The sequence below is a fragment of the Trichechus manatus genome, unplaced genomic scaffold, assembly GCF_000243295.1.
Source record: "Trichechus manatus latirostris isolate Lorelei unplaced genomic scaffold, TriManLat1.0 scaffold00012, whole genome shotgun sequence".
Taxonomy (NCBI): Eukaryota; Metazoa; Chordata; class Mammalia; order Sirenia; family Trichechidae; genus Trichechus; species Trichechus manatus.
Window position 1 is genome coordinate 27,107,847 of NW_004443948.1, and position 72,089 is coordinate 27,179,935.

At 42.1% G+C, this 72,089-nt stretch overlaps 2 protein-coding genes across 4 annotated transcripts in view; one reads left to right on the forward strand and one right to left on the reverse strand.

Annotated features, from left to right (window-relative positions):
* Positions 1 to 22,277: 22,277 nt before the first annotated feature.
* On the reverse strand, positions 22,278 to 45,871 carry MRPL39 (mitochondrial ribosomal protein L39). 3 transcript variants are annotated; one of them, XM_004371354.2, is made up of 10 exons: positions 45,774 to 45,871; positions 44,646 to 44,852; positions 41,348 to 41,487; positions 38,862 to 38,961; positions 36,830 to 36,897; positions 33,544 to 33,656; positions 31,630 to 31,695; positions 30,548 to 30,701; positions 26,473 to 26,520; positions 22,278 to 22,374 (listed from the first exon to the last, which is right to left on the reverse strand). In XM_004371354.2, the coding sequence occupies exons 1-10, from the start codon at positions 45,844 to 45,846 to the stop codon at positions 22,327 to 22,329; spliced, it is 1,017 nt and encodes a 338-aa protein (XP_004371411.1). In that variant the 5' UTR covers positions 45,847 to 45,871; the 3' UTR covers positions 22,278 to 22,326. The 3 variants fall into 3 exon arrangements, with proteins under 3 accessions (XP_004371411.1, XP_023582419.1, XP_023582418.1); XM_023726650.1 differs by lacking the exon at positions 26,473 to 26,520 and having other exon boundaries at positions 22,312 to 22,374; XM_023726651.1 differs by lacking the exons at positions 36,830 to 36,897; positions 38,862 to 38,961.
* A 20,958-nt stretch (positions 45,872 to 66,829) lies between these two features.
* The window catches only part of JAM2 (junctional adhesion molecule 2), a 78,099-nt gene continuing 72,839 nt past the window's right edge, over positions 66,830 to 72,089 (forward strand). Inside the window, exons 1-2 of the mRNA XM_023726675.1 lie at positions 66,830 to 66,836; positions 70,280 to 70,936. Of these exons, the coding sequence (XP_023582443.1) occupies positions 66,830 to 66,836; positions 70,280 to 70,936 (664 nt within the window). The remainder of the gene's footprint in view (positions 66,837 to 70,279; positions 70,937 to 72,089) is intronic.

The following is a 72,089-nucleotide window of genomic DNA, read 5'->3' on the forward strand; positions in this document are numbered from 1 at the left end:
GCGTCCAACAAAGGGAGCGCAGGAAGAAAGGAAGGAAGCCGCTCCCGGCCCAGCAGGTACGCCCCACTTTACTCTTCTCTCTCCCTCGCCCTCTTCTGCACGCCGGCCAGGACGCCGGGGGCCGGGGTAGGACGGCTCCCTCAGGCCGGCCAGGGACAAGGGCGGGGACGGTGGGCACGTGGCTCGGTGCGCCCAGCCGGCCCCACGTGCGCCTGCCTGGCGCCCGGAGGGAGAGAGAGTTTCACCCTCGCACGGGTCAAGAAGTTGCAGTGGATGGGAGGAGTGGGGATGGAAAGGACGGGAGGGAAGGGAAGGGAAGGTCGGTCTTCTTTGCAAAGTTTCCTTAGTTGGGAGAGGACCGTACCTGTGGCATGGCCCGGGACGAGTCTAGTTCTTGGAGTGGCCAGAGAAGTGGCCTTTGCAGAGTGGCCCAAACCAAAGCTTTTTGCCGTCCAGCCGATTCTGACTCATAGTGACCCTGTAGGACAGAGTAGGACTGCCCCGTAGGGTTTCCAAGGCTGTACTTTTTAGGGAAGCAGACTGCCGCATCTTTCTTACGCAGAGCGGCTGGTGGGTTCCAACCACCGACCTTTTGGTTAGCAGCCCAGCGCTTAACCACTGCGCCACCAGGGCTCCTTACACTTGAGGCACAGGATCTCAAAAGAGACTGCCTTCTAAACATGTCTTGACTATTTTCTTTTGAAAACTATCTTAATGGTAATATGCCTTAATTGAAGGAAAAAAAAGGTTGGAATCCTAACGTTTTAGAAATTAACGTCTTCGTTTAGCAGACGTGAAGACTGAGCAAATATTCAATGAGTTTCTGGATGTATGTGCTGCCACTGTGCCTGGCCCCTTCTTGCAGAGCACGTTGGCTGTCTTTATTCTGGTAACACCTCTGCGGGTCTCCATCCTCCCTGCTTTGCAGCTCCCAAGAGAGCTGTATGTCATCTAAAACAGGCATGTTGGTACATGGTGAATAAAATATAACCTGGAATGACTGAAGTTGATGGCTGACAAAGATATAACACAGAATCCAATCCATGTTAAAAAAATTTGGGGTCTGAGATCCAGAGAGGTGAAGTTACTTCTCCAACATCACACAGCACATCCAGGACCGTGTGATTTGAAGAAGCCAGTGGCATTCTAATGATTCTCATAATTTAGTTTACAGTTTATATCAAGTAGATGAGGTCAAATGGAGATGTACTTTTTATGTGACAATATGTTGATATTTCAAAGCCAAAGTTACTCTTTCATTTCCATTCATCTCTCTGAAGTAGCACGTCTTTTATATGGCTTTACAGTGGTACAAATGGTTTGCAAACAGCTGCTAACTTAGCAGTTCAAGCCCAGCCAGCTACTCTGTGGAAGAAAGGCCTGGCAGACTTCTTCCATAAAGATTGCAGCCAAGAAAACCCTATGGTGCAGTTCTACTCTGTCACACATGGGGTTGCCATGAGTCAGAATCAACTCAATGGCAAAAGGTTTGTTTTTTGTTTTTTTTTTAACATTATGTATAATCTAGATGAACTAGGTCAGCCACAACTTCTAAAAATCATAGGACTGATCTTTGAAAAAATCAGTCCTCATATGCTTATCTAGCAAATTGCTTATCTATGTGAACAGAAGTACAAGCTATAAAGTTTTCAAAGCAATTTCCTGTCTACTGTCTAATTTGGTAGTCAAAATGATAGGAAGTTGGCTGGTGGTGTTACCCAGCTTCACCGATGAGGACCTTGTGGCTCAAAGAATTTGTATTTTCTCTAATAAGATCACTGTTGTCGTTAGCTGCCTTCAAGTCAGCCTCCAACTTACAGGGACCCCATGCAAATGGAATGAAACCCTGTCCAGTCCTGCACCATGCCCATGCTGGATTGTGATCAACCGTTGTCATCCATTGGGTTTTCACTGGCTGATTTTCAGAAGTAGATTGCCAGGCCGTTTTCCTAGTCTGTCTTAGTCTGGAAGCTCTGTTGAAACCTGTTCGGTATCATACCAACACAGACCCTTCCACTGACAGACATCCAACCAGTGGCGGCCCATGAGGTGCATTGGCCAGGGATCGAACCCAGGTCTCCCGCATGTAAGACAAAAATTCTACCACTGAGCCACCATTGCCTCCTAATAACGTCACTAGGTCGTTGGTAAAGCCTGCTTTTAGGTACAGATGGAGTGAAGGGACCAGGCATGGGTCTTTAGTGGACCAAAACCCAATCAGTAATTACTTCTGCCGCATGGACTACTCCTTCATGGCCTGAAAGTTCCTCACTCCGTGAGGTCACCTCAGCCTGGCCACAGGAGCAGGCGTCCTAACCACACATAACAAGAAAGAGAAACATTGGCGGTGGCCGAGTTTTACAGCCACTTCAGGGCAGAACAGTGCTTGGTGTTTGTACACACTTCGACTCCTGTTTTTACCTGATTAATCATTTGTAAAGCGTATAACTTGTGGGTCTTTTTAAAAGCCCTAAATACCCTGTTCTCCTTATGAGAAGGCCATCGTCATGTTTTCCCTAGGGGGGCACCACATTCGAGGCCTGCAGGACAAGGGGAGACTGGACAAGTACAACCCTCCCCTCGTGGATCTCACAAGTTAGAGCAAAAGCTAACAGGACATTTCTAGGCAATTTGATATCATTTCAGTTACAGTCACATCAATACTTGAAGTGATTAGAATGTGCCATACATTTGGCCATTCTTTACTTTCCATGTGCAAATCTGGAAAATGAGTCTCTTCTCATCTTTTCTTCATATCTCATCAAATCCATCTTCTGTTAATCAAAAAGTCGACCCCCCCAAAAACTCCTTTTAACTTTAAAAAGCTTTCTCATGAGCTAATTTATGTCATGACTAAGATCTACCACTCAATTTAAAGGCGGTTTTATTTTACATTTTGAGTAATAGTTCTTACCCCTTTTTCCTACCTCCTTGGAAATGTAATGGAAATCGCAAGCTCTTTTCCTATAAATTAAATCCTCTCACACAATTTTGCATCGAATGTCCGCAGGCACCAGGCTTCCTTGAATCCTCAATATGGCCTTCCTGGGGGGCCGGTTCCATAATCCCTATTCTTAGAGCTAGTAAAACTGAGTAGCTTGGATGGCGGAGAGTTACCAAGCACCTCTGTTCTGGACTTAGGTGGCGTCTCTCCATTTTTGTGAGAACCTGGCTGCTGCTTAGCTGAAGTTATCGATTTTACAAGCTTCAGGGTTTTGATGTTAGGGCTCTATCCCACGGTGCAGAAGCCTGGGACTGTGGAAGGAGCGTCAGCGTGAAAATCATGGTATGTTTCTGGTACCAACTCCTGAGCACATGTCTGTGCCTCATTTCTCTCATCTCTAAAATGGGTGGCTGGGACTGAATCATTTCTAAATTCCCTGAAGCTGATGCAATTCTTTGATTCCAGTGTGACTTTCCAACCCACTTTCATAGGTCTTCTCAGACCCAGCTGGACGGGGTGAATTGATGTCCTCCATTGTCCATGGGGGCGGGAGGGTAACTCTCAGGGCAGCTAACAACAGACAACAATGGCCAAAGAGAATCAGAGTAGGTAAGTACTGGTGTAAATTTAAATGGCTACAGAATGTATCCTGTAGTTTTTTTTCCTTCACTACTGTTAGGACTAGTGGGTATGAATTGGAATCAAACTAGATGGCAATGGGTTTGGGGTTTTCTTGGGTTTGAGTCTTACTGAGTTCAAAACTGTCACTCATGCCCTGAAACTGGATAGAGTAATAAAATCGTGACACGCTTTTTCTCAAGGAAAAATGTTAACATTTTTTAAAGCCTCCTTTTATCCCATTTTTGCACTGACTACATCTTTTTTTATTGTATATTCCTTTTATCTCAGACTTAAGGAGATGCATCATTTTTCATTTGATCTCTGCTGTATCATCCTCACCTGCCAGAAACCACTCAAGCTCTGTCCGTCAGTCAGTGTCTTTGGGATTAGACTATCCAGAGCCTCGAGGAAAACCACCCCGAAAGTGTGTCTATCCTCCAGTTAACACCCCCTGCGTCTGAGCTGTTCTGCAGGCTCACGCATGACCCCAAGGTGCTCAGCAATGTAGAAAAACACTTGATTCCCCAAAGGCACAATTACCACCCTTGGGATCCTACAGACTCACCAGAACATGAGGTTTAACATTGATCAAGTGGCTGTGGTTTAAGATAGATTGTGAATATTTGTGCTAATTCTGAAAAAGAATCACCACCCCTGGGTAGACAGGGTGAATGCCCTGCTAGACGGAAGAGTAGTGGAGAATAACAGACAGCTGATGGAATGAAACTGTGATGCTGATGTTTAGGTAAGGTGACATACAATGATGCGCAATGGCGTTCATGCCATTTCTCCACAAATGGGACTGTACCGTACAAAGTATAGGTTCCTGCTGTCTGAACAAAATGGGTGCTTCCTTTATGGGAATATTGCTTGTCCACCGTCAGCCAGGCCAGCATAGTGCATGCCTGTCCTTACTGGCTGTTTAACCTTGGACAAGCTACTTCGCTGCCTGGGCCTCAGTGCCCCCGTGTGTAAATGCGAAGGATAACGATAATCATCCCTAAGGTTGTTTGGAGAAATAAGTGAGTCAGTAGTGCAGGTAAAGCGATCAGACCAGTGACTGGCGCATAGGCAGCCCTGTTTAAGTGTTGGCTGTTATTATGTGTCAATTTATGATCTTGTATATACATGGGGTCGGGCTCAACACACCAGCTGGTTGGTTGGTTTGGTCTGGTTTTAATGGGATGAGTGTTCTGAATGAGAAGTGACCCAAATGCTGGAGAGAGGGAGAGAGAACTGAGGGGAGTTACCCCAGAAGGTGAAGAGAACCCATCCCCTAGGAGTCTGCAATCAGAGAGAGAAATAAGGCAAAGGGACAGTGAGGCAAGATGGGCAGGTCCATACTTGAGGAGCAGTTTTGAGTAGGTCTATCTAGTTCCTAAGAGTACGCATGGAATCGCGTTGAGAGACAGCATCCTTCAGAGCAGCAAGCGGACCCATCGCTTGGTCTCTTAAAGACATCGTGCAGAATGCCACGGGCTGTGAGAAGTAAACAGCGCGGTCTTCTCCTTTAACACAGGGCATCCCATACATGTAGCATCATAAGAAAATGAATTTTTAAAACGGCCGAATCAAACGTTCTGTTCACAGAACGTGCTCAGTTTATCTAACATAGTTCTCAATATACAAATTCTTCTTTGCCAGAGGCCATTATAAAATAGAGAGAGAGAGATTTGAACTGCTGACCTTTTGGTTAGCAGCTGAATGCTTAACCGCTGAGCCACCGCTGCGCGACCAGGGTTTCGTGTATATATATATATATATATATATGTATATGTATATGAACTGTGGCCTATAGAAATTTAAAAGTGAGTTTTTCCTTTGATACCAGATATATAGGGCCCTGTACCCTGGTGGCACAGTGGTGAAGGCACCGCGCTGCTAACCAAAAGTTCAGCGGTTCGAAACCACCATTGGCTCCACAGGAGAAAGATGTGGCAGTCTGCTTCCCTAGAGATAGACAGCCTTGGAAACCCTACGTGGCAGTTCTGCTCTGTCCTAAAGGGTCTCTATGAGTCAGAATCAACTCGACGGCAGTGGTTTTGGTTTGGTTGATTCATATAACTAATAAATCGGTAACGTAATAAGTTCTCAGTGAGACATTTGATTGAAATTCAGTGTTGAGAATAAACACTGTGAACTCAAGTGCACAGAGGAGGCCTCACAGAAGAACCCCCCCCAAAAAAAGAAAACCATTGCCATCAAATTGATTTTGACTCATAGCGACCCCACATATTACAGAGTAGAACTGCCTCACAGATTTTCTTGGCTGTAATCTTTATGGAAGCAGATCACCAGGTCTTCCTTCCGTGGCACTACTGGGTAGGTTCGAACCACCAACCTTTAGGGTAGTAGTCCAGTGCAAACCATTTGCGCCCCCCAAGGACCTGTCATGAAAGAGACGGCCCTTAAAGGGTGAACAAACCCCTCAGGGTGGATAACTGATGTCACCTCCACCCCACCCCCAGGGAGAAAAAAAAAGGGAGGATATCAAAAGTAAGTTCCAAATGAAAAAGAAGAAATTACTGTTAAAGTCTCTTATGGCGGTATGACATGAAAAAGTTGCTTTATGTTGTTCAAAAACCAAAAAACCAAACCGGTTGCCATCGAGTCGATTCCGACTCATAGCGACCCTATAGGACAGAGCAGGACTGCCCCATAGGGCTCCCAGTGAGCAGCTGGTGGATTTGAACTGCTGACCTTTTGGTTAGCAGCCGTAGCTCTTAACCACTGCGCCATGGAAAACATTTTTGTGTGAATGTGGAATAAGAAAGAATGGCATGATTTAAAGCAATATAATGCTTCTCTCCCTCAGCTCTCTCCTTCTCACCCCCTATTTTTATTCGTGTTTGTTCTGTAACGTTTTAGCAGAGTGTCAGGCCTGAAGCTGAGCCGCTGTGAGGCCAGGGTGTTAAGGAAGTCCCCTCCTTCTTGGAGCCCTGGTGGCGCAGTGGTTCAGAGCTCAGCTGCTAACCAGAAGGTTGACAATTAGAATCCACCAGCCGCTCCTTGGAAACCCTATGGGGCAGTTCTACTCTGTCCTGTGGGGTCACTGTGAGTCTTGCAATCAACTCCTGGTTTCCTCCTTCTCTGGGAGGCCCTGAGGCCGGGGAGAGCTGGACCTGGCTGGCTGTATTCCTCTTCTCTGGCTTACTCCACAGAAGGACTCTGGGGGAAAATACCTAATGGAGTTTTTTTCCACGTCCTTACCTGAAGAGTGAAGCTAGTAATCACTGTTCCAAATAAAGCTATCGGGAGAGTTACTTAGCTGTAAATATGTTCCACAGGTCATTTCCCTAAAACCGTCATGGTTTCAAAATGGGGAAAAGCAGAGTAATCCTTCAGGGCCAGTTTTGTGCGTTCACAATTAAAGGGTCACTCAATATAAATCTCCATAGTGACCCTGTGATATCCATATTGTCTGTCTTCTGAGACAGTTCCAAATACGTTCCACTTTGAGTTTTATGTGTTAATGTCATGATTGGCAGATACCTTTAAAACACTCACTTTCTAAATTCTCAAAACACAGAAATGTATGTTGTATTAAAGCTGTTTCATGTTCAAACTGCTCTTTTCAGTAAACAGCTCTTAATTTTAAAATATCAAGAGAAACCCAACCCACTGCCATCGAGTCAATTCCGACTCATAGTGACCCTATAGGACAGAATAGAACTGCCCATAGGTTTCCAAGGCTGTGAATCTCTACGGAAGCAGACTGTCACATCTTTCTCCCGTGGGCGGCTGGTAGGGTCAAACTGTGGACTTATCGGTGAGCAGCCGAGCGCTTTCACCACTGCATCCCCAAGGCTCCTTACCAAGAGAAGGGATATTATATTATTATGGCAGTGATACAGAACAATCCATTTACTTTTCTAAGTTGCATTTGTGTGCTTTTGGGACCCCAGTGGATTATAGTCTGACTCGGTGGTAGAGGCATCACACTTTCTATCCCGTTTCGATGACAAAACTCATGTGAATTCAGGGGGAGGCCTAATACTCTTTGCCCCATGTCCTGACAGCACACAGGCTGAGTTATCTTTACAATCAGTTACTGCAGTGTAACACAGAATAATCATATTCTACAGAAAACGCAATAAAGTTTACACGAATAAACACACTGTAGAAAACCGTTCGGGTAGATGCTTCTTTTTGTCAGGGAATATCGAAAGTCTTTATGAAGACTTACTGAGAAATTAAACACTTTGTGTGAGATTTCATGGCATAGAGAGAGACTGAAACAGAGAGAGCTGAACTAAAGCTAAGGTGATGTTGTTTTGGGTACTTAATGTTGTGGCTGTTTTAGGCTGGACGTGAAAAGGACAAGCTTTTGAACTGTTTGGAGTATACTTTCCCATCTTTCCTCCAGATCTCTCCTGCCCTCCCTTTTAAGCTGAGTCCTGCTACCCTGAGTCCTCTCTCGTCATCCATGATCTCTGCTTTCAAAGCTGACCAGCTAACTAACCTAATACACAGGTCTAAGTTGTTGTGTCAGCGGGAGGGCCTTCATCCTCACTTTTTCTCCTCCAAAGAACTTATTTGTATGTCAAGAAGAACCTACCTGGGACCTTACCTGCCATCTTCGTTCTCCCACCCAAAGGAGATGGTCTAATGGTAAGAAATTCAGACTAGTAGAGGGAAGTGGAAGGGGGATGCACTGGTGGTTCGGTGGTAGAATTCTCACCAAACCGGGTTTAATTCCCAGCCAGTACACCTCGCGTGCAGCCACTACCCGTCTGTAAGTGGAGGTTTGCCTGTTGCTATGAGGCTGAACGGTTGCAGCAGGACTTCCAGACTGAGACAGACTAGGAGGAAAGGCCTGGCGATCTACTGCCAAAAAAATCAGCCAGTGAAAACTGTGTGGGTCACAGTGGTCCAATCCCCTTGCACATGGGGTCACCGTGAGTCTGGGGCCGACTCCACAGCAGCTAACAATGACAGAGAGAAGGGAAGCTCTGTGACAGATGGAGAATTTTTGGAGAGGCAGATCCTTGGGGTATCAGGCTTTCAGCCACCATCATCTTTTGACCCTAGGACAAAAGGTAACCAAAAAATTGTTATACCAAAAATTGACTATGACAAATCCAAAATTTCTTAGGACGTTGATTTCTATATAACTGCACTAGGCTTTACTGCTTGCTTTCATGACCTAAACCGTAATAGGAGCCTCAGAACATAGAGAACGGAATTAGAATCAATTCTGGTGGTGGAGTCAGATACGCTTTCCTCTCACAATTATGCAGTAGCTGCTGTTAGTGAACGGATCCAAATAGGAATCACCACTGAATTCCATTTTAATGATTATGTTTGACTGGTACATAAGAATTTGAAGTAGAAATGGGAAAATATTTAAAGGAAATTACCTAAACAAGATATTACCATTTTCAAAAGCATTAACTACATTACTTTCCACCTGTTGAAATGGTTTTGGAGCTAGAATTTGTATTGCTACATCACTATAGAATCATGCCTTTCAGTAGAAAGAGGTGTACATTCACTTTGGGACAACAAATTAATAGTTTCCAAGTATTTTTATCATTTAGGATGAATAAATTCACAGCTGTCACATGAGGGTTTTGGTTATGAAATTGAATCACTTGTGGGTTTTTTTTTTTTTTAAAGAAAACATTATGGCGTGCAGTTCCTTTGGTCTGAAAATATTAAGTAGTTGGCATTGAGAAAAACAGAAAAATATGGAAATGTAGAGAAATATAAAATTATGCAAGGAAGCAACATAATCTATCTGTAAACAGAGACCCTTAGTGGCAAACTGGGGACATATTCAGCTCTGAATATATACTGATGTCTTTCCTGCCAAATTGATAAGGTAAGAATAAAAGGATCTATTGAAACCATATGCCCCTCCCCCAGGAAAAAAAATGCATCCTTTAGAAAAGCATAAATTAAGGAAAAAGTTCCTGGAATGCTGCTTTCAGTTTCGTACTCACTACCAGAGGAAAAGTAGCGTGCCGTGTAAGGGAAGATGTCAGTATGATTGTATATCTGGTGTGCAGTATGGAGACCCGGTGGCATAGTGTTTAAGTGCTATGGCCGCTAACCAAAAGGTCGGCATTTGGAATCCACCAGGAGCTCCCTGGAAAATCTATGGGGCAGTACTGCTCTGTCCTATAGGGTCACTATGAGTTGGAATGGACTCGACAGCAACGAGTTTTGTTTGGTTTGGTGTACAGTATATACATTCTCTTGGTAGACTCTTATCTAAGGTGAGAATGAATGGTTTTGACACTCAGACAGTAATAAATTCTTCCGGTAGCCTACAGTGACTTGGAATCTAGCTACTGAAAAGAATGGTGTGAGAGTGAAGCTTATATTGACAATGGCTATTTCATGCCGTATGCCTACAAGTACTGTAGAGTGAGGGGGTTTGGCATATATCTGCAGAAATAACCTTAGTCAAGACCCCCGATCTAATTTATAGTAGACTCCATATAAATTCCTCTTGAAGTGCTACCCTTTGCAAATTATGTTCGTCACATTCTTGTCCCTTGGTTATCGATATTGATTGCAAGGTCTGTAATTGTGTATAATTCTTCCTCTGCCACTCTACCAGCTGGGAGGCTGTACTTAGTCCAGAAAGAGCCACTTTGTTATTACCTCTTGACCCATCCTCTGCCCAGTGCTTTGGCTGATAGGCCAGCCTGTGTTGTCTACCATTACTAATTCCACTCAGACGCAGAGTCTTCCCGCTGTTGGTTGGTTAGCCCGGGTCCTCCTTGCAAGCCCAGTCCAAAAAATGCTGAGAGCGAGCGCAGCTTCCACACTGATGGTCGGAGGACCTTCTCCATCATGCTAATGTCTCAGAGTCAATTGATTATATATTTCAAACACTATCCTGGGATATTTTCTCCTGTTTCTTAAGGTTGAAGTTTTTCATCTATCATTGTGCTTTCAGTGAGACTTAAGATTGTGTAGTATATTCAGACAAACTGATCATTTCTCGAATTGTAGGAATTCGCAATGCCTAAGAAGTCTACAGTGTCACTAAGTTTCTGCATGAGCATTGAGAACAAAAGGGGAATTGTGTGATGCTTTTTATTCCAACATACCTTTACAGTTTGAACCAATAAAATAATAAAAGCTGTTAGAATTGTTAATACAGTGCACAGCACATCATCAAAAATCCTTCCACCTTTGTGAGTACTCAAATAGGGCAATTCATATGTATAGTAAAAAAAAAAAAAGAAAAAAGAAAGGTAAAAGAGAAAAAAATTCAGTTATTACACTAAATATATTTCTTTTAATATCTGTGCCTAGATTTTGCCTTTAAGGAACAGGCGTAAAATTTATAGGTAGAATAGTATGCAAGCAATTCACCTTGAACACTGCTTAGACATATCTCTTTATCAGCAAGTAAATTATATGCAGTTGAGAGGATGGTAACTCTACTAAGTTAATGTGTATTTTTTGAGCATTTTCTGTGTCCAAGGCATTGCGGAGGGAAAAAAAAAAGTCCTTATTTTTAAGGACTTTACAGTCTTCGTTGACTGGAATTCTTTAAAATGCACTAAAATCCCAAATTGACACTATTGAATTCAAAGCCTTTCGTCATGAAACCAATTCATCTCAGAAAACAGCAAAATATAAAAAAATACTATCAGTAAGAATGATATATTTCCTTGGTTTGGAAATTTCCAAACCACGATATTCTACCCTGCCCAAATATATTCATCGGGGAATTTTTAACTTCATACATTTCTTTTGAACTTAATCACATTTCTACATCTCACTGGTTTCATTATTAAATGAAAGAGAAGGTGATTCCCCTCTTGTGCTGAGGGCGACCACATACTTGAATGACACTCTTAACTTCTAGGTTCTGCTATAGTAACACTGAAACCAGAAGGACGCTTGTGGCAGAAATGTCACTTATATGAGTAAAATCAGACCCTGACAGGAAGTACCAAATTCATCTTTTTCTTTTTTTAATCGACTCGTGGCTGAAGGCAAGTTGTTGAAGACACAGAGCGCTCTTTAAGTCATAACTTCCTTTTACGTAGGTCAAAACCAAAGCCACTGGTTTGCTTTCCCCAAAGGAATCTCTAAGAGTAGAAGCAGGCATTTTAAGACGGATTCGTTTGTCGGCAAGGCCTTCATTGCCTGTGTCATATTTCCAGAAGAATAAAGGTAAAACCTCAACTATTTATTGCGGAATGACAATCTAGCCAGAACCCTGCCTTTAGAAAACAGGTGCGTTAATTCAGTTTTAATTTCCACGAATCATACAGCACTATTTTGGCCTTTCACTTAAATTGTTTAGCCCTCAAGTGAAATGTAAACTTAAAAAGATAATATTGGGTCAGAAGACAAGCTCCCTTTGATTTTAGCATTTGGGAACTTCGAAGAGTGGTTTTTGTTTTGTTTAAAAGATGATGATACATATGCGTACATTATCAGAACTATACAATAGCATTTAAGACATAATTTTAAAAATAGTCTTAAAATACACTTAAAAATATCGTCTTTTCATTGCCAATTTCTCTACTCTTTCAGTGAATTCCTTCCCAGGATTTAATGGCCTGGCACTCTGCTTCTCTTAAGTTTACGGCCAAGAAAACCCTGTGGAGCAGTTCTACTCTGTAACACATGGGGTCGCCATGAGGCGGAGTTGATTCAATGACAACAGATTTGGTTTGGTTTGGGGTTTTCTTTAAAAGAAGTCCCCGAGTTGTGCAGATTGTTAAGCCACTCGGCTACTAATCAAAAGGTGGGAAGTTCAAGATCGCGTAGAGGCTCCTCGGAAGAAAAGCCTGGCGATCTACTTCCGAAACATCAGCCACTGCAAACCTTACGGAGCACAGTTCTACTCTGACACACATGGGGTCACAATGAGTCGGAACTGACTTGACAGCCACTGGCACTGGGATTTCTTTAGAAAGAAAATAAAGACTATTTTTGCTTTCAGATTTATATCTGGTCACTCCCACTTTATAACTGCGTGTGCATATACACAACCATGTCTCTCTCTCTCGTTTCAGATTTATATCCAATCACTCCCACTTGATAACTGTGTGTGCATATACACAACCATGTCTCTCTCTCTCGTTTCAGATTTATATCCGATCACTCCCACTTTATAACTGTGTGTGCATATACACAACCATGTCTCTCTCTCTCGTTTCAGATTTATATCCGATCACTCCCACTTTATAACTGTGTGTGCATATACACAACCATGTCTCTCTCTCCTGCAGGTGACACAGACCAGGACTGGGAAATCTGTGGTTTAAATTCTTTCTGCCGCATCCCCTGAATGCTGGAGGCTGGCTGGAGGCTGTATGCTGTTAATGCTAATCGTGATAGGGGTTTTTACCTCAACTGACTCCTACATGTTAGCATTAACAGGGTATGAGGCCTGTTACTAGCACTCACATGGAACAGATGGCTGCGTGGGAGGAAAACCAAGAAGCATGAGTCACGCTGCTGGGTAAACTTAGACTTCAGGCTTTATTATTCTATACTTTGTTAATAAGAATCTGGCCACCGGCGGTACCACCTTCAATTCAGCTTTAAGATGAACGTCCTTTAAAAGATCTATGTGCAGTATTCTGAAATTACTTTCGTCTTCAGGCCCACATGTTTGTCTTTAAGAGAAAATGTATTTGTGTTCTTTTTAGTGCGGAGTTAGGATTTGTTCGTTGTAACTGTCCATGGGTGCTTTTAATGACTCAGCTGGAAGAAACACGGGCTCAACACATTCTAAAGCAAATGTGTACAATATCACTGTAGTTAAAAATGTAGAAAGACCACCACCCTCCAGGTACATCATGGATTGTCTGGCAACATTTTAAAACAGATTTAGACATTGGTATTTTCCTCCGTGTAACATTTTTCTATTTGGAGATTTTCAGTTTAAAAATTAGTATTTTTATTTGAATCCTAAAGAGAAATAGAAGGGCTGTGACACTGAATTTGTTAAAAAAAAAAAAAAATCGGAGATTGTTAACAATAAACATGGTAATTGATATCTAAGACAGCTGACTGACTGTCTTTCCGCTACAAGATACAAAGATTTAATAAAAAGAGCGTATTTGAAATTAAGTTCCAAATCTAGGTTCAAGTTCAATAGCTCAGCCACATAACAACGGCATGGGGTAAGAGAATTCACTTTTCCTCTCTAGCCTGGTTCTTAGTCCACAGAATGGGGATACTTTACAAGGTTAGTGTGAGGCTTACATGAGATGGGTAATTATTTTGTAAAATATAAAGTACTACAGTAAAGACGTGGTAAAATTAATCCAACAACTAGACCCCACACTTGGTCAGAGAAAAGCTAGTGATTTGATTTAATTAAAATTTTTAATATTTGTATTTCTATATAGTCTTTCTCCATTACTATGTCACTTACAAATGTACAGCCAATTGTAATTAAGTTAACATGTAATATATACTTGTAGCCCAGCTCTTCTTCACAGGTATTTTGCCAAACAGTTACTTACTGTAACCAGATACATCTCTTGAGCTGCTCTTAGTTGACTTGAAATAATTTTTTGTTTTGTTTTGGCCGTTTTTCTTTTGCGAAGTACAAAGTGTAACTTCAGAAGGTATTTACACAGAAAAAGACAATGGGAAAGCCGATGAGGACACCAAGGGAATATTCCCGACTCCTAGGACACAGTGTGCTCAGCTAATGGCACCCCCTTGACCTCGCTCAGGTTCTTTCTGTTCAAGTTGTCTGTGCTGCCAAGATCAGTTTCTCCTCTTTCCTTGAGGTGAACATGTGGCTCTGTGGAGCCCCCATGTCGCTACTGTGACGCTCAAAGTGTTCCTTGGGACTACAAGGAGAATTTACGAGAGGAGTCCATGTTTTGAGGCCCAATTCCTCAAAACCGTATTTGCTGCTTATAGCCACAAAGTCACGGAGCAGCTGGTGGATTCGGACTGCTGACCTTTTGGTTAGCAGCCGATTGCTTAACCACTGCACCACCAGGGCTCGGAATGTTAACATTGTGGACTAGACTAATCTAGCATTACCTTCCTGCTGTTCTCATGAACAGCTGTGAGCATCAAAAAGGTACTTGGAGAAAAGCTGTGATGCGAAATGCCTGATTTGAAGAGTACTACATGATCTTAGGAGTCCCTGGGTGGTGCAAATGGTTAACGTGCTCAGCTGCTAACCGAATGCTTGGAAGTTCGAGCCCACCCAGAAGCACCTCGGAAGAAAGACCTGGCGATCTACTTCGGAAAGCTCAGCCATTAAAGACCCTGTGGAGCACAGTTCTCCTCTGACACACACGGGGTTGCCGTGAATCAGAGCTGACTGCACAGCAGCTGGTTTTTGTTTCCAATATGACCTTAGGCAGGTTACTTTATCTCTAAACCTCAGTTTCCTCAGCAGTAAAATGGTAATAGCAGTAAATTTAAGTAAAGCTTAAATGAGGTAATGCACATGAAGCACGAGCACACTGTCTGTTAAGCATTATGTTAAACAAAGACTAGCTTTCAAACTTCAATCTCATCAAACCGACAATAGTAACTCGAAAGCACAGATGAGCAGTTTAAGGGGCAGTGAGTCTCAGTGGTGAGACAGTACGGGTGGGGACGGTAGGAGGGGTCACAATGTGAAGAATGTAGCGGTCGTCATGCCACTGTACGTGCAGGAATTGTTGAAGGCGTGTATGTTTTATTATGTATATTTTCACCAAAAATAAAATCAACAAAAATAAAAATTTTCTACTAGCCACAGTTAAAAAGGCAAACAGATAAAATTTAAAAAAACAAAACCCTTTTAAATCTCAGTCATCTAAATCAAACGATCGACCCCAGTAGATCTCCCCAAGCGTGCTCTAGCTCCAAGCTACCCATGATTCCATGAAGACAGTCTAGAGAACCTACATACGTCTAGGGTCGCTGGGTTTTTTCTGTGCCCTGCCACTCCGAGGCTCCTAGTTCCTGATCTCCTGGTCTTAGAGGGATTCCTCCTGACTAACATATCCAGTCATTCCAAAATTTCTGAAAGCGTGAATGAGACTAGATGTGTGTGCTTGGGCAGGGGAAAGGTTAAGTATCAAGGACATGTGTTTGATTTTTGTCTGAAATAGCTAGGGGTAGTGAACTGAAAGCAGGCTCTGTGGGAGCCGGGGAAGGTAACAGGAATCCAGTTTTGTTCCCAACTAACTGAATTGAATCAAGTGCTAACTTATGTAGGGCATGGTTGCCTTAAAAACAACGCAGAATGACAAGAGGTTGTCTAGGATCTGACCCACTTCCCCAGAAATTGGCTGAATTAGAGGCCAGACCTTGTCTATTCACTGTTAGCAGTTAGATGGATCCAGTAACTTAAAAATAAAGGAAAAAGAGAATAGAAGGAAGAAGAGGGAAAAAAAGTGAAGTCAGGGGATTGGAGAATATATAGAGAAAACATGGAATATTAGAAATTTTCTGAATATAGAAGACAACCAGTACCTGAAAGAAGGTGGTGAAACTGGAAGAAACAAAAGGAGCTTGAAGAAAAATCATAGAGTCCATAAATGGGGACCACTTGGACAGCAGTAAAACCAACAGGTTAACACTGTGCTTAAGAATTCAGCTCTCCACTGTGGCTTTCAGATTCTCCTGTAGCAATAAGGATAAGGAAATAACTGTTCACATAAAGGGGTTTTTGTTGTTGTTATTTTTCCTGATACTGTAGTGTTTTAACAGATCTAGGTGTTCCAGAATTAGTACTCACCTGGCTAACACGTATACTTCTGAACACGTAAGTATTGCATTTTTTCTAGGTAGGTTCCTGAAGTGTCATCTCAATGATATCTTTTCTATCTTCATTCTTCCATCCTTCTCTGCAATGCTCAGGGATTTCCCAGTTCACTAGCACTTAACTCTGTATAAGTATTTGTGCTGGCGTGTGGATAACTGCACCAGAGGGATTGATTGATACCCTTGAGGGCAGAACCACCATCTTTCCTAGTCATATCCCACTCCAAGATGTATTGATTTGATCATGTCATTATTATTCCAAGTCCAATTCTAAAAACAGAAATGCATTTAATATACAGTGAATATTTCACTTTACTATACACATTGGCTCAAAAAGGTGATTTTTGGTGAATAAAAGTCCAGTGGTTAAGAGCTACGGCTGCTAACCAAAAGGTTGGCAGTTCGAGTCCACTAGCCACTCCTTGGAAACCTCCTGGGGCAGTTCTGCTTAGCCTTCTAGGGTCACTATGAGCTGGAATCGACTCGATGGCAACAGGTTTGTTTTTTTACAGGTTGTACCAAACAAATGATTGAAAAGTTCTCCATACAACTGATGAGACAGGACAGTGATTCCCACCTGGGAAGCTTGTCAAGGTGCAGGTTGCCAGGCTGCACCCCAAGAAATGATGATTCCATAATGGAGCTGAGGAATCTGCATTTTAACCAGGTGATCCAGGTGCAGGTGATTCATAAACCAACTCTGAGAAACAGTGGTCTATACACAGGTTACTACTGATGTGGTAACTAGGACTGGCGCTCAGCAGAAATCCTGCAGCATACAAATCTAATGTCTGTTTACACACTTCATTCTATGTAATGAGAGATTCTGCAGCATGGGCTGATAACAAATGTCCTATGCTATACTTGACCTCAGTGGGGACAAGAAGCAATTGTATTTCAAGTGTCATCGTCTTTCCCTGCCAAAAACACCCTAACCTTCTCAATAATACTCACCTGACTTGAAGTCATCCACTGAACCGAGCTGCCCTGTATTCTCCCACTAGCTGCAACCAACTGATGACCTTATATGATCTAGCCCCAAGCCATCAGCCGCTGCTTAGAGCAGTAGTAACGGACAGCCAGTGAGAAGGGAGTGGGTGCCGGGTCCTGCCTTGTAAATCAGTTGATTAATGGAGCAGTCAAAAAGTGTCGTGCCATCCTATCACACCTCTCACCCTTGTGCTGCCAGGGCTTCAATAATCATTAGAGCTAATTTACACTTTATGAGAATCCTACCTGCCGAGCTAAGGTCCAGGGTCGCCAAGAAAGACACAACTTATGCACAGGTATTGGATGGAACAACACTTAGAGAAGAGACAGAGCAAGGTCAGCTTTAAAGTGGACACCAGTCCCCTCTGGCCAGCAGGTCACTCTCTGCAGCCGACACACAGCTGGTGGTCTGCACACACCCCTCTCGTGTTGCAGTTGGGAGACCCTATTCCCTTCCCACTGGGAACATACAGTAGTGAGGTTGGCCAGGTGCCTTATAACACCGCACACATAAGCAGAACAAAGATATTGATTAAGCTCAAAACAGGGAAGGAGTCTCCCTGATAAGAAGAAAGCAGAACGGAAGGAGGCTCACTTCCCCGCCTCCATTATCAGGGAATGTTCCAGGCCCAAGGCTTCTAATTAGGCGGCCTGGATGAGAATGGCAAGAACGTAGGTGGACTATTATCCCAAAACTACCCTTTCCCAAATGTTGGCCGCTCAGCAGTGAACCCTTAGCCCCTTCCTGGCACATAGTACAAGACCTTCGAAGAGGTTTGCACCCAGAAGTGACCCATTTCCTCTGTCTTCCCAAACTATAGTTTAATAAATAAAGTGCTTCACTCTATTCCCCACCTTCGTGATTGGTGTACACACTATCCTCTCTTCTAGAGTATCAGCTCCTACAGGAAAAAGAATAGTATTTTATGCTTTTCTGTATTTTACCCAGCTTAGGGTCTTTCTCACAGTTGCTTAAATTGAATGGGAAAATGTATCCAATTCTCCACTGCCTTTGGAAATACAACTTGTTCTGAAGTTAGAGACTGCCTGTACCTGGCATATGTGTGTGTCCCAATTTCAAGTTGACGTGCATGGGGATTCATTAGTCAGCTCAAGCATCAACTTGGTCTTCCCTAAATCCTGCAGTCTCTGACTGCAGGCAGTCGTCTCTGACTGCAGGCAGTCTCTAGCACCATATTTATTTTAAGAAAATTTCATTATTAAAAAAGTATGAAAATTTGTCCTCAGTATTTTTTCTCTACATAGTCTTGATATAAGAGCATCCAACTTTGAGAACTGTTAGGAATCACATTGCAGTAGCAGCCTCCCCTGAAACTGTTTTCCCTTAATAGCCCTGGTGGCACAGTGGTTAAGCACTACAGCGAGCTACAGCTGCCACCCAAAAGGTTGGCAGTTAGAATCCACCAGCTGCTCCTTGGAGAGCCATGGGGCAGTTCTACTCTGTCCCATAGTGTTGCTATGAGTTCGAATTGACTTAACGGCAATGGGTTTGGCTTTTTTTTTTTTTCTTCAATATATTTAACCATGTATGAAATCTAAAATCTGCTTAATACATAAATTTATCTTAAAACTTATGTTACCTTTATTTATCAAAATTTAAAATATACTTTCCCTTAATCTAAAAAAAAAAAAAAAGAAACCCGTTGCCTTCAAGTCGATTCTAACTCATAGCAACCCTATAAGGGAGAGTAGAACGGCCCCATAGGGTTTCCAAGGAGTGGTTGGTGGATTTGAACTGCTGACTTTTTGGTTAGCAGCTGTAGCTCTTAACCACTGAGCCACCAGGGCTCTGGGACCACGTATAAGAATTTATATTACAGATCTACTTGCACATGTATGGAATCATATAGGTACAAGGTAAGTGATTGAAGCATTATTTATAATAGCAAAAATCAGAAATCAACCATCAATAGGGGACTGATTCAATACATTATGGCACACTCATAAATGGAATACTATGTACTGAAAAAATAGAAACAGAATGTGTAACTTCTAAAACAAAGTAGGAAGGAAGGAGAAATAGAAATTGGATAAAGCCAGTCTATGGCAGGAAAGGGGAAAAAAAAAGTGAAGAGAAAACCAAGTAAGATGATAGAAATATATCAGTAATCACAGTAAAGTATAAATGAATTAAAATGTATCTATTAATTAAAAGATAGTAATTCCACAACTGGATTTAAAAAAAAAAGATCTAGCTTTATACTGTTTTCAAAAGACAAATTTTAAATGTAATGACATTAAAAGGTTGAAAGGGGACAGAAAAACATACTAGGTGAATACTAACAAAAATTTAGTATAATAGTATTACTATAACTAGATTAAAGAAAAAACAGATGATGGAAACCAGATTAAGTAAGGGGGTTTAATATTATTAGGGACAGAAAGGATCATCACTTAATGATAAAAAGAAACAATGTACCAGTACGCTATAAAACAAAATATAGAACTGAATGCACAGTGCTACAAAATAGCCTCAAAATATAATAATCAAGCATTCGTTTAATTATCTGGAGGAAGGGTCAAATCCAGAATCATTGTGGGAGAATGAGTTTAAGAAAAAAGCTTTCTATATTGCTCCTTTTAAGAGAAAATCTAACAAAGACATAATGATGTTTATAAGGAATGGAAAAATATTTACCACTAATCTAAAGAAAGCTGATGTACAAATAACAGTATCAGACAAAACAGATTTTAAGACAGATTGCTCAGAAGTTGGGAAGCTGATCCTACAATAACCATGACCATGCTGAGTCAAGGAAGGACTCACATCGTACCAGAAATCAAAATGTGTTATAAAGCTATAGTAATTAAAACCGAGGTAAGTGGTGCAGGGTAGAAACAAATGGACTGGTGAAGCGAACCCAGGCATTAAAGCAGGGCTTCGATCTAGTTTACTATCTGGTTAGTGATTTCCCCTCCCCACCCTCATAACCATTGTTTTTGTCAGTGTGTAAATTTTTTCATGGGTTTTTGTAATAGCGGTCTCACACAATATTTGTCCTTTTGTGATTATTTCACTCAGCATAATGCCCTCCAGATACATCCATGTTGTGAGATGTTTCGTGGACTCATTGTTCTTTATCATGTAGTATTCCATTATATGTATGTACCATAATTTATCTATTCATCTGTTGATGGGCACTTAGGTTGTTTCCATCTTTTTGCTATTGTGAATAATGCTGCAATGAACATGGGTGTGCATATGTCTATTCGTGTGATGGCTCTTATTTCTCTAGGATATATTCCTAGGAGTGGGATTGCTGGATCATATGGCATTTCTATTTCTAGCTATTTAAGGAGGCACCATATCGTCTTCCACAGTGGTTGTACCATTTTACATTCGCACTAGCAGTGCATAAGAGTTCCAATCTCCCCGAAACCTCTCCAACATTTGTTATTTTCATTTTTTGATTCATGCCAGTAATATCAGGGTGATATGGTATCTCACTGTAACTTTGTATTGCTCTCATGGCTAATGATCGGAGCATTTCCTCATGTGTCTGTTGGCTGCCTCAATGTCTTCTTTGGTGAAGTGTCTGTTCATATCCTTTGCCCATTTTTCAACTGGATTATTTTCTTTTTCCTATTGAGGTGTTGAAGTATTCTATAGATTTTAGAGATTAGACCTTTGTTGGATATGTCATAGCCAAAAACTTTCCCCAGTCTGTAGGTTCTCTTCTAACTCTTTTGGTGAAGTCTTTTGATAAGCCTAAGTATTTAATTTTTAGGGGCTCCCAGGTTTCTAGTTTATCTTCTGTTGTTTGTGCATTATTAGTTATGGTTTGTATTCTATTTATGCCATGTATTAGGGCCCCTAGCATTGTCCCTGTTTTTTTCCACGATCTGTATCGTTTTTGGTTTTATATTTAGGTCTTTGAAGAAAATTATTTTTCAATCTAGTACTCTATATCCAGAAAAATAATCAGCCAAGAGTAAGTGCAAAACAAAGCCACTTCAGACATCCAAGGGCTCACCTCTGGAACACTTTCTCTTCGGAGGAACTTGAAGACAGACTCTAACAAAATGAGAAAGTAAATCAAGAAACAGGAAGTTATGGACTCTAGGAAAAAGCAGATCCAACCCAGGAAAGAAAGTACGTCTTCAAATGAAACTTGTGCAGCAGGCCCAGAAAGTAAAATGTTCAGATTGGAACAGGAAGAAAATTTTTGACAAAATATTTAAACAAAAACTTGATGATTAAGGCTTGCCCATGTGTGGAGAAAAAGGCACTCACAGACACTATTGTTGGGAATGTCATTTGGCAAGCGTTTTGGAGGCCAGAATATGGTAGCATGTGTCAGTAATTCTGCTCCCAGAAACCTATTCCTACAAAACTACTTATATGTGCGGGCAGCACAGAGTAGTACATAAGAACATGAACTCTCGAGTGAGATTGCCTGGGTTCAAATTTCAGCTTTCCCCCCTGTGAGCTCTATGATCTGTTCCTCGTTTACAAAATGAAAACACCTTCTCAAAAGGTTGTTGTAAGGATTTAATTAAGAGGTCCTTACGGAAGGCTTAGGAGCCCTGATGGCACAGTGTTAAGTGCTCAGCTGCTAAATAAAAGGTTGGTGGTTTGAAGCCACCAGCTGCCCTGTAAGAGGAAGTTGTGGCAGTCTGCTTCTGTAAAAATTTACAGCCTTGGAAACCTTATGGGGCAGTTCTACTCTATCCTACAGGGTTGCTATGAGTCAGAATCAACTCGACGGCAGTGGGTTTAGTTTTTCGGGTTGTGAAGGGCTTAACACAATGCCCAGTATGCAACACTCGGGCTTTTAGGAGATTAATGTGTGTATGTACATATATGTTTCTACATGTAGAAAAGAAGTACTGAAAAAAAAAAAATCAAAGGATTTGGAGAGGGGCAGAAGAGGGGCTTGTTTTTGTGTGAAATTTTTATTACAAGCAACAAAGTTGTTTTATCCTTTAGAGAGAAGGGAAAAAGTAAAGAGCATGATAAATCCTGATAAGCACACCCAAACATATGAAAAAAAACTTTTATTTTAACTTATCATACATATTTAAATTTTAGGAAGTTTCTAGGTAGGCGCACTTTCCTCTGTGGGTTTGGTCTGATCTTCGGTTACCTGGAAAAACATAACAGCTTTACTTTTAGAATAAACACTTTCAGTTTCACCCTCCGCCCACCACTTTAAATCATTCCACAGTCCTTCTCTCTCTCCTTCAATAGCAATTATTATAGAAAGTTATGTAGGAAAAGAAGACTTTCAAAGCCACATTACCAATGTAAATTACAAATATACAGCGATTCCTGTCAAAAATATAATGTGAGGCATATTATATCTAGTCTTCTCAAGTGTGTCATTTCATAGTTCACCTATAAAACAAAATCATTAGTATAAAAAAAAAACAAAAGACCAGAAGTGCTGCAACAAGTTATTTTAAATCAACCTATTTTGCTGGGAGGTATAATTCTATTTTGAGTACAGCATATTACAGGCTTAGTCCAAACAGATATCATGTGTCCGTATTTCTATTGTCTAACTCAGCCACATCACACTCACCGAGCTAAAACTGAGCTTCTCATCACCCCAAACCTGCCCCACCTCCTGCACTCTCCGTCTCAGGGAAGGGCTCTCCCCGCCGCCCCAGGCCAGCATTCGAGAATCCATCTCCTCTCACCTGCGTAAGGTCAACGGCGAATTAATTCTACCTAAGAAACTCGCAGCCCTTCTCCCCGCCATGGCTGAAGGCCCTTCTCCCCGCCATGGATGAACGCCCTTCTCCCCGCCATGGCTGAACTTCAGGACCTTATCGTTTTCGACCCCCTAAAGGTACTCCTGGCTTAATTTACAGCTCCCTTCCACACTGCCGACCCCCTAAAGGTACTCCTGGCTTAATTTACAGCTCCCTTCCACACTGCCAACCCCCTAAAGGTACTCCTGGCTTAATTTACAGCTCCCTTCTACACTGCCCCCAAAATGCACTTCTGAATATGAATCGCCAATCACATCACTTTCCTGTTCAAATTTCTTGTAACTGCCTATCATATTCAGGGAAGGAAAAACGCAAACTCCACAGCGTGGAAGACAAGCCCTCATAGTCCATCTCCAGCACACTTCTCTGGGCTCTGCACCCTCCATGTGACCTGTGGGTGCAGATTCTTCTTACATTCCCCATCTCCTCCATTCCTTCACACCTCTCGTCCAGTGGCTTCCTCTGAGATACTAACCCCCAGCCAATTACCTGCCTGGCCCATTTTTATTCACCTTTTAAAACCAACTTAAAAGGCACCAATTCTTGGAGGCTTCCTTAACCAAACCTCCAGCTTCCTTTAGGTCTTCTCGTGTTACTCCAGAACCCCACGTGTACATCTGAACTGCCAGCTTGTAAGGCTAGTGATCCCATCAAAGTAACTTCCTGCAAGGCAGCAGTATGTTTTGTTCATTTTTGTACCCTCAGAACACAACAGTATCTGGCACATAACACTCAATCAGTCTGTCTTAACTGAATCAATGGACCATGTGTTTAGCCTGCTCCCTTTGGATAAGCAAAATGGACGGTGGAAGAAGACAACTAAACCAGAATAAATGTTTCAAAAACGGCTGTTTACTGATTTCTACTAGATATTCGAGGTTACTGTCTCTACTATTTTTCCTTCCATTAAAGTGTTCAATTATTATTTGCTGCTTCCTGTGTTTCCCAACCACTTCTTATTCATTTTTTCTCTAGTTTCTTAATCTAAAATGATCATTGTGAAATCACAAAAGGACAAATATTGTATGATTTCACTTTTTATAAAAAGTCAAGAATAGGTATACACACAGAGAGCAACGTTCCTTGATGGTTACCAGGGATGAGAGGAAGAAGAAGGGAGAATTGCTTTCTAGAGAGTAGACGCTTATTATTTTTGGTGATGGGAAAGGCATATCCAATATGGCCTAGACCAAGGCAAATGAAGACACTAAGAAGTAAGACTAAGAGACAATTTTGGTAAATGCTATGACATACACAACTTTGCAATAATAATAACCAAAAAATATGAGTGAGGTTACGCAGATATACATGTATGCATATATGTGTAGAGGAAGGCAAAAGTTGAGTACATGTGTGTGCATGTACAGGTGTATCTGTCGGCATATGTGTATATGCGTTTGAGTGTGCTGCATATATATTCATATATATAATAAAGCACACAGGGGGCACACTTACGGATCCCTCCAAGACAAAACCAAACACCTCGCAGGACTGGTTTACTAGGTTAAAAGGCTTAGGACCACAGTCTCATGCCACAACTCAGCCAACTGGCATAACACAGCTCGTAAAGATGATGTTCTGTATCCTAGTTGGGTGAGGAGTAGCGTCTGGCGTCTTAAAAGCTTGTGAGCGACCATCTAAGATAGAACTATTGGGCTCTACTTGTCTGGAACAAAAGAGAATGAAGGAAACCAAAGGCTCATAGAAGAAACTAGTCCACAGGGCTAAGAGCCCACACGAACCACAGCCTCTTCTAGCCTGAGACCGGAAGAACGAGATGGTGTCCAGCTGCCACTACCGCCTGTTCTGACCAGAGACACAATACAAGGTCCTGGACAGAATGAGCGAAAAATGTAGAACAAAATTCCAATTCCTAAAAAAATGCCAGAATTACTGGACTGACAGAGACTAAAGGAAGCCCCAAAACAAGCACCCTAAAATACTCTTTGAATTTGAAACTGAAGCCACGCCCAGAGATCACCTTTTAGCCAAATAATAGATTGGCTTATAAAATAAACAATATCACCCATGAGTAATGTGTTGCCTTAAACAATCAACTATATGAGACCAAATGGTCAACATTTACCCAAAAGCAAAGATGAGAAGGCAAGGAGGGACAGGGGAACTTGATCAATGGAAATAAGGAGAAAGCTGACACAGTGTGAAAACTGTAACCAATGTCACGGACAGTCTGTATAAAAACTGTTACATGGGAACCTAATACGCTGTGTCAACTTTCACCTAAAACACAATAAAATACTGAAAATAAATAAAATGATCATTGTGACCAACCAGAGACAAAGTTATTCTATCCTTTCAAATATACTCTCTTCTTATAAGATAAAGAAAATTACATAACCTTTACACAAGGACATTAAGCTGTCCTTAAACAATAAATTCTATTTGTAAATTCCCTAGTAAAACCTAGTTTTATAATGATAGCATTATGAAAATAATAACTATTTATGGGGTAACCTCCAATATGTGTCAAATGTTGTGTTCAAAATTTGGGGTTAAACAAATATAACAAACCTTGAATAAATCAGCAGACTGAATGTAAATGTACTAGCAAAGAAAACAAAATGAAGAGAAGGTATACAATCAAGCAACAAACTGTATGAACGTTATTTGTTAAGAGATTACTCTGAGAATGCTTCCTGGAGAAGAAGACACTAGGGCAAAGTATTAAAGAATGAGTAGGATGGAGATACACAGACATAATGAAGGAGCATGCGAAGGAGAGTCCAGGCAGAAGAACGGTCATGGAGAAATAAACTTGCAAATCATTCTGATGTGTGCGCTGATTAGTGTGCTTGCAAACTTGACTAGAATGTCTGCAGAGTACTGGGAAATTAGGGTAACTAGGAAGGGCTCATGAGGTCAGATTACACTGGACAGCTATCAGGTAATGTACGGAAAAGACAGAACACTTAGCACGTGAAATAGTGAATAGGGATAGTTGTGGTTCAGAAATATAATCCCTCCTGCTTGTGAAAATCTAAATACTAACGATACAACATAAATATAGAAGCATAAGCATTGAAATTTGGTTTTTCAGGACATTTGTACATTTAACTTGTCAACAGTCAAGTCAGCTGTAAAGTATACTGGACAAATCTTAAACCTTTAAAACTTCATTAGGTTTACAAAAAACTTATCAAGAAAAAATCATAAGTCCTCAGTAACACCATTACAACCATGAAGAACTTTACTATATGGAAATATCTTCTTTCCCTTCAAGTTCTACAGTATCATTTCTATGGCATTAACAAATCAAATCAAAAGAGAATTTCCAACCTACAACCTTCCTTCTACCAAAATACTACTAGGGTAAACAATCACAACATTGATCTGGCTACTGAGACAATTAATTTCCTTCCTTTTTTTTTTTTTTTTTTTGGTTGTTGCTTAATTTCAATGAAAATTCCTTCATAGAAGATCACTCACTAGTTGTCACAAACACTTACCAATTTCCGAGATCTTTCCAATAGCTTATTCCATATTGTAAAATGTGCCTTAAAAAGAACAGATTTACTATGAATTAAACAAAGCAATACTGTTAAAATAAAAGGGACTGAGTCTTCATATAGCATTTAAACAAAACTAATAAATATAAATCTAGGCAGTACTTATGCGGCTAAGTGGTTACAAAAGTGGATCAGAGTAAGGAAAAAGGCACTATATGTAGCACAGTTTGTTAATCCATTCATCTGTTGATGGGCATCTAGGTTGCCTCCTTCTTAGGAAAAAGGCACTGCGCAGAATAGCTGCTTTGTCTGACTTTTAAGAAATAAGACTTAAGAACTGAATACGCCATTCTTCCTGTTTGGTTCCTTTTAATCATCTCCATCACAGAAAGCATTCCATCTAATGGGAAGTAAAAAGAAATCTGCTCCCTTTCCCGCTGATTGCAGTTCTTTCCTTCAACAGCCAGTTTCAACATGCTAGAGGTCATTCTTCAAATCATGAGCAATCATAAGAAGAAAGTCATTAAGAACTGTGACATGTTCCCACTGAAATGGCAGGTCCAGAAGATCTAGCAAATTATGCCACATCACAAGTAAAAGCTAACAAAGACAGAAGTAAAATCACAGAACCAATTTCATTAATCCTTAACAATCTTATGCAGCAGAGGCTTATCAGAAAGCATTAATGAAAACTGTAAAGAGCATAACGACCACATCAATTTTGTTTACACCAGCTGAAGGTGATACTGAGGCATATGGGTGGGCCAGTGACTATTTCAACATCAAATGAGCTAGTAGAATCTATAACAAAAGGTAAAATTACTAAATATCTATACACAAACCCTCTGGAGAAAAAGCAGTATGATATGTTTAAAGGGAAAGGCATCCTTGACTCAGGCAGAATGAACAGATGGTCCAGAAACTTTGAGGTGGGAATCAGTTTGCTAGATTCAAGGAAGAAAAAGTGTGGCCAGACCACAGTGGCTGAAGAAGAGAGAAGAGGTGAAGTCAGAAAAGCAGATAGGGACAGATAAGTATGGCTTTGCAAGACAGGATAAAGGGTTAGGATTTTATTTATGGGATGCTGTTACAGTGTTGGAAACCCTGGTGATGTAGTGATTAAGCATTGGGCTGTTAACCAAAAGGTCGGCAAGTTCTAATCCACCAGGTGCTCCTTGGAAACCCTATGGGGCAGTTCTCCTCTGCCTTATAGGGTTGCTATGAGGCGGAATCGACTCGACGGCAATGGGTTTGTTTTTTTTTTTTGTTTGGTTACAAAGTTTGGAGCAGGGAAATGATGTGATTCAATTTGTGTATTAAAAAGATCATTCTGGCTACCAAGCAGAGAAAGCACTGTGGAGAGCAAGAATAAACTCAAGGAGGGGGAGGGAAAAGAAAGAGGGACTTGGAGAAAAGAAGCAGTAATAGATGAGATGCTATGCACTGGATGGATTCAGAACATGTTTTAGAGTTAAGAGTTGAAAGGACTGGCTGATGGGTGTGATGGGGGCATGGCTATGAGGGAAAGAGAGAATCAAGAATTCCCTCAAACAGCTAGACAGACGATGGTGCCATTTACTGAAATGGGGAAGGCTAGGAAAGGATGCGAATATGTGGAGAAAAATCAAGCATTCTGCATTGGCCACATTAAGCATTAGGTAACTATAAGCCATATAAGTGGAGCTGTCAAGTAGGCAGTAGGACAAAGGAGTCTACAAATTCCCAAGAGAGCTTTGGTGTATAGATGATCGCTGGAACCGTGATGACAAGAGATGACATAAGAATATTTATGGAATCCTTGTGACGTGTCAACCCTTTGACACTGAAGAGAGGAGGAAGAGCCAGCCAAGAGGCTGAGGAGTGGCCAGCCACTTAGGTTGAAGGAAATCTAGGGACACACATGTCATGGATGCATCTAATGTCTTTCAAGGAAGAGGGAATAACTAATTAGTTCAAAGAGGTCAAAGAAAAGCAGATTAAGTGGCTGTTGGATTTGGCAATATGGAGGTCACTGGAGACCTTGACAAGATAGTTTCAGAGCAATGGCATGAGGGGAAGACTAACTGCAGTGGGTCGAGGACAGAATGAGAAGTGAAGTACAGACAACAACTACAGATACAGATCCCTACAGGCAGAGAGCAGGAAATGGGGCAGGCACTACAGATACAGATACCTACAGGCAGAGAGCAGGAAATGGGGCAGGCACTGCAACAGGGATATAAGGTCAAGGAGAAGGTTTTTTAGATATAAGATATATGAAATGCTAATGGAACTAATTCTGAAGGGGAACACCGTAGGGAAAATTTAAGGGAGAATAACTATAGAAGTGGAGTCTCAGAGAAGGTAACAGGGCATAAAATCTGGGGCACCAATATCAATACAGGGGTTGGTCTTTGAAAGAAGCTGTCATGGATTGAACTGTGCCCTCCAAAAATATCTGTCAACTTGGCTGGGTCATAATTCCCAGTATTATATAATTGTGTACCGTTTTGTAATCTTACGTGATTTCCTTATGTGTCATAAATTCAATCACTATGATCTAATAAGACGGATTAGTGGCAGTTATACTGATGAGGTTTACAAGACTGTACAGTGTCTTAAGTCAATCTCTTTTGAGGTATAAAGGAAAGAAGTGAGCAGAGACACATGGGAACCTCATACCACCAAGAAAGCAGCGCTGGGAGCACAGCGTGTCCTTTGGACCTGAGGTTCCTGCAGAGTAGCTCCTAGACCGAGGGAAGATTGATGACACGGACCTTCCTCCAGAGCCAACAGAGAAAGTGTTCCCTTGGAGCAGATGCCCTGAATTTAGACTTGTAGCCTACTAGACTGTGAGAGAATAAACTTCTCTTTGTTAAAGCCATCCACTTGTGGTACTTGTTACAGCAGCACTAGATGACCAAGAATTCGGTACCGAGAGAGTGGGATGCTGCTCTAACAGATACCTAAAATGTGGAAGCGGTTTCAAAACTGTGAATGGATAGAGGACCAGCAGCAGCAGACAACCTGCAGCAATGGAGAAGTGGCAGCAGCAGAGAACCAGCAACAGCAAAACCAAGAGACCAGTGTGAGATGGCGCTGGAGCCGACCCATGCAGCGAGGGAGCTGAGTGCCTGTGTGCAGGAGACTTCCTGGCAGAGTGGGGTGCCTCCAGACACTTATCGGTGGAGCTACCAAGCTTTGGAATACTTGCCCCAGCAGCGCAGATACGGGCGTGAGGCCTGAGGGCCAAGAGGCCACAGGAAGCAGAAGCTGAAGAAACAAGGAACACAAGAAGCCTCAGTCTCAGAAGGTAAGGCCATGACCTCAGGGGTTTCTCAGGGTGGAGCCACGGCCCCTGGTGTTTCTCAGGGTGGAGCTGTCACTCTGATAGACTAGGAGAATGGTGTGCCTGAAGCCGAGGGAGCAGAGTTGCCGACCCAGTGGGCCTGAAAGGCGGAGTTGAAGCCCAGGGCTGAGAGGCCTCCACTCAGAGTGGAGTGTGCTTCTTAGTTCCATCAGATATACGAAACAAAACGGGCAGCTTGTCTGGAGGCAGGATGAGAAGGCAGGAAGGAACAGGAACTGGTCGAATGGACACAGGGAATCCAGGGTGGAAAGGGGGAGTGTACTGGTGTACTGTCACATTATGGGGATTGCAACTAGGGTCACAAAACAATACATGTATTAATTTTTATATGAGAAATTAACTTGAGCTATAAACTTTCACCTAAAGCACACACACACACGAAAAAAAATTAGCGAGAAGAACACGCCGAATATAAGACCAAAAGGCATTCCAGAAGGGTCTTACCGATATGTGCCCCAATGCCCCCGATACACCCTCACCTGTGCTAATGTGAAAAATTAAAAACACTATCTCAATTTGATTTAATATTTTCAACTGTTTCTTTTGTAAATTATCTGTTTACATCCTGGGCAAAATGGTTTTTAATCATAAACCCGAGTTGATAATATATAGTGTCAGACAACTTAGTGAAAATTAAATTCTATATCCTTCAAACTGGTATAAAATCAAGTCAAGAAATACACCCACACCCAAACTGAAAGAACTGGAACTTGCAGTTGTACTTACTCTTAAGTGAGTAGGTAGAGAGAGCCCCTGGAATCTTCGGACGAGGCCTGGCTGCGTGGCCTGAAGGCTGTGAGCCGCTGACACTTCATACTGGAAGCAAACACTTGTTCTCGGAATAAGAGGGCCCTCGCTCACGTCTATGAAGTCACCAAATCTGATTTGATTTTTAAAAAAATGAAGCCTTGAAATCAATTCTTTTATAATAAATAATCAATTTGGGAAAAAAAAAAAAAACCTATTCATTCTCTTTGCAGACAGATCCCCAATCAAGAACATTCTATGTGGCTCAGTTTAGTCTCTAACAGCTCCTGACATAACAATCTCAAGTGAAGAGGCCAAAACCTTGAAAATTAAAGTCAAGTGAACCTTCTTCTTCATTAGCGTTAACAGGACTTTAGAGGTTTTTAAGTCACTGAACCACACCGTGCTGTCCAGTGGACCCAATATCTAAAACTGGAATCCTTCAACCTCACCAAAACTCACTGCCACAGAGTTTAAATTCACTACGTAGGACAGGCAGTGTCCAGAAACCAAAAGCAGCCTTCTAGAGGGAAAAAGCTCAGTCCAAACCAAGGACACACGATTCTGGGGAAACAGATACAGGCCAGGGAGCCAGCCTTGCAGGATGCACTGTCGTGGGACCTGTTCTCCATGGAAGAACATCAGCATGAGCAGGGACCTCTCTCCCCTGCCTCAGAAAGCACATTCGGTTTAACTCACGCATATAACCTAAGTCGTAACTGACGAGTCAGTACCCACACTTCTGTACACAATGAACATTTTGTGCAATTTCAAAATTAAAATGACCCTCAAATTATAATTTTTATGCAACGCTTTTTCAAATCTTGAAATGAGGAAGTAAAAATAACATGAGGAAAAGAAACCACAACTGTTCCTAAAGGTAATTTAAAGCCTCCGATTCCCTCAGTATTAAAACAATGAACAGAGGAAAAAAAGGAAAGGAATAAGAATAAAATAAGGTACAAATTCATCTATTTCAGTTGTACACTTCATTTAGGTAACAAGAAAGCTAAGCCTTACTCTGAATTAGAAGAGGGGCTGATTTTTAGGTTTTTGCTTACCTGTGCAGCTTGACGATTCTCTCAGGGTTCTGAGATGCTTTCTCTTCTATGAAATCTATTTTGTACCTGATAAATAGCAAAGAAAAGAAAAACCTCTAAATATATGAAAAGCTGCTTAAAGGTACCTTCTTTCTCTTCCTCTTCAGCCATACTTCTTGAAAGAGTGGTCTCTACTTGGAGCCTCCCCTTCTGGCTTCCCATTCACTTCTTGCCTACCTTCAACCTGGCCACAGCCCCGAGACTCCACCAAAGCCACAGGTACGTCCTTGGTCCCAGCCTGATGGCTGTGTTAGGCCCTTCACTTCCTTATCACTGCTCACCACCACCTCTCAATGTGCTCTTTGCCGCAGACTTCCATTACACTCTCTACTGTGTCTCTTCCTCTTGCCAATCTTCTGTCTCTCCTCTCTCTCCTTAACTGTTGTGTTCCTCAGGGCTCTGTTCCACATCCTCCTTTCACTCCAGCTTTCTCCTGAGGCTAGCAATGTGACTCACACAGCTTTAGCTACCACGTAAGTATTTATAATCCTCCATATCCCCACCTTCTGAACTCCAAATTGTATATCTAAGATCCTTCTAGGATGTTCCATAAATATCTTAAATACTCAAATTCCCAAACTGAGCTCATTCATAGTACGGCCCTTCATAGTATACCCTAAATGTTATCATTTCAATATGTGATCAATATTAAGAAAATTGTTTCCATTCATTCAAGAAAGTGGGCTTCACAGACACATACAATTGGAAAATACTATTTTCTATATCCACTTTGGCGGCCTGATGGCACAGTGGTTAAGAGCTTAACCACTAACCAAAAGACCAACCGTTCCAATCTACCAGCTGCTCTGTGGAAACCCTATAGGACAGTTCTACTCTGCCCTATTGGGTCACTATGAGTCAGAATCCACTCGACGTCCACTGGACAGCAACAGGTTTTTTTTTTTTTGTCCACTTTGGGAGACTTTACAGTGCAAATGAGTACATTAAAAACAGATTAAATTTGTTTATGTCAGTTTTCTCCAGACTTAGTTGAAAACAGTACACCTTTTGCAGCATACCAAATACTGTCTTATGGAAGAGTATTCTGTGAGATATTGGTTTGAGAAATGACAAGCTAGAGTATGTATCAAGGGGGTTTTTGTGGACTAATCCAAGAATATATGTATAATAAACCACCCCTAAGAGAACATGTGATTCAATTTCTAAATACCTAAACCCTAATCCATAACCTTTCACAACTTGTGAGTGTATATTTGGCTTCAGGATATAGTTTGTAAGTTATATTTTTACAACACAGATTTCCCTTTCTAATTAGCTCTAATTTTCCATTAGACTGGTATTAAAATTTACTAGAGCATACAACTAGTAGAAGAAGGTGAAGTTTCCTGAGTGGGAAAGGGAATTGGGAAGCCAAGGAGGATTTAAAACGTTGACAAAGAAAATCCATCAAATCGGTAATTTACATGAAGAAGACTTAAGACCTGGCTGCGTAAACATCTCATTTCAGCTTCCAAACTGCTTGCGTTTTCAATCTTACCCTTTTCATTCAGAGTGAAAGGATATGAGGGATAGGCTGCAAAGCACACAGAGTAAGTTCTTTAACATATCTTATCACTTCACAAAGGAAAGAAAAGGGCAGCAATACCACTATGTGGATATATCTGGCCCAACAAATGCAGAAGTAAAACAAAGTGAGAAAATTATCTAATGTTTGTTGTCAGCGTTTTTTCTCAGTGAAATAAGCAAAATGAGATGAACAAAAGTCAATAAGCTAGAGCAGGAAAGAGATCTTGGAGCTGAAAATAAAAAGATGTCATGTGTTTACTGAACATAAGAATTTTTAAGAGCTAAATTTCTTTTATTATGGATAATTTTGGGAGGTTTAATATTGCTTCAAAGGAAGCTAACACTTACTTGTTGTGCTGAAATATTTCTAATGCCACTTTTGCTTCAACTTCCAAAGTTTCAAATGGAAGATCTTTATAAATTAAAGCATGAGCGTCTTTTGTGAAGGAACGCAGGTTCTCCTTAAAAATGAAAGCATTAACCTTAATAACACATTACTTAAAAGTATTTCTCCACAAGTTAGACAAGATTAATTTAAAAAAAAAAAAAAGACAATAAGCTCAAATCTGTTACGGGGGAAAGTTACTAATTTGCAACAACTAAATATTTGGACCATAAAATACAGCGTTAGCAATCTCTCCCAATTCTACAAATTATAAAACTTGTAATTATGGTATCAGTCTCCCCTAATCATAATCCCCAAAAATAATCCTATAAAAAGTTTAATAAGAATTTTATCTAAATTATACAGTTTTATGTTTATTAACCCTGTGGTGCAGTAAGTAGAACTGTTAATAAACAAGCAAGACACAAAAAAAATTATGTTTACACTATGAATAAAAATAAGTTTTTAAAATAAATGGGAAAAAATTATTGTTTACATGATTCAGAAAGTTTCACTAGAAAATGTAAATGTCATCATTGGCCCTGTCCAAAATACAGCATATATCCACACCTCTATATTTCTGTTTAATGAAACTATCAATTTTATACACTTAAAGTGATTAACTAATATTACACACTAACAATGTTTGTAAGATTTTTAATTAAAAAAACTCTGATTAATCCTAGAGCAACAGAGGAAGAAGGAGACCCAGGAATCAGAGAAGGAAATGGACTGCAGGTCTAACTGCCTCCATGAACTACTACCTCCTTTGCCATGAGACCAGAAGAACTGGATGGTGCCCAGCTACAATTACTGAACATTTTGCTCAAGGACTCCATAGATGGGTCTTGACCAAAAGAAGGAAAAATGTGGAACAGAACTTCAAATTCTTAAGAAATTCAGACTTACTGGATACACTGAGACTGGAAGAACCCTGAATTTATTGCCTGGAAACAACTTTTAAACCTTGAACCAAATTTTCAATTAGAAAACTGAAGTCATCTTTGAGCTAAACTACGGTTTAGCTCAATTAATAAAGAATGTTCGCATTGAGCACTGCGCTCTTTTAGTATTGTCTAGTTTGAAATCAAATCGACAAACCAAACTCATTGCTTTCAAGTTGAATTCCAACCCATAGCAACTCTACAGGACACAGCAGAACTGCCCAATAGGGTTTCCAAGGCTATACATCTTTATGGAAGCAGACTGCCACATTTTTCTCCCATGGAACGACTGGTAGTTTCGAACTGCCAAGCTTTCAGTTAGCAGCTGAGCACTTAACCATTGCACCACCAGGGCTCCTTCAAACTGACAAAAGTAAAGCACAGGTAAGAACATTAAAGGGCAGAGAGTCTCAGTTAATAGTGGTGCAACAATACGGGCAGAGACAGCGAGGATGGTGGCACAATGTGAAGGATATAACCACTGTCACTGACCTGTACAAGTAAAAACTGTGTATGATCTGTGTTTTGTTATGCATATTTTCACCAAAATTGAGAATTCTGAGTTTCTGTACTATAAATCATCACGAAGAAAAGATCAACCACAATTATGTGAATAATTTTTATATAAAAATGTTTATAATAAAATTATTTCCATGAATTCCCTATTAGAATTTTTGAATGAAGTAATTCTTTTTTCTATTCTTTAAAGGCACAGTTTACTGTATAGCAAATCCACATTCATGGTTTAATGTATCTGTTACTTCAATACAACTCTCCCTTACTTTCTCTAAGCCATCTATCCATCTCATGGAGTCTGCAATTAGCTAGCACATTTCTTAGAAACAACTTTAAAAAAATAAATAAAAAGAAAAAAGAGGCAATAAATGTCACGGATAATAAGAGCTGAATCTTGGTTAATGAATCTTTACTTAATTCTCCCAGTAAAGTAAGAATCTATTCTTAAATTTGGGGACATACCCGACAAGAAAGAAGCCGCATTTGGCAAGAATCCAGAGATCACGAAGGAAGAGTACCAATCTTTTCCCTGCCCCCTCCCAGCCTCTGCACCACCCCCTCTTCTCTTCCTTCCTTTTTCCTTCCTCTCTCTCTCTCAATTACACAAACAGTAACTTCCAAAGCGAGAATCTAACCCTGGATTTCTCCTAATTGCAAAGCCTTTGATTTTTTAAGAACGACAGTATTTCACTGAATATAAGATTTGCGACTGAGAAACAAACATTACCAATTAAAACTGTGTAAGATGCCATTTACTGTAAGATATATTCTGTTTTCAGAGATAACTGAAATGTGAGGGGAAACGTGCACCATGGAATTGATACAATGGAACAGCTATACTGCCTCCTCTTTTCTGATAGCCAGATTTCCCATCCTTAGGGCATACGGTTCTGCTTAACTAAGACTCAGGCACCTGACATTATCCCCAATCATAACTAAGGATCTAGGTTGACTTCTGGCAGCCATCAGCACTCCTACCTACTGAACTCTTGATACGAGTCGTCCTTGTTAACAAGACCCTATGGTTAACGTGCTCGGCTGCTAACTAACTGAAAGGTTGCAAGTCTGAGTCCACCAGAAGAAAGGCCTGATGATCTACTTCCAAAAAAAACAGTTATTCACTGGAGCACAGCTCAACCCTGACATATATATGTTCACCATGAGTCAGAATCAACTGAACAGCAAGTGGTAACTGGTCTTGCTCCCCAAGTCCCAAAACAACAGGACCTCTCTGTATCACAAAAGCAATTCACAAAGAAAACTCTTGCTATTTGTTGCTATTTGAGGGGGCAGCTTTATCAATAGCCTGACTCTTTAACTCTCCCCAGTTCTCCATACGTAACCCTAATGTAAACAGGGAACTCACAGCACGCAACAGGCTAAAATGTTTCAGGTAGTCGTTTTCAACCTGTGCCCGGAGGATCCAAGCAGGCACAGTGCCAGGTCCACCACATCAACCAAGAGAACTATGCATCTATATGCTACGTTCTGGCAATCCAGTCATATCTGAAAACCATCATCTTGAGGAGCAGTAAAAGGAAGAAGGCCCTTCGAGAAGAAGTCAAGCAAAGCATAAAACGTCAAGGCAACTGGCCACGCTATCATGAATATCCTCATTCTCACGCCTGTCTCAACCACACTGAAAACGCAACAGAAACAAATAAACAGAAATATATTCTTTTAAATGTCCTCAATACACACTACGGTCCAACAATATGAACACAGGAGTCACTCTAACAGAGAAAGGCGCTGACTCTGAACTAATGCTCCAAAGAATTAAAGGGCTTACTTTTGTTGGCATCCATTCATCAAGTCTTTTATCCAAAACTACATCATAGCAGAAGGCTCCGGCAATGACTGTAAAGCCAACAACAAAACGATTAGCGATCTTTCCCAACTCGACCAATTATAAAACTGCTAATACCATTATCCAGCTGCTCACCCGATCTCCATTGTTTTCTCCTACCTCAAAAATTAACTCGCGTTTTGTCAACCCCAAATGGCTGATAACATTATAAAAACGCTCAAGTGTTCCCCAAGAATAGCATCACTATAAAAACCAAAAAACCTGTTGCCATTGGGTCAATTCCAAACCACAGCAACCTAGAGACAGAGCAGAACTGCCCCATAGGGTTTCCAAGGAGCAGCTGCTGGATTTGAACTGCCAACCTTTTGGTTAGCAGCTGTATCACTTACCCATTGCGCCACTAGGGCTCCAGCACAGCTATAGAGATTTCAAATAGTTACTAGATATAAAAATTCCAAAAGAAAAAAATATTTAATAAGAAGATAAATGACTAAATGTTCACAAAACATTGAATGCATTTCTTTTTTAATATCTCCTAAATAACCTCATCTTTGTTGTTTTGTTCTTTTTATAAAAATGTGTACATGTTCATACTAACAGAAAAGATTCACATACTAAAGAAAGTGTAAAATTAAAGTTCCCCTATCTGTCCTTCTCACTGCCACAAAATCAACACTATGAATCATTTGAGTTTCTTTCAAATATTTTTGGTGTATATACTTCTACCCTTTAAAAAAAAATACGTATGTAATGCTACTATACATACTACTGCGAAATCTTGTTTTTACTTAAAATATCTTGAACATATAAGGTCAGTATGACTCAGAATTGACTTAATGGCACACAACAACAACTGTATCAGTAGTAGTACTTTGTTCTTTTTACCAGTCAAATAATATTCCACTGAAAATGAGTTATCACATTTTTATTTCTTTAAAACCCTATGTATGCACATTTACATGGTTTCTAGGTTTTTGCTATTACAATGTTGCAAGAGACATCTATATTCACCTACCTTTAACTTCTTGTATAACTACAGAATAAATTCTTAATGTGTAAGACAATGTACACTTTAAAATGTTAGTAGATACGAACGTGTAATCCAAAAAGAATTATACCATTTTTAAACTCCCCCCAATAATATATAGTAGTACGTTGTCACATCCTTGCCAATAATGGCTATCATCATACTTTTGAACTTTTGTCAATCTGATAAAGATATCTTATTACTGTTTCAATATGTCATTCAAGTGAAATTGAACCTTTCCAATGTAGAACCTGCCCATTCATATCCATTGTTCGTTTTCTATCAAGTCGTTCATCTTGAGTGCATTATCATCCGTAAAAAATTTTCTTTAGCAACAAGGTTGACATCTGCACTAGCAAAGCAATGTTAATATGGACAATCAACCAGAACATGGTAAAGAGTCTGCACCCATCACCTGCCTAATTCTGGATGTGCCCACTTCCAGAATCATGGCTATTTCTGGTAAAATGGCCCCAACTAAGCACAGTGCTTCCCAGAAGCCTCCTTATACTCCCAGTTCCTCCTTGTTCACACACTCAGTTAGGAAACAAAGTGTTAAGAAACAAACACTGAGGCAGGGTAATCCACAAAATTCATGTTCAAGAGAAGCACTCTTCATGAATTATTGGCCTCTAAAGATTACTTCGGAGCCCTCGTGGTGCAATGGTTAAGTGTATGGCTGCTAACCAAAAGGTAGGCAGTTCGAATCCCCCAGCCACTCCTTGGAAACCCTGTGGGGCAGCTCTCCTCTGTCCTATAGGGTTGCTATGAGCTGGAATCGACTTCACGGCAACAGGTGAATGATTACTTCACATTACATCACAATAGGATGGATTTACATACCCATAATAAATGGGATATATTTGTGACAGTAATTTATATTAGATAAAATTCAAAATGAACTCCATACATCATCAGAAATAAGCACCAAAATATTCAAGGATTACGAAAGGCATGTGTATATATATATATATCTTTGCACATTACCAGGAACTTCTGGAGCTCTGACCAAACTGACCACGTACTCATCTTTGAACGCCCGCTCTATCACACAGCCCAGCAGCATGGCACAGGAACGCCAATAAGCCTAGAGGAAAAATGTAACATACAGACACTATGCACGCTAAGATTTACCGAAGTTTCTACAATATTAAAGTTTAGATCAACTCTGACTCGGGAAATGTTTCTCAAATATCTGCCCATCCTCAGCCTGTAGTGACAGTGACCATCACGCTGTGGCGTCACCTCTACTTCTATTCATCAAAGAAAAATCCACAGAAAAATGAGGCGCCAGGTTGGTGCTGCCGCCATGTTTCTGTGCAAGATACCAGACACCATAATGGTTACCAACCAACAGAAAGTCTTACTATCCATTAGTAGCTTTATTTTTAAACCCATGATAGTTAATTTGCTAATAAACTTAAGCTAAAACAATCTCAATACACTAATGTATACCCATTTATATCATATATAAGAAGCAAAAAATATACTTTTCCAAAATTATTTATAATGATTCCTATCTGATACATAACATCCATAATACAGCACTCAAGTTACTCGTATTTATACCAAAGCAACCTGCTTGGGGTTTCATTTTACTAGCACAGGCGTGATACGGGGATCCATACAAACACCTCAGCTGAGCCTAAAGAAAAACAGGGAACCTGCATCATACCTACCCATCTTGTTCTCTTTAGTGGCAATACTGTAACTGGGCGCTTTCTTCCCTAAGTCCTTCTCCACATCTGAGGACTACAAAAGTGTGGTCACTCGGTTGTGTGTGGCAAGGCCTGCTACAGAATGTATTCTATGTGACCATATTACACACACTAAAAATAGGTACAAACTCAGGCTTGAAGGCAAGTTGAAAAATGTACTTCTTCATCCATCCTACTCGAATGTTTTTAAATGCCCTTGGCATTGAACTCTAGAGTAAAACGTCTATATTTAAATCCCAACTCTACCACTTATTAAACTGGTAACTTTGGTCAAGCTGCTTAATCTTTCCTTGTCTCGGTTTCTTATCTTGGAAAATGGAGATAACAGCACTGACTTTGTAGTTTTTATGAGGATTAAATGAGTTAATACCTGTAAATCACCAAGAACAATGCCTGATACATAATACACGCTCAACCCTGGTGACGTAGTGGTTAAGAGCTCGGCTGCTAACCAAAAGGTTGGCAGTTCAAATCTACCAGCCGCTCCTTGGAACCCCAACGGGGCAGTTCTACTCTGTCCTATAGGGACGCTGTGAGTCACAATCGACTTGACGGCGACAGGTTTAGTTTTTTGGGTTCATGTGCAAGTCAAGGATGAGGTCTAATAAGGGACAGGGTCCCTGTCTTCAGAGAGCCAAGAATCTAATGCGTTCAACAGTTTATGTTACAAGCAAAATCAAATATTATTTCCAGAGACACTAGCAAAGTGTTGTGAGACCCTAGAGAAAAGAAGGACTCATTCTGACAAGAAGAAACTGAGGAAGTTCCATAGAGCTGATGGCATTTTAACTGAACTGTAAAAGATGAACAGGATTTTAACAGGAGGGGAAAGAAAACGCTCAGCATGAAGGGAATAACATCTACAAAAGCAAGGCAGGTACACAAACCTTTAGTGACCAAGTACTCTAGTGTATCCGGAACAAAGAAATGGAAAGATACAACAGGAGGCAGAGCTGAAACAGTAGGCCGGGGCCACAGTCAACAGGGCTGGAAGGGTACGTGAACAGTGAAGGCAGGCAAGCTCTTTAGGGGGAAGGACATGATCCAAGCATGTCACTTAATAAAAATCACAGAGGACCAGGAAGGAAGCTCTTACATATTAAAGGGGGGTGGCAGGCAGAGAAAGGTAAAACGTTATTGAAATAATCCAGAGAAGATGGTCAAAGGCTGAATTCAAGCAGCAGCACTGGGAATGGAACCACATACAACATAAAGGATGATCAATAAATGCAGGCGGAACATAAAGGGTGATCAATAAATGCAGGCGGAACATAAAGGGTGATCAATAAATGCAGGCGGAACATAAAGGGTGATCAATAAATGCATGGGGAAAATAAACAGTGATCAATAAATGCAGGCAGAACATAAAGGGTGATCAATAAACACAGGCGGAACGTAAAGGGTGATCAGTAAATGCATGTGGAACGTAAAAGGTGATCAATAAATGCAGGCGGAACATAAAGGGTGATCAATAAATGCAGGCTGAACATAAAGGGTGATCAATAAATGCAGGCTGAACAAAGATAAGAATATGAAACACGTGTCCTATAGTTTTCTCAAACCAACATACAGAAAAATGCATGACAGAGGTATTTGGGAACTACGGAAATGCCTACTGTAATGAGTAAGACCCTGACTATGTAGTACAGCACAACACTTGATCTCTGGCCGTGTTTTAACATTTCATATGCTGCAGAAAGGGAGCTTTTAAAAAAAAGGAGAATAAAACTGGGGGGAAAACGGAGACAGACATACCTTATTCACTTCTCTTGGATCTCGATCTTTGAAAGTGAGAAATTTAATTTCACAGGACTTGGTCAAAGGCTTGTACATGTCCCAAGGCTGTCCGTCCACGAGAGCCAAAATGGATTTCTTGCAGTACCACTCACTTAGATCTACAAGTTTACAACAGATTAATAATTTAAATTTAACAAAACCCAAAGTGAAATATTACACATTTAAGTACCACGTTAATAAATACACAATGGAAAGGCAAGATTTTGCAAGTTGTCTTTTTAGAGAAAACTGCATTACGAGTTACCTGAGTAACCAATAAACAATAATACCCAACACACCCAAGACATTCTTGATTAACAAAATTACACAAACCACTTATAAAAATCACTGAGTCTCGTTGTAAATGAATTTGTCAATGATTAATAAAATGATTTTCTAAGAGATAGACACATGTAAATATTCAGAGAGCAGCACCATAGATCTATTTGAATATATGCACCTACAATTTAGGAGTGAAAATATATTAATATACACCCACCATAAATCTGTTCTATATGGGTCTTAGGGTTTGCTCCCAAACCATCTCTTACTTCTTTAAGTTAAATACTGTAGTTACCACACATAAGCCAATCAGCTCTGGTCTGTTCCAAGAACCGAAAATGAAATTCCAATCCCTATCAGATGTTCTGGAGTACACAGCTAGTCACCAGAGTGGTCCAACTACAGGGTCTAAATTATCAGCGGCCACATAAGTTCCAAAAAAGCAGGAGTCGTATCTGTTTTTGCTCGCTTATCAGTATCAGAGATACTGAGCCTAGCAATGGGCCTGGAATATAGTAGGTGCTCAAGAAAAGGTTAATGAGCGACCAAAGGTATGAATGACAAGTCTCAGACACTTCACCTCCACATGTGATGTGTACCAAGGGCCGTAAGGGCCTGAGTTCTGGGTTAGCCTCCTCTGTACCACTAATGCCTATCACACTGCATAGGTTCAATAAATGCTCACCAAACAAATGAAGAAACAATCACCACAGTACTAATTCAAGTGCTGGAGTGGAGGAAGACTGAGTGTACTCTCTGCAGACCAGCTTAAGCTAGTAACTGCAGCTGTTAATTACTTACATGGAATCATTGCTGAGTTTTCCAAGTTAAAACAATGCAGCTGGCTGTGTGTGTTGTTTGTGTGTCTCTGCCACGCTCTATTTTTCGGGTTTTCAGAATTTAAATGTTACCAGTTCCATCAAAGCTACTTATACAAATATTCTGATTACAAGTAATATACAGTATACATACAAACAATGAGGTATTATGCAACTATAACGAATGAGGAGTCTGTGGATTATATTATAACATGGATGAATCTAGACGACATTATACAGAGTGAAATAAGTCAATCACAAAAGGACAAATGCTGTATGATCCCGCTTTTATAAAAAGTCAAGAATAGGTATACACAGAAAGCAACGTTCTTTGATGGTTACCAAAGACGGGAGGGAGGGGGAATCGCTTTCTAGACAGCAGACACCTGTCATTTCTGGTGATGGGAAAGGCAGTGCCCAGTATGGGTGAGCTACACAGCTTGACCAAGGCAAATGAAGACACTAAGAAGTATGCAAAAATAAGGGACCATTTTGGTAAATGCTATAATATATACAATTTTGCAACAACAGTAACAATAACCAAAAATATGAGCGGGGTTACACAGGTATTCACGTACGTATATATGTGTACAGGAAGGCGTATGTGAGTACACGCGTGTGCATGTATAGGTGTTATCTACAGGCATATATATAAGCATGTTTGAGTGTGCTGCGTATATATTTATATATATAATAAAGTACATATGGGGCACAGTTACAGAGACTTCTAGACATATCCAAACACCTTGTAGGGTTGGTTTACTGGGTTAAAAGGCTTAGGACCATAGTCTCGTAGAACAACTCAGTCAATTGGCTTAACACAGCTCATAAAGATAATGTTCCACATTCTAGTTTGGTAAGTAGCGTCTGGTGTCTTAAAAGCTTGTGAGTGGTCATCTAAGATACATTACTGGTTTCTACTTGTCTGGAACAAAAGAGACTAAAGGAAACCAAAGACTCAAGAAGAAACTAGTCCACAGGGCTAAGAGCCCACACAAACCACAGCCTCTTCTAGCCTGAGACCAGAAGAACTAGATGGTGTCCGGCTACCACAACTGACCATTCTGACCAAGGACACAATAGAAAGTCCCAGACAGAATGAGGGAAAAACATAGAACAAAACTCAAATTCCTAAAAAAGACCAGACTTACTGGACTGACAGAGGCTAGAGGAACCCCCAAGACTATTGCCCCAAGACACTCTTTTAACTCGGAACTGAAGTCACTCCCAGAGGTCACCTTTCAGCCAAATAACAGGATGGCTTATAAAATAAATACCACCCGTGAGGAATGTGCTCCCTTAAACAATCTACTATACAAGATCAAACGGTCACCATCTACCCAAAAGCAAAGATGAGAAAGCCAAGAGGAACAGGGAAGCTAGATAAACGGAAACAGAATAGACAGGATGGAGATAATGAGAACGCTGACATATTGGGACACTGTAAATACTGTCACAGCAACAATGTGTACAAAAATTGTCAAATGGGAACTTAATTTGCTATTTAAACTTTCACCTAAAACACAATATTTAAAAAAAAAAAAAAAGTAATATATAGCGGCCCTGCTTCCTCCATCTCTGCATCAAATCACACACACGGCAGGGGCCCCCCTTAAGACATAAACAGAAACAAATATTCTTACCCCAGTCACAACCACCCCATGCACATTTCCACTCACCCATTTACTACATGCACATATAAATGTAAACAGATGTTCACATCAAACGAAGAGGCAGGTGGCAAGCAGAGGATAGATATAAATTATGCTATAAAGAGCTAGAAAGGAAAAGAACAACAATAAAAGCTGTGAGCCCAGGGCAGAGTCTCTTTATCCAAAACCCCTTAAAGAGAGACCAGCATGGTAACTGCTCCCAGCACAAGAGAAACGGCAAGCACACTAGTAACAACGCATTTAGGTCCATGCTTCTTCTGCCAGGACGACTATGACTCCCTAACCTCAGCCAGATTCAAGCAAGTCCCAAGACAATCTCTGCGTGACAGTCCCAACTCTGTAAGACCCCCAAGAGCTAAAGAGCCAGTGAACAGACACAGATGTCAAATAAAGAAGAACTTCTGAGAAGTTCAGGGAGCAATTACAGCATGTCTTCTCTGCACCAGTTCTTGGGCACAGCTCATGTAAAATGGTCAAAACTGCTACCTGGATTCCATTACTTACGCATGGCACAACTATACGGAGTCGAAATATTTTTATTCATCACAAAGACAGTGCCAGGGTCAGTTTTCCCAACATGCTTCACTTCAATCTTCTCAGTTCGAGGAGTTAACGACAACTGCCTGCTTTTCTCTTTATTAAAGAGCTCATTCCGCATTTCTGTCAGTTCAGTTGCTGAAAGCTGAGAAGCTGGCGATGTCGCTATAAATTCTGTGGAAAAATTACAATAAACATGAAAACTGAAAAAAAAAAAAGGAATGATATACTGCCAATACTACCACTCCACCCTACTCCTGAATCCCTGGGTGGTACAGTTAACCCGCTAGGCTGCTAACAGAATAGTGGGAGGTTCAAGTCCACCCAAAGACACCTCAGAAGAAAGGCCTGGCGATCTACTTGCGAAAAATCAGCCATGCAAAACCCTATGGAGCACAGTTCTCTTCCAACACACACCGGGTCACCATGAGTCAGAGTCCGCTACACAGCAATTGGTTACCGGCTATAAAAAGGAAAGAACAGGAGGCCAGAGAACTCTAAACACAGTTTGCCAAAAAGCTGCTCGGAGGTCAACTTAAATAGTTTTCTAACGTTAATAATCAGACAAAACGCCAACAGAAGAAAATAGCAGTTGACCCAGATCCACGCCTTTCCTTCAACTTTCCTCTTTTACCGTCAGATCTCTGCCCCCACCCGTTTCTTCTGTGGAATCTGTGCTCTATAATAAGGGGCAAAAAGTAACCAGGAGTGGAGTCCGAACTAGGCCAATCATTAGGAAGGTGCGCAAATTGTCGCTTCGAAAGAGTCTTGAGGAAAATAAAAAAGTTCCAAGAGACTGGAGGTCCCACACCAAAACTATCAGTAACTCCGGTGAGAAATGCTGAGCTTATTTTCCAAACCCCAAATCAGGGGACTTGACAAGGAACATACGGACAGTGGTCTGCACCGGGATGGGGGTGCCTTGCAGAGGGCGCCCACGCTCCTCCCGCGGCCCCCGACCCTGCACCCCCGGATCCGCCCTGGCAGACCCTCCGCGAGGCCCCGCGACCCCCAGAACCCGTCTCATGCGCAACAACCGGGGCCGACACCACCCTCGAGGCCTCGCTCCCCGTCCCCACGGCCGCTGAAACTCACTCCAGCCGGCCCCGCCGCCGCGGGCGACCCGCCAGAGCCGCAGACCCCGGCCTCCTAAGGTGACCGCCTCCATCGCCGCGGTGGAACTGCCGCGCTCACGTCCTTCTGTGGTCTCTTCCCCGGAACCCAGAACGCGCTCCCCGGGTTCCGTGCGACAGTTCTGTTCCGGGCCGGGTGCTCGGTCTGCGAGCTGCCACCAGGGGACGCGTTGGCGCTGAGCTAGGGATTAGCGGCCGAGGTCTAGGGTCTCGGAGGAGGGACGCTTGGGGCGCGGGGGCGGGGTGGGAGGTGCCGTGGACGAACAGAAGGTGCTCTTGCTGTCATGGTCAGCCCCTAGCTCGTGACTTAATTAACTCCCAGTGTGCAGGGGTGCGTTCTTCGGTCGGTTGCAGTGGGTCTGCACCCGGTTTTCCATTTAGTTAGCCATATGAACGTGGACCTCGAAACCGGACAGGTTGACATTGGGGGAACTTTATGATACGTAGAGCTCTTTACAAAGTATCTAGCATATGTATACATGGAGAGCATGTTAAAAAGGCATCCCAGGGCGGAATTTTTGTCTCTTGTTCACTGATGTACTCCAAGCGCCTGGAACAGTGCATGGCACATAGTAGGCACCCAATAGATATTTGCTGAATGAATGGACTTACCAAAAACTTCAACACAGTGTCTAATTCATATGTACCAAGATATTATTGCTATTTGAAAAAAGCATTTCACAGGTTTAAAAAAAAAAAACCGTTGCTGTGGAGTGGAGTCCATCTCACAGCGACCCTATAGGGCAGAGTGAAACTGCCCCAAGGGTTTCCAAGGCTGTAAATCTCTACGGAAGCAGACACATCTTTCTCCCGTGGAGCGGCTGGTGGGTTCCAGCCGCAGACCTCTCGGTTAGCAGCCGAGCGCTTTAACCGCCGCACCACCAAAGCTCCTATTTCATAGGTAAAGTATGGTATTATTATTCAGTTGTTTAATGCTGCAGCTTTATTTAATGCGTGGAAATGCCGCTACAGTATGAATTCTACGACACGACACGACTCCACTATTGATCTTCTGTCTCCTGGGCCCAGGTTTTACCTTCACAACAACCGCGCGGAGTAGGATTCAGTATCTTCACTTTTAATATGAGAAATGTAGTGAAGTGACCGAGTTTGCATTTTACCTGACCACCGCTGGTTTAAGATCCTAATTGAGACCACGAAATGTATATATGTAACACAGAAGTGTGTGTGTGTTGCTTCCTCTTTAATCTTGCATACAGTGATTCCCTGGGAAGCTCTTTATTTCGTCAGTATTTTAGAGACTGCCCCCATTTAACCCCACCTAGAAACCATATCCACCACCTGTCTGTTAGTTTGTCTGCTGTGGTGGCTTGTTGTTGTGATGCTGGAAGTTATGCCTGCTAATACCAGCAGGGTCACTTATAGTGGACAGATTTCAGGAGAGTTTCCAGTCTAAGACTAGGAAGAAAGGCCTGGCAATTTACTTCCCAAAACTAGCCAATGAAAAGCCTACGCATCACAACAGAGTATTGTCTGATAGAGTCCTGGAAGATAAGCCTCCCTAGGTTGGAAGGCACTCAAAATACACAGTGGAAGCAGCAATGGACTTGAGCATACCAACGACTGTGAAGATGGTTCCAAGACTGGGCAACATTTCGTTCTGTTGTACATGGAGTTGCCATGTGTCAGAGCAGACTTGTTTGGCAACTGACAACAAGAAACCATGTGGTTGCCTTCAGAACATTTTAGAGCAAGATGTAAACAAAGCCTCTGGTGATAAATTTAAGCAAGTTTAATCATAAATCACACTGGGGAGAAGGAACCAGGGCTTACTAGTATCACAGAAATTAGCCCGACTGGGAGGACGTTAGTAATGATAATAGCCAACAAATATGGAATATGTGCCAATCAAAGGGCCAGGTTTACTAATCCTTATACCTCCGCAGTCGGCCTAACAATCCTTTTTCCAGAAGACGAAATTCAGGTTCAGAGAGCTTAAGAGACCTACCCTAGGTAGCTCTGTGGCCAAGGATTTCCTCAAACATCTCTTTACCCTTAATAGGTAGTTAAGAGTAAAACTGTTATAGAGAATCCCTGACAGAGCAGGAGAAAAGTAGGGTGCAGAACTCAAATTCTAGTAAAAAGACCAGACTGGATGGCCTGACTAAGACTGGACGAACCCCGGAAGACATGGCCTCCGACTCTCTGTTAACCCAGAGCTAAAATCATTTCCAAAGCCAACTCTTCAGACAAATAGACTGGACTATGGGACATAAAATGATACTCGTGAAGAGTGTGCTTCTTAGCTCAAGTAGATACACGAGACTAAATGGGCAGCTCCTGTCTGGAGGCCCGATGAGAAGGCAGAAAGGGACAGGAGCTAGTTGAATGGACACGGGAAATCTGAGGTGGAAAGGAGTGTGCTGTCACAGTATAGGGAGAGCAACTGGAGTCCCATAACAATGTGTGTATACATTTTGTGTGAGAGACTGACTTGAGCTGTAAACTTTCACTTAAAGCACAATTAAAATTTAAAAAAAAATAAAATAAAAAATTTTTTAAAAGAGTAAAACTGTTCTATATCCACCTTTCACTGCCTCAGCCCTTTTTCTATAAAAACATTCTTTGGGACTATCCAAGAGGAAATGATGATTCTGATGACAGCAACAGCAATAATTAACCTCAATCTAAGGAGCCATGAGGAAAAGAAACCAGACATACCGCAGATGTGGGACAGCTACCAAAAACTGCACAAGGATATTGGTTTCATGAAAGATGGAACCAGAAAAGTGGGGGAACTGAATCAGAAAGAAAAAAAAATGTACAAAGGGTATTAATCTGATAGAGAAATTTGAATATAAAAAGTATATTATTTTATTGTATCCATGATATATTTCTTGGATATGTTAATAGCAATTCGGACAGATAGGAGACAATCTTGTTCTTAGGATATACGTGTTGAAATCTTTAGGGGTGAGACAGCATTATACTTATCACTAACTCTCACATGGTTCAGCAAAAATCCACCACCACCTCTGCTTGCCCTTGAGTTTATTCCAACTCATGGCAACCTCGAGCATGTCAGAGTAGAACTGTGCTCCATAGGGTTTACAGTGGCTGATTTTCTGGAAGAAGATGGCCAGGCCTTTCTTCAGAGGTGCCTCTGGTGGACTGGAACCTGCAACTGTTCAGTTAGCAGCCAAGTGTGTTAGCCGTTTGCACCACCCAGGGACACAGCTCCCTATTTTTGTTGAGTTGAGTCCCTGGGTGGTGCCAACGGTTAATACACTTGGCTGCTAACCAGAAGGCTGGCAGTGTGAGTGCACCTAGAGGGTCCTTGGAAGAAAGATCTAGTGATCTGCTTCTGAAAAATCAGCCATTGAAAACCCTGCAGAACGCAGTTCTACCCTGACACACACAGAATCGCCATGAGTTGGAATCAACTCAGTGACAACTGGTTTGATAGGCATTTTACGTATCCTATATAATAGACACACACACACAAGTTTGTATCAGACAGTTATATCAGTGCTCAACAGCCTTCACTTCCTCTTGGCCCGATCTGTGAGCACGTGCGTAGGTACGCCTGTGAACGAACAACAGGGAAAAACTAGTGCAAGCTGTGACTCATCTTTGTATTACTTTTTGATACCACGAGGCAAATGGTATCTTCACTCAGCATCATCCCTTGCCAACTCTTATGGGCTCAGGTGGCAGTGGTGTGTGTGTTGGTGGGTCAGGGTAAGGACTTTACGGAGAAGTAAAAGATAGTTGAATATAAAGATGTATATGTGGTCTATTCCTTCAGCGGCCATTCCTTCTTAAACCATCACTTTCTTCCTTCCACCATGAGAACGTCCGATCGTTTCCTTCCTAATAGCAGGGAGAACAGGAATACAGATCACCAAGGTTTAGAGTTTCTTGTAGATAACATTTTCTGTTTCATTTTATAAAATAGATAGATAGGTAGGTAGATAGATAGACAAACAGACAGGTAGATAGGCAGGTAGGAAGATAGATAGACGGATAAATGGATGGACAGACAGCTGCATAGAAAGATAGATGCACATATATACACATATGAATTGTGTTAAAAAAAAAAGTAATTTGCATGTTTCTAACCTCATTAATAGTTACCAAAGAACGTTTATTAAAAATGCTAATGATCCAGTAAGTCTTGAAAATTCTAGATCAAATCACAAGTTGAAGGGATAGTGAGTGTCACGTGTTCTACCCTCTTTATTTCGTAGACAGAGAATATGAGTCACAGAATGGCTAGTATTTGGCTCAAGGTCGTACAGAATGCCAGTGTAGCATCTGGGGTGGCTGGGAACACCAGGGCATGCAGAAAATGCCAGGACTCCCGGAACCAGCACACTATCCTCAAAACACTGAATAGTCCCTCCCTGCGGCAGCCCCACCAAACCCTGCATTTCGTGGTTGTGTGAAGATTGCAAGAATTCTCCTCCCATTTGCTTAGGATTTCAAAGATGTACTAATCCCTGAAACACATGTTAATATGGATTTTCTTTGATGAAATGGGACAAACATATTCCCAGCAGCTCTTCTCTCAGCCCCCACCCTGTTTCAGAGGGAGAAAGTCTACTAGACTAAGTACAAGCTCACTTAGAGTCCTTTAGGATGGAAGTTCATGGCTCCTGGGAAGTGGGGAAAGAATTGGTTGAAGTAATGTTCTTTTAGGAGCTTTGGTAACTTGGTGGTTAAAGCACTTGTCTGCTAAGTGAAAGATCGGCAGTTCGAGCCCACCAGCCGGTCTTTGGGAGAAAGATGTGACAGTCTGCCTCCGTAAACATTATAGCCTTGGAAACCCTATGGGGCAGGTCTACTCTGTCCTGTAGAGTCACTATGAGTAAGAATCAACTCAGCAGGTTTTGTTTAATGCTCTTTTGGTGAAAAAAATACTTATTCTCCTCTAGAATCCCTCTCCCTGGATTATACATAACTTTTCCCTGAGTTTGTATTGTTGTTTTAAACTCCTGACTGTCTTATTCCTAGACTTTTGTCCATGACACTTGCCTGCCTGCCCTGCCTGCCTCCACTATCCAGTTCTGATCTACCCTGGGGAAAGCACACAAGATGGGGCCTGGTCACCCTAAAGCCGTCTACACTAACTGACCGCAACTCATAACGTGTAGTGTAGTGAGGAGTCGCACACCGGCTCTGGACTCAGCCTGCTCAGGACCAACCCCAGCTCTCCACTGCTTAGCCCTCTGACCTTGGGCAAGTTGCGCCATGATTTACTTAACATAGTCTCTGTTACGGGCTGAATTGTGTCCCCCCTAAAGATAAATTGAAGTCCCAATCCCCGATACCTGTAAATGTAGCCTTGTTTGGAAGTAAGGTCTCTGAAGATGTTATCATTTAAGTTAACGTGAGGTCATACTGGCGTAGGGTGGGCCCTAATCCAATGTGGCTGGTGTCCTTATAAAAAGAGAGGCACCGAGAGGGAAGATGGCTATGTGAAGACAAAGGCAGAGATTGGAGTCATGTATCTACAAGCCAAGGAACGCCAAGGATTGTCAGGAACCACCAGAAACTAGGAACGCAAGTGTCTTAGTTATCTAGTGCTGCTATAACAGAAATACCACAAGTGGATGACTTTAACAAACAGAAATTTATTCCCTCACAGGCTAGAAAGCTAGAAGTCTGAATTCAGGGTGCCAGCTCCAGGGGAAGGCTTTCTAACTCTGTCAGCTCTGGGGAAAAGTTCTTTGTTTCCTTTCAACATCTGTGGGTCCAGCTTTCCTTGGAGATCTCCATGTGTCTTGGCATCAATCTTCCTCTGGGTCTAGGAGGTTCTCAGTGCAGGGATCCTGGGTGCAAAGGATGTGCTCTGCTCCCAGCTCTTCTTTCTTGGTGGTACTGAGGTCCCTCTCTTTCTGCTTACCTCTCTCTCCTTTGATATCTTGTAAGATACAAGGTGACACAGGGTACCCCAGGGAAACTCCCCTTACACAGATCAGGGCTGTGACTTGAGTATGGGTGTTGCATCCCACCCTAACCCCCTTGCAACTGATTGGCAGATCACATCAGATCACATCATGGAGGATAACTACATCATCGCATAACTGCTAAACCACTGAGAATCATAGCCCAGCCAAGTTGACACATGTTTTTGGGGGACACCATTCAATCCACAACAGCAAGAGAAGATTTTCCCCTAAAGCCTCCAGAGAAAACAATGGCCCTGCCAACAACTTGATGTCAAATTTCTAGCCTAAGGATGGGACAAGAAAGCCGGTGATAGGGAACCCAAGGTTGAAAGGGACAGTGTTGACATGTCATGGGGTTGTTAACCATTGTCATAAGGCAGTGTGTGTATTAACTGTTTAATGAGAAACTATTTGTTCTGTAAACCTTCATCTAAGGTACAAAAAAAAAAAATTACCTATATGAGATCAAATTGACAACAGCAACTCAAAAGTTTTGATGGGAAGCCTAGGCAGCAGTAAGTTGAAGATAATGGTGATGGAATAATTTGGAAAAGGATAGTCAGAATAGCAGTACAACGGGAAGAATGTAATCAATGACACTGAATTGTACATGTAGAAATTTCTGAAATGGTATCTCTTTGGCTATGTATATTTTCACCAAAAAAAAGGTCCTCCAAGGTCGAGAAGGGAGAGTGTTGACATGTTGTGGGGTTATTAACCAACATCATAAAACAATATGTGTACTGACTGTTTAATGAGAAACTATTTGTTCTGTAAACCTTCACCTAAAGTACAATTAAAAAAAAAAAATCTAGCCTACACAACTGTGAAACAATACATTTCTGTTGTTTTAAGTGGCCCAGTTAATGATACCTTGTTAGGGCAGTCCTAAGAAATGAATACACTGTCCCTGATGTACAGTTAAGACATTTGAAGTATTTTGCTGCAGTGAATATCTATCTGTCTAAAATATGTACCTTGGTGTAAGTTTTCTTCAGAAGAGGTTCCTAGCAGTGGAAGTGCTTGGTCAAGGGGATGTGAGTTTGGTACAAAGTGTCCATCAAAAGGCATTAACACTCAAGACAAAGCAGAGAGATGCTTATTTCAGATGATAGTGGTGAATCTTGTCATAGTGACAGAAGGCCACACTTTCACGAATCTTTGAGTTTGTGACCTAGACCCAGGGTCTGGTGGGAACACCGTCTGATCTTTCACATTTCCTGTTTCATATGCAACAGCTTTTTTAACCTGGCCCGGCCTTTACCTGTTGGAATCATCACATAAAATGCAAACTCAGAGCCAGTAATTCCAACTTCTAGTCTACCTGTGGTTCAGAGGGCTGGACTTGATCTCTAAATCTCCTTTGTAAGGGCTTGTACCGCATAATTGCCTATCTCCCATCAGAATGTGGTGAGCTAATCGAAATGACAGAAAGCACAATGTTGAGAACCTGAACTTAACCTTTCTTAGTACTTTGCTCTACATTCCTTCTCTGTTAACTGTCTTACATTTCTGACTGTTCTAAATGGCACAAACAACATAGACTCTCTATAAAAATTCAAACATTTAGGACAAACAGAGAGTAAAATATGAAACTTCTCCCTCCCTATTTTTTGCTACACTCTATAACTGTATATAAGGAGCCCTGGTGGCACAGTGGTTAAGAGCTCAGCTGCTAACCAAAAGGTCAGCAGTTCGAATCCACCAGCCACTCCTTTGAAACCCTATGGGGCAGTTCTACTCTGTTCTATAGGGTCACTATGAGTCAGAATTGACTTGACAGCAGTGGATTTTTTGGTTTATATCTATATATCTATAGCTATATCTCAGAAATTCTTATTTTCTCAATCCATAATTTAATAACTAACTGCCCCATACCGATGTTATTCAGGTTCTTCAAATAAATCTCCAAGTAGAAGTGGCAAGGGAATGACATAGAGGAACAACAAGAATAAAAAAAGAGTAACTCTGAACACCCCCCTCTGTGACAACTGTGGGAGTATTTTGATAACTCTTGGCAGCAGGACGCCGCATGTGATGTGGGGAAGCAAAGCTTGGCATTCAAACAAACGAGTGGTTTGGCGACAGTTTCTTACATTTTTGCTTTGCTTGCAAATGCCAGTAACAATTTCTCAGAATGCAGAATTGCTACACGTGACAGGTTTGGGAATGTTTCACAATTGTCGTCAAGTAAATCGTTCTTCAAAATTAAAAATTACATAAATCCTTGGGATAATTGTTAGTACTACAATGAAAGCTCTAAGGCAGTTTAGGTATTTAACTGACGTTTTGGATAAAATCAGAGGCTAAGAAAGGCATCCAAGTAGAACGATGTATAATCCAGTCTTACTGGTAGGTTTCTATTAGACTATTAAATCTTTTTAAGGCCAAAAATAATCTCCACTCCTTTCCTAAATTTATAGCTGTAAATATCTACTTAAAAAAAAGAAGGATCTCAAATCAATAACCTAACTTTACACCTTAAGGAACCAGAAAAAAGAAGAGTGAACTAAACCCAAAGCTAGCAGAAAAAGGAAATAATAAAGATGGTTTGTTTGAGAGGGGTTAATTTCATTTATTTGTTGTTATTACTTGCCCTCAAGTCAGCTTCACCTCATGGCAGGCTCATGTACAACAGAACAAATGTTGCTCCAGTCCTGCTCCGTCTTCACTCTCATTGTTTTGCTGGAATCTATTCTTGTAGCTTCTGTATTTTGAGTGCCTTCCAACCCAGAGGGCTGATCTTCCAGCACTAAATAGGACAATATTCTGTTATGATACATAGAGTTTTCATCGGCTCATTTTCAGAAGTAGATTGCCAGGCCTTTCTTAGTCCGTGTTAGTCTGTAATCTCTGCTGAAACCTGTTCACCATGGGTGACCCTACTGATATTTGAAATACTGATGGCATAGCTTCCAGCATCATAATAACACACCAGCCACCCCAGTATGACAAACAGACGGATGGGTGGTGAGTTTCTGTTTTTATTTTCGACCTCTTCTACCAGGAAAGCCAGTTGCCGTTGGGTTGACTCTGACTCATGGTGACCCCATGTGTGTCAAAGTAGAGCTGTGCTCCATAGGGTTTTCAATGGCCGACTTTTCAAAAGTAGAACACTAGGCCTTTCTTCAGATGTGCCTCTGGGTGGACTCGAACCACCATCTTTCCAGGTAACAGCTGAGCGCATTAAACGTTTGCACCACCCAGGGACTCCTTACTTCTTCTAGGCAAGTGAAAATCCCCATGAAGTCTCATCTGGCTGCTTCCCCTCCCCTTCTTTCTTTGTGCTCTTCTCTACGAGAAAGCAGATTTTTTACAATTATTTCAAGAGAGAGAGCAAGATAGAGGCAATGAAGTGGAGAAGTTTCTGTCTTACTCCCTAAGGAATCAGTTTTCCAACTTCTAGTAAAGACCTCTGTCAGATGAAACTTGTCTTACTGCTGTTCATCACTCTTAGATCAAGTGAATACGTGGAGCCAGGAACACAGCAAAGAAACATGATTTTATCTATTTTACTATTTTGAAGAGTCAGCAAGTTAGCACAGGGGAAAGGGTACCAAATTAATTCCAAAACTTTGGTTCCTTTCTGTGAAGATGAGCTTAATTTTTAAATTCTTATTAACTTTTTAAAAGTATGAAACACTTCAACCGCACGAAACACACAAAAAATAGCTTAACAAACGCTGTATACCCACCACCTATATTAACAAGTTGACTCATTTTGCATCTTCTTTTTTTTCTGAAGCATTTTAATACAAATTATAGATATTATGGTATAAAAGCCCAAATTCTTCAGTGTGTATCTTTTTAAAAAAACAATAACATTTTCTTACATAAAAGATGAGTTATTCTTAGCTAACACTTTTGAGGCTAAAAGTGGAACGATTTCCAGTACCAAAAATCTCCCCTTGTTATTCCCATCACTTTTTGCCCTACCAGCAGAAGGCAAAGAAAACACTTGGACCTGTTAGAACTGACCCAAGTTCCAGTGGAGACTTTATTTTTTGTTGCTTCCAGAAGCGCACTGACTGCAGAAAGCAAAGTTCCCCTTCATCGTAAACTGTTGATGAAGACTGTGCTCCAGTTCGGCCAAAAGCCAAGGATGGCCTCATTGAAAAATGCTGTGGACAGATTTGGCTACATACCAGTAGCTTTTTCTTAAGAATCACAGTCTACATATTGGAACTTCTGAGTGCAGAAAGAGGGGAAGGGAGTGTAGGGAAGAGAAAAGCAATGGTAAGACGAAGAACAGGAGAGAAAAGAAAAGAAACAGATGGCTGTGAACTCCAACTCATATGCCACAATCAAGGCATTTATTTCTTCTATCTCCCTAAATCGCTTCCTACTCTAACATTTGTGATTTACTGGGATAAATCAAGCATTCTTTAAACAGTAGGTGAGACCCAGGGGCAGATGTCCCAGTCAGCAAGGTAAGCACATGATGTGGTGAAACCCATGTGAAATTGGTCACTATAGATTAGTAAGTAAGCTCAAGTAAGCCCATGCTTACCTTGCTTACTGGGTAATCTGTCCCTGTCAGGGATTGTAAATTTGAAAAGAGGCTTTGATTTTGTAGGAAAGCGCTGTGGGGTTGGGAGACACACAGATGCCAGCTATGCCTAGAAGCAGAATCTTTGATGTGGTGGAAAAATGTGAAGTTATTCACTACATACGACCTGGTAAGCAAGGTAAGCACTGTGCTTACCTTGCCTGTTGGAGAATCCACCACTGGGTGAGAGTGTGTGTGTGTGAGTGAGAGTGGGAGTGTATATGTGTGTGTGTTCAGTGGCTGGGGACAGGAGGAGAGGAACAAATATCTGTAGTAGTTGAGTTGCTGTTGTTACCTGCTGTAGAGTTAGCGCCGACTCATGGTGACCCCACACACAATGGAATGAAATACTCCCCAGTCATGCACCATCTCCGTGATTGGTTTCAGATTGTTGTGATCCATAGAGTTTTCATTGGCTGGTTTTCAGAAGTAGATCGCCAGGTCTTTTTCGTAGTCTATTTTATCCTAGCAGAATCCCCTGCTGATACAAATGGTTAAGCACCCGACTACTAGCTGAAAGGTTGGCAGTTTGAATCCATCTAGAGACACGTTGGAAGTCAGGCCTGGCAATCAGCTTCCAAAACATCACAACCTTGAAAACTCTATGGAGCAATTCTACGCTGTACACATGGGGGCACCATGAGTCGGAACTGACTTGATAGCAAATAACAAGAACTTAGTCTGAAAGCCCTGCTGATACTTACTGAGCACCATAGTAATGACCAAGCCCTTACTGACAGACAGGTGGTGGCTGCACATGCAGTGCATTGGCTAGGAATCGAACCTAGGTCTCCTGCGAGGAAGATGAGAATCCTGCCACTGAACCACCAGGCTGCTTCTCACATGGACAATTTTATAGCAGCAGAGGATACAGTATTGTTATTGGAATACTTGTTTACTCTTCATCGCTGAAGTTGAAAATGCAAATATAAGAGTAATCTAGCTTGATATTGAAAAATTACTTTAAAATCATGTCAGTCGCATTTCCTATATGTGAAGAACCAAAGTTCCAGAGGTATTAAGTGACTTATCTGTTGTTGTTAGGTGCCGTCAAGTCGGTTCCGACTCATAACAACCCTGTGTACAACAGAACAGAACACTGCCCAGTCCTACGCCATCTTCACAATTGCTGTTATGCTTGAGCCCATTGTTGCAGCCACTGTGTCAATCCGTCTCATTGAGGGTCCTCCTCTTTTTCGCTGACCCTCTATTTTACCAAGCATGATGTCCTTCTCCAGGGACTGATCCCTCCTAATAACACGTCCAAAGTACGTGAGATGAAGTCTCGCCATCCTCGCTTCTAAGGAGCATTCTGGCTGTACTTCTTCAAAAACAGACATGCTCATTCTTCTGGCTGTCCATGGCATACCCACTATTCTTCACCAATATCATAATTCAAAGGCATCAGTTCTTCTTCTAAGATCCTCTAGATCCAGCCTCAGTGCAGTGTCGACTGTACGACTGTGCCTCACAAGGAATGCATCTAGGAAAACAAGTCCTGCTCCTGCTTCTGCAATGGCCAATATATCTCCACCTCTGACTTCAGGACTCCAGGATGTTTAGTCCCTATCCTAAGAATGAATGACAAAAGTGACCAATTCCAGTACTGGCACTAACACCCATATCCTGCTTGTTGAACAGCAGCCACCCCAAAGGGCATATTCAAAGTCTCCACTGTCCCCCGCCATTGTGTTCAGGGGCTCCAAGCTGGCAGACAAGCATTTGAACTACTGTCTCTGTGATGATTCCCAGCAGTTCAGGAATCAACAGCCAAGCCTTCTTTATAATGTTACGCTTCCAGAAAAAAATCTATTTTGAAATTTGTTCCATTTCCTAGAGCACTCACATCTGTAAGACTAAAGAGAACCTTAAAATTCAGTGAAATACAGAGAGTGAAAGATTTAAAGCTATGACATGAGAAAATACACACTTCCTTGGCCTCTCCAGAGACACATAAGTCTTGGCTTGTATGGAGAACAGAATGTTGGTTATGGAACTGAATGTTAACCTGCTGCTCTTCCAGTTAGCTACTTTTCATGAGGGCCAAAAAGAACATTCCAGAGAGACTACAACATTCCACCTGCTTAAAGGGGACAAATCCAAGAACACCGTAGAATTCCTAAATCATTGGGAATGAAAAGACATTATTCTGTTCTGGGCCCATCACATCCAATTTTTGCTATAACAAGGTCGATCAAGTTTACCCACATTCTTGGATCCCTTCCCAAAGACCTCTACAGCTGAAACAGCACAGTTAAGATGCAAGAAAGGAAAGGTTGTTTGGAGTATAGAATTCCATCAGCATTAAGAATTTGACTATGCAAAAAAATAAATAAATGAATGAATGACTAAAAAAATGTTTATATAGATATACTAGAAGAAAATGTAATGCAGATTCATAGTAAACACCAAGTAAATCATAAGAAGCTGTTTATCTGCCTCAAGTTGCACTATATACTAAATTCTGTACTTCAAAACTATGGCTGGAGGACTAGGCTCAAAGAAAAAAAAGCTGCAGTGGAGTTTTTTTTTCTGTTTTCCAAGACAAATCAACAAAAATTCAAAGGATGATCTGGGAATCATGTGTAAAATCTGGCAAGCCCCAAGTCTATGGGCCATGCATCAAGCTGGAGGCTTCTCTGGCTCACATAGCTGCAGGGGCTGATGAACCCAAGATCAGCAGGTAAGACGGCAGTCTGCTGGCTCACAGGCTGTAGAGGCGGATGAATCCCAAGATTGGCAGGTAATACAGCAGGTTGCTGGCTCAAGTCCCAAGAACCGGAGGTCAGGTGATGACCAGCCAGGTGCAGGATCCAGAGCAAGCAAGAGAGCTTTGCGAGAATGTGCATATATATACTAGATGCAGGCCACACCCCCACGGAAACTCCCTTATAACTGACTGGCTGATCACATCAGATCACATGGAGGATGACTACATCATTACATAACCACCAAATTACATCATTACATAACTGCCAAACCACTGAGAATCATGGCCCAGCCAAGTTGACACACAACCTTAACCATCACAGGTTTCCTAGGCTATAATCTTTATGGAAGCAGATTGTCAGATCTTTTCTCCCACAGAATGATTGGTGGGTTTTAACTGCCAATCTTTCAGTTAGCACCTGGTTGTTCGATCATTGTGCCACCAGGGCTTCTTTAATTAAATGCTAGATAATACTAAAGACCACCACCTGCCTGTCAGGTTGTCCTACTGTGGTGGCTTGTGTAGTGCTATGATGCTGGAGGCTATGCCACTGGTATCTCAAATACCAACAGTGTTACCCATCGTGGACAGGTTTCAGTGGGGCCTCCAGACTAAGATAGACTAGGAAGAAAGGCCTTGTGATCTACTTCTGAAAATTAGCCAATGAAAACTTTATGGATCACAACAGAATATTGTCCAATATAGTGCTGGAAGATTAGCCCCCTAGCTTGGAAAACACTACTCAATAGCCACAACAATGGATTCAAACATACCAACAATCATGAAGATGGTGCAGAACCAGGCAACATTTTGTTCTGTTGTACATAAGGTCATCATGAGTCAGAGCAGTGAATGAAACAAACAAACACTCAAACAAAAATCCATTTCCACTGAGTGATTCCGACTCATAGTGACCCTACAGGGCAGAGTAGAACTGTCCCATGAGGTTTCCAAGGCTGTAATCTTTACAGAAGCAGACTGCCACATCTGGTGGTTTCCAACCGCCAACCTTTTGGTAAGCAGCCAAGGGCTTAACCACTGTGCCACCAGGGTTCCTTAATGAAGGAACAGCATGTGCAAAGGCCCCATGGGAGCATGATGAGGAAAAGTGATGAAGCCCTGTTTTATATTCTGCTTTCATCCTATTACTAGCTAGACGCCATTGAAAGCTTTAAGCAGGGGAACTCCATGGTCAAATGCATGTCTAGAAAACATCACTCTCCCTCCAGGGTGGAAAATGAATCAGAGGGGGCTAGTACTGTGTGCGATGGATCTACTGCAATAGTTTAAGTGAGAGAGGAAGGTAGTTGGTTGGGAATGGTGGTGAAAGAGGGTGAGGATAGTGGACTTCTTTTTGTATTATTCAGGAAGTGAAATCAATAGGATGGGGTGGTTAGGGGTAAGAGTGAAGGAGATATCAATAGTAACTCCTAGAATTCAGGATTGTGCAACTAAATAGTTAATGGTACCTTTCACTGAGGTAGAGAACACTGGAAGATAGGACTTGTAATGGAGCAAGGATTTCAAAAGTGGATCTCAAAATGGAGTGTTGATTCTCTTGATTTTGAGACATTTTTAAGACATCTAGGAGGAACTATGAAGCATACAGGCAAGGTCTGAGCTGTAGATATAAATTTGTAAGTAATTTGTGTTTGGCTGGTTTCTAAGGACAAAGGTGTATAGGAGATCACATACTAAAAGAGTAAAGAAGGCCTGAGAGTTAAGATGTGCTCCAACATTTATTGACCATATAGAGGATGATAACCTACGAGGAAGAGAAAGAGTCCTTTGTTTCAATAAAGAGTGTGATCAATACAGCCAGAAGCTGCTGAGAGATCATGTAAGATAAAGGCCAAAAAATGTTCCTTATAAGAGTTGGTTTAGGGGAATCAGGGTGCTGAAACACAGGAATGGGTTGAGGCATGAATGGGGGTTAGGACTTGGAAACAGTGAGTGTAGAAGACTGTGAAAGGGAAGAGAGAATGGTAACTGGAGGATAAAGATAGGTCTTGTGATTTGTTTTTTTTTTTTTTTAAATGCAAGGCATTTAAGGGTATTTAAAAAAAAACAATGAGAAGACCTAGCTGCGAATGAATAGTTGAAAGGACCAAAGAGAGAAGCAGTGGGTTGGGGCAATGGGCATGCAAAGATTTAGACAGGAGGCGGGTGGAGCACAAGCAGCCCCACTATTTGGGGATAAGATGAGGGATTTCTTATCTAATGATGAACCAGCCAAGGTCAGGAAAGGAAATGGTTAAGAGTTTGATCAATGAACTCTTTAAAAAGGTCTGGGCAGGGTTAAAGAAAACCAGTAAGGTATGTTCTGTGCTCTTATGCTAGCAAAGTAGGCAAATAATACCTCCCCTACTCTTGCAGGTACACAGCCACCACCCTGTCAGTGGAGGCTTGCACGTTGCTATGATGCTGGACATGTTTCAGCAGAGCTTCTACACTAAAACACATTAGTAAGAGAGGCCTGGTGATCTACTTCTGAAAATCAGCCAGTGGAAACCCTCTGGATCACAACGGTTCAATCTGCAACCCATCTTGAGGATGGCATAGGACTGGGCAGCATTTTCTTCCATTGTGCGTGGGGTCACCATGAATCAGGGGCCAACGCAACAGCAACTAACAACAAGAAAGGGTAGGCAGCAGTTTCTGGGACCTGGAGAAAGTTAGGGACTGCCCGAGCTGCTGCCTCTGGGAGGAGATCAGAGACAACTAGCAGTGATCCAGCAGAGAGGAAACAGGGGAATAAATATACAGACCTCACTCCCCTGCCATGCTTCATCCCACTGGTGCCTCCCACTGACTGAATCCAACCAGAAGGTAGAGGGGGAGGCAGTCCCTGAAAGTCAGACCCCCAGAGCAGAGAGCAGGGTACAGAAGGGTGAGGAATGGCTCTGGAGGGGCAAACAGGAGGCATATAACAGAATCCACTCCTTTTGCCCCTCACATCATATTCCAACTCAAGGGTACGCAAAATACCATCAGTTACCAGATCTTAACTAGATGATATCAATTTGGGCGTACTCTCACCTGAAATCTAAAATATTAGATACCAGCAGTGCTTGTCATAAAAAGTAGGGGATAGAGGAAAACAGAGGAAGGAACAATTATCATAAAGCATAAACATAATGGCTTTAGCCCAACCTTCTGTAGCTGATCTCAAGGCCTGAATTGATAATCATAATCTCCTTTTCCCACCACCCATTCCATGTTCCCTTTCCCCTTGCCAGCACTTCTACTGGCAGCAGTTTTTGCCTGATAGGGTAATCTAAACCTCATTCCTTCAGGAACCGAGTCCTAGGTGGTTCTTCATTGCACTGCTGCGGTTTCCTTTAACCAGGACTACTGAGCAAAGAGAGACCATAGAACCCCTGGGTTCCTGACATAGTGCCCCTTGTCCCCATGGTGTCACAGAAACTCGGTTTTCCTGTAGCAATCACAATCAATCACCTCACTACCACCAAAACAGTAACTCCCTTTACTGCGTGTTCTCTCACCAACATAAGTATCTAAACATTTCCAGGGATCAGTCTCAAATTCCAGTTTAACAGAATCATGAGCATGTTTTCCTGGCGGGAACTTTCCTCCCATGGTCCGTAAGACCTCCACTAAAGCCAAGGTCACTGGGATGAAAGCAAAAATCCTTTCACAGGATACTTGTGTAACAGAGGGGTCATTCCCACCTTCACTCATGGATTCTAGCTAAGGAGGAGAAAGCATCAAACTCACAGGGTGTTGTCTCCCAACTGGCCCCATAAATACCCTTCAGCAAGCCAACCCACCAGCTGCTTCTGGCTGGTGGCCATGTGCTAAAACCGTAGGCTTGAGTCCACTGTTACACTTCCTTCTCCAGATTTAAACCCAGATTTGTCTGACTCAGGTTCGTCACTTCCTCAGGGAAGCCTTCCCTGACGTCTCTGACTAGTCAGACCCTGTATTAATAGTTCCGCTATGTACATGATTACTTTGCCTGATTAATGTCTATCTCTTCCACCTAGATCTCCACAAGACGGGAAATCATCTGCTACTGCAATAATTGTATTCCCAGCCACTGGCATAGTGCTGGTATATGTTAGGTATTCATTACATATTGGATAATAGAAGGTAGAAAGAATGGAAAAGGGGGAGGAAAGGAGGAAAAAAGTGGCTGAAAAAGGAGGCTTTGGTGGGGAGGTAATGTGGTCTGCTGAATTTTAGACATATTGGTTTTGAGTGGAGTGTCTAGGTAGAGATGTTCTAAAAACAGGGAAAACAGATTTGGAGCTTGAGAGAAAGATCTGAGTTAGAGAGATATAAACTGAGAAGTCAGGGGTGATCACTGAAACAAGTGAATGGGGAATCATGGGGTCTTTGGAGGCAGATGATTTCGGCTCACTGACAGTGGAGTATGGGCAGTTTCCTAAGACTCTGAGCCTCTGTGATGGTTAATGTCAGGCCATAATTCTCAGTGGTCTGGCAGACTCTGTGTATCACCTCCCATTTTGTGATCTGATGTGAGCAGCCAGTCAGTTGGAAGAGGAGTTTCCTTGGGGGTGTGACCTGCATTCGTGATATAAACGAATGTTCTGGCAAAGCTTGCTCTCTCAATCCTGCATTCATCTCATCTTCCTCTGACCTCCGGTTCTTGGGACTTGGGAAGCTTTCAGCCTGCTGCCTGCTGCCTGCCCCACAGATTTGGGACTTGCCGGCCTCCACAATTGTATGAGCCATCTCTTTGAAATAAATCTCTCTATATGTATTTATATATAGACTTCAATGGTTTTGCTCCTCTAGAGAACCCAGCCAAAGACAACCTCCATAATGAACCACACAGAGATGGGACCCACACCCAACCAGCCAGACTCCCAACAGCACACTTATCATACCCTCCGACAGTCTGATGCCCGGCCTGGTCACTGGGAGTATCCTGAATATTGTTCATAGAGAAATTTGAGACACTTCTACAGTAAAACCTGTGAAAGCCAGAACCTGTGTAAGGTGGAAATCCGTCAGAGCAGGAAAACTCAAATATCTTCCACTAACAGGGGACAACAGATAAGCTGCAACCTGTGAAACGTAGAAAACTCGCGAGACCAGGAAAAACAAGGCAGTCCCAGAGAGTTCCTGCTCTCGCAGGTTTCACTGTATTTGTTTGGCTTCTGGAGTTTTTTAGGTCCTTATTGATACCTGTCAGTTATAGATAGGACTGTTAAAATATGCATAATCATATCTTTCCCTCAGCTTCTTAATTGGTTTGCTGCAGGAATTCAAAGAGAAAATGTATTTGAAAGGATTTTCAAAATATGTCAAACAAGTAATGATGACATTGTCATTGCAAAGATCAAGTGACAGCCTTCAAGATCTATGAAGAAAAAGAGAATCTCTGAAAAAAAGATAACAAAGAAGGGGAAAATACATTGCATTGGAATTCATCTTTTCAGATGTTTTTGTAGTTAAGAACGTGGGTTTTGGAGCCAGACAAACCTGAGTTTAAATCTGGCTTAATTATTTCCTAGTTACCTGGTCCTATGCCAGGGACTTAACTTTTCTTAGCCTTTGTTTACTTATCTGTAAGATGGAAATTGCATTCGAACTGTGGTGTTGGCAAAGAATGTTGAGTACCGTATGCTGTGGACTGCCAAAAGAATGACAAATCAGTCTTAGAAGAAATACAAACAGGATGCTCCTTAGAAGAGGGGATAGCTTGGTTTGGATATGTCATCAGGAAAGACCAATAGCTGGAAAAGAACATCCTGTTCAGTAAAGTAGAAGGTCATTGAAAACGAGGGAAATGCTCAGTGAGATGGATTGACACAATAGCCACAATAACGGACTCAAACCTACCAGTGATCATGAAGATGGCAGAGGATCGGGCAACGTTTTGTTCTGTTAAGTCATCATGAGTCAGAGCCAACTTGACACTGACAACAGCAACAAGATGGAAATAATAACAACACTTCCTCATAAAGTTGTTTATTTAGATAATGCCTGTAAAGTACTTTGCACAGTGCCAAGCATATACTACTTACCCAATAAATGTTAATAATTAATATCATCATTATCATTAAGAATACTCTGGAGAGCAGTGGCCCAACGGAAGAATTATTAAATCTATTGAAAGTTCTTTGAACATCTTCTCATTTGGGCTGTATCACTCCAGATCCAAGATGTTGAGCTAGACTGTGTAGCTCCCTGCAACCCAATGGACAATACTTACTCTCCCCACTCACTCTTTAAATAAAACATATATTCAGTATAGCTGCCTTAGGCAAAGAGCTCTGGTGGCGCCATGGTTAAGTGTTCGACTGCTAACCAAAAGGTCGGCGGTTCAAACCCACCAGCCACTCTGCAGAAGAAGGATGTGGCAGTCTGCTTCCATAAAGATCACAGCCTTGGAAATCTACTGGGGCAGTTCTACTCCGTCCTATAGGGTCGCTATGAGTTGGAATCGACTCTATGGCAATGGGATAGATGGGTGTCCCTCTCTCTGGAGGGAAAGTAAGGCATAACTGGATCAAGATATATATGAACAGGCAAAAACTTCTCCCAGCAAATGTAGAGGGACCCATGCTGATTTGGGGACTGCACCGGAAAAACATAGCTGATGTCCATTACAGGTCTGGCTCTTTTCTTTTCTCCATGTGTAAGCTCAAGAAAGTCATTTAACCATGTTGGCCGCATCTTCCTTACTGTGAAGTGAGGGGAGGGGGGATGTTGAGGATGGAGTGGGATTAGCCTCTAAGGTCGGCCCAAGCTTTAGATTTTAGGATTCTATGCTTATAGGTAGAATGATGCTGGTCCATCCTTTGTTTAACCCCGGAAAATGATTGTTAAATGCTAATTTCTTGCCCCAAGAAAATCCCATTAAAAAATCATTTTCATCGTACCTAATGATCACTCAATAAAGAACCAAACCATGGAGTTGATAATAAATGTGTGACAGAAGGAAAGAAAGAGAAATGGAGGGAGGAAGGAAAGGAAGGGAGGGACAGAGAGAGAGAAAAAAAGAAGTAAAGAGAATATTAATAACTAATTGAATGACTGCTGATGAACTTTCCTTAACTGGCAGGTAGAACTAAGTTATATTAAGGAATTTAGGAGCAAAGAGAGTGAATGAGAGAATGTTCCTGCTTGTAGTAATTAGAACCAGGTGAGGGGCCTGAGGTTTTTTGTGTTTTTTTTTTTCTTGGTAGTGAGTTTTGAGCACTGTGTCATTATACTTACGCCTGGAGTAAGATGTCACTTTGAGAGAATAATGTAGGCTACGTGCTGGAGACACTGCGGGCTCTCTGAATAGGTTCTTTTGGCTGGCACAGGGGTTGAGGATAAGAACAGGCGTAAGTGTGCTTGTGGGCACAGAATGGGATGTTGAAATCAGCTTATCCCAGAAAATGATCCAAGGAGATAATGGTGAGGGATAAGGGTAGTTAGGTAATGGGTACTCTATTAGTTAAATACCTTGAATTCTGTCTATAGAAATTTAAAATTTATAAGAAACACTTGAGTATTTATACGGTTCTGGAAATGGAAGACTTTTTTTTTTTTTTTCCTATTTTCTCTAAATTGCAGAGTGTGGGTACACTTTCTAGCACCTTCTCCACACCCATGAGGAAAAATAACCCATCCAACACAGAAACACCAAATCTGAGACGTTGTGAGAAGTCACTGTATTCAAACCCAGCCCTTGGCTTTGTTGCTTGTTTTAGGAAATGCATGTTGACACCTCCTCAACATTACTTTGAATTCGAAATTCGAGTAGGTGGAAAGAATACAAAATGAGAAGATGTCCTAAAATATCAAGTTTCCATTTATATTTACCTGACAAAACTGTTTATATTGTCAGAGTAAAAGCGATTATGACAGGTACAGAGGAGTGGGGGACAGTATGACCACACAGAATGGAACAAAGTTTAGAGGGACTAAAAGAGACTTCTCAGGCATCTCCTCACCATTTCTCCCCACAAAGTGCCCTACGCTCCTTGCCTCAGGATTCTGACAAGGGAAGCCATAATGAAGCCCACTTCCAACTACTCATTAATGATGCACTAGTATTGGCTATTGCTATTCAGGGCTTCGAATTGGTTTGTTCTGGTTCAAACCCCTGCTGAGAATTTGCTTTTCCACCCCCCAGATATACTGAATCAGAATCCACATTTTAACAAGATCCCCAGGGGATTCTTATGTATAATAAATTTTGAGAACCACTGCTCTACTGGTGGTTCTCAGAATTGGTCCCTAACCAGAAGCATTAGCATCGCCTGGGAACTCATTAGAAATGCAAATTCTCAGCAGGGATTCAAGCCTGTCACCTTCCTGCTGCTGTTTTGAACCATTTCATTATTTGTTTTTATCTTGTGCATTAGCTGCTTTTTCAATTATAGAACACAAGTCTGTACATTTTTTCTGCAAGTATTTTGGAGGCTAGCTTTCTCTAGTGTCCCAGTGGTCAATGGCCAAATCCAGGAGACAATTCTCAATCCTCTTTTTAGCATTTGACACTGTAAATGTCTCCATCTTTGGCTTCTAATTCTCTCCCTGTTCTTCTATTGCTTTGCTCTTATGTTCTTTCTCCGGGTCTCCCCTTAACTCTTATTGCAGTTATTTCCGTAGATGTACCCCTAGATAAATGTTCACTTTTTTGCCTGATTGAGCTCATTCGCTCTCATGGTTTCTCCTGTCTTCTAGAAAGGTCCCTGAACACCAGTCCAAGAGCTGATTGCTTAAGAATCAACCAGGGTACCTGTTAGGAACACAGCTTCTCAGGTGCTGCTGAACTTGAAACTCCAGGGTTAGGATCTGGGACTCAGAATTTTAACATAATTTTAAGCTGAGACTCATATTTAAGAATCTCCAGGGGATTCTGAGGAACAGCCAGGTTTGGTGATCACTGTTCTAGGAGATGATGCTATTTACATTTATTTCTTTAGTCAACCTTGAAGGTTTCCTGAGCTCAAGATCAAACTTTCTAACAGTTCGCTGGTCATCTCAGCTAGACATTCCTCAGTCAACCCCTCCAAACCTTTCTCACCCCTGCATCTAACTGATGACATAGTAAGGGTTTGTGAAATATGATTTGAATCTACCTGCTTTTTTGCTCATCCCATTGTAACCATTCAGGCATTCATCATCCCTTTCTTGAAATATTGCAGAAGTTTTCAGACTTGTCTAACAGCCTTATTCTCTGTTTCTGTAAGAATTATCATTCCATGGCAGTACTGCCCTACAGAACTTTCTGCTATGGTAAAAAAGGTTCTGTATCTGTGCTGGCTCACTTGAAATGGAGTAGTACAATTGGAGAACTGAATTTTAAATTTAATTGAATGTAAATTTATTAGATGTAAATTTAAAAAGCCACATGGGGCTAGAGGTTACCATATTGGATAATACAGCTCTAAAATGTGGATCTTTCTATATCCTACCCAAGTGTTTAAAAAATCAAAACAAAACTCATTACTTGTTGGATAAGGTCTAGAGTCTGTAATGTGATATTGAATGATCTTCGTTATCCACTTTTCCCTTCAGTTGCTACCACCACCTCTGTTCCCATTCCACATGGACTCTAGGGCTATACAGCCTTGCTTTCCCTAAATAAGCCATGTATTTTCAGATTTCCCAGCTTTTGATCCTGCTCTTTGCTCTAGCTAGAATGCCCTTCCTTTGTTTTCTCCCTTTCAAAATTTGCCTCATTTTTCAAGGCCTAATAAAGAGTCCCTGGGTGATGCAAATGGTTAATGAGCTCAGTTGATAACTGAAAGGTTGGACATTCAAGTCTACCCAGAGGCACCTCAGAGAAAAGGCCTGGTGATCTACTTCTGAAAAATCAGCCATTGAAAACCCTATGGAGCACAGTTCTACTCTGACACACATGGGGTCATCATGAGTCAGAATTGACTCCATGACAACTGTTTTTTTTAATAAAGAAATCAGCTGGAGTCACTCTCCTCTCCCCCTAACAAAAGGATCATCCTCTTACCCCTGACTTTGGGGAAGCCATTTGGCATCTTTCAGCCTAGTCTTCTCATCTGTAAGGTGGGAATGGTAACATACCTCCCTTACGGAGTTGTTAGGGATTGGCTATGGCATTATTCGGCCTCCACCACTGACAAAGCATTCAGTAAGAGACTGCTATTATTACCTTCTGTCCTTCATTAGCATTTATCATTGCTTCATTAGAAGTATTTCCAGATGGGAGTCTATTCTCAAGACACGGAGTTCATTGCCAGTAAAGCCCGATCTTGTTCACCATTGTCCCCCAACATCAGGCACCATGTGGCTGTTTGACAAATGGCTTGGCTGGGGGACAAATAACTGAGCGAATCAATTACTCACATAGGAAGTCACAGAAGTTTAAAAGAAAAAGAGGATGCCTTTTTTCATATGTATCTTTAGGGAGGAAAAAAAGAGACATATAGTTGTAACAACACTGCGAACAGAGAACGCCAACAACTTTTTGTTTAAAGTATAAAAGCTTTCCTAGTCATTGCCCAGAAAAACTAGCCTAAGCCCGTGTTCATATCTGTGCCGCTTCTCCTTGTCTGACGTTTGAGTGTTTTTAACATTTGTGCCATTTTGACTTTCCTTGTTGGGCCTCTGGGTCCTCTGCCCCTCCTCCCCCACACCCTCCCATAGTCACTAAGCTTCCATCACCGTCTCCAAGGCAACAGGGATGCCTCATTCCTCACAGCTCTGCATATCTAAACTCCGGTCGCCTTTGTCCACTGAGCCAGCTGAATTTTTCGTGTGTACACCACTAAATCTGTCTTCTCTACAGAACTTTATGCATGGTTCTATCTTAAGAAACAACAACAACAACAAAAAAAATGTATAACAAGTTCTTCTCTGGGAATGGCCTTTTTCAAGCCCTGTCCGTGCAGAAGCTCTTGAATACACCCGACACTGCTTTGGTGCCTGGAAGCAAATATAAAAATTGCCTGTTCGCCTTGGTAGTCTGTGCAGGCTAAGTGCGAGTTCATTTTAAAGCACCAAACAGACCGTTCATAATGGGTTTCCCTTTTAAAAGCACAGTTTACAAAAATAAACCTGACAAAGGGCAGCTGTAGGGTTTTAACATGCGGAAAACTCCACAGGAGGCAGTTACGTAACTGGAAAGAAACATGGTAAATATTTCACACCGTTAGATGAACTTCTAACTCTGACACGTGGGACGGCAAATAACACGAAACACACCGTAACTCTCCGAGGAGCAAAGAGCTTAAAGCGAGAAAGGACAGAGGCTCCTGCTCAAATCTGAGGCCGCTGCCCCCCAGGAATCTTGATTGATTTTTTTTTTTCCTCTCGTGTCCGAGGCGGAGCCCACAAACCCCCATATCCTCCGGGCACCTCACTCGCAGCTACGCCCGTTGGCCTGAAATGTCCCCCAAATCTCCACCCCTGGGCTGAGAACCCGCTGAGGAGTTTCGTGCCAAGGAGAGGAAGCCAGGGGTTGGGGCGGGGCCGGCGCAGTCCCCCGCTGACCGCCCCTCCGGCCCGCGCCTCCGCCCCCGGCTCCGCGCCCCGGGGACAGCTGGCAGCCCCACGCCCGCCAGACACAAAGCCGATCAGTCCGGCGGCGCGGGCGGCGGGGACGACCCGCGAGCCTGTCCCTTCCTCGCCGCTCCCGCTGACACCTCGTCCGGCGTCCGCGGCCCTCCTGGTCTCACCACCTCCCGCCCCCCAAAAAGAACAGCCCGGACCCCTCATCCCAGGGCCGGGGAGGACCTGCCTCCTTGCAACCAGCGGCGAAGGCGCCCCGGGAGGGGCACCTGAGATCCATCGGGGCCGGCCCCTCACCCTCCTCTCCCGCCCCAGAAGTTTAGGGGCTCCCGGCCGCCCGCCTACGCCCCTGCCGCCCCGACCCTCGGCCTCCGAGGAGCAGCCCGCTCGGCCCCCCGGGAAGATGGCGAGGTGGAGCCGCCACCGCCTCCTCCTGCTGCTGCTGCGCTATCTGGTGGTCGCCCTGGGCTGTAAGTTGCTCGGGTCCTCCCACGCCCCCACCCAGCCACTCCTGCCGGGACCCTCGCCCCTGGGTGGACCCCCCGCCCCTGCACCCCACGCTCGCCGCGGCGGTCCCCGGGGCGAGCATCTGACTTTCCACCCGGCCAGCGGGGAATCCGGGGTGCGGACGGGCCACGGGGCGGGGAGCCGGGGGCAAGCCTCGCGGGTCGTCTCGGTTTTTCGTGAATAGCACCTGCTTTTGGCAGATGAACTAGCCAGAGAACATTAAGGGTCCACATCAGCAGGTTCTCTGGCAAAGTTAGGGAAGTTTTCAAAGACACAGGCGCGTGATGAGAATGGAAAACTCACTGCTTAAAGGATGATAAGACCCCAAGATGGCATCCCCGGAGGAGGGGGCGGTGTCAGCGGTGCGGGTAATCTGTGATGCTCTCGTCAGGTGGGGAGGGCTGGGGAGCTCGTGGCCGCTGAGCCGGACTGACTTTTGTCCTCTCCACCTCCACTTGTGGGTTCAGTTAGAGAAGTCTGCTCTGGCGACCTCGCCAGCTGCCATGTCCTCCGGAGACATCCAGCCGGGTGATTGTGGGAGAGATGCAGAAGCTGAATGAAGGAGTAGCTGGAGGGACGTCCCGAAGCCAATTTCACGGGATGGTTTTAAGCAGAATTTTCACGACTTCTGGTCTCATGAGATTTAAAGGAGAGGTTTCCTCTTGTTCTCATTAACTTTTTAGGAATGAGCTTAAGCAGTGAAGGGCTCCAGTCCTCATTCTTCTTCTTCCTTATATTCTCCGTCTGTCTCTCGCTCAGACTGGGATGTTATTGTTGCTATTCAAGTTCTGACATTATAATACTTCAAACAACCTGCCCGTTGAGTGTCTAATAGCATAACACAATGACTGTTTCTCATACTGTCATTGCCGAAGTGATTACTGCTCAGCTCAACGCGATGTGAGCTGTGCCCCTTAGTGGGTCCCTTAGCGGGGAAGGTGCAGGCTGTCGCAGTGGAGGGGCATGTGCTGACCTATATTGTAGAATATCAAACCAGGAAGGTAGGCGCTCACAATAAAACCTTTGTGCAGTTTTCAACCATCAGTTGGTATCTTGCTGAACTCACAGTGGGGAAAATATGCCCGGTTGAAAGTAACAGAGGTAGATTGGACAAAT

Excerpts from the sequence above, each read along its gene's own strand:
- MRPL39 (XM_004371354.2), bottom strand. The coding sequence starts at position 45,846 with ATGGAGGCGGTCACCTTAGGAGGCCGGGGTCTGCGGCTCTGGCGGGTC. Across the intron at positions 44,853-45,773 it reads CGGCGGCGGGGCCGGCTGGA|AATTTATAGCGACATCGCCA; the intron begins GTGAGTTTCAGC and ends ATTTTTCCACAG. Across the intron at positions 38,962-41,347 it reads ATCCAAGAGAAGTGAATAAG|GCTTATTGGCGTTCCTGTGC; the intron begins GTATGTCTGTCT and ends TTTTTCCTCTAG.